This window comes from Papaver somniferum, chromosome 1 (genome assembly GCF_003573695.1).
Source record: "Papaver somniferum cultivar HN1 chromosome 1, ASM357369v1, whole genome shotgun sequence".
Taxonomy (NCBI): domain Eukaryota; kingdom Viridiplantae; phylum Streptophyta; class Magnoliopsida; order Ranunculales; family Papaveraceae; genus Papaver; species Papaver somniferum.
Window position 1 is genome coordinate 180,945,982 of NC_039358.1, and position 56,788 is coordinate 181,002,769.

Sequence of the window (56,788 nt, forward strand, 5' to 3'; positions counted from 1 at the left end):
CTACTTTGCAGAGAAGATATGAAAAGAGGCAATATGTAGGATCAGAATTTCGCAACGACAATGTTTCAGCGAAGTTATCAATGACACAACATAACAGCGTCGCAGAACAATTTCAGAAATGATAGAATAAATGACGTCATCTAAGGTCACGAGAAAGATGTGATAGTCTTGCGAAGATTATAGAGTTTGCGAAATTAACATCTGTAAGGTTGCGAGAATGTCGCAAACCATATCCGAAAATAAAGGACAGATTAGCTGTCATCCACTATGTATTTCCTTATAAATAGTCATTCGAGTTGTAAAGAAGAGAGAGATCTTTTTTGAGTAAGAAATAAGTAAATAGGAGAGAGAAAGTTCAGAGCAGAGATCATTCTTGACTTCTTTATCTTTCTTGTAAGAACATTCAAAAATTAATCAATAAAATTAAGAATATAAACCTAAAAATGAGTTGATCAACAATGAAATCATATGAGGGGTGTAGTGTAGGATTTCCTGCAACTACACGGTTGCAATCTCACAATCTCACAAAGATGGTTGATCTTAGGTCCGGTTCAGTTACCAATCCGGGTTCAACACCCGACTCTCACATCGCAATTTGTAGTGATACTGCAATCGCAAGTACTACTCCTCTCAACATTGCAGGCTTCAATGGTAACGCTAATACCACTCCTCCAGCCAGCAATGTCATGCCACATGTTACTACTACTCCTCCAAGCACTGGTGCTCCAGTGATCACCCCTGAAAGTGACGGCACTGGCGCCATCAACAATACACTCTTCGGTCGGTCTCTTGAAGAAACCAGAGGAAATCAGCCTACCATAGTTGATCTCATGAAGGTTCAGACTGACGTGGCTGCAACACAGAAGCAGTTGTGTGTTTATATTAAAACTCTCACAGACAAGCTTGCGTTTGAACGAACTCAGCCTCGGCACGAGAAAGGAAAAGCTAAATAAATATCTTCAATTGCTGATCCTGAAATATCTCCAATCCATGTTGTACATGATGAAGAATTCCGCAAAGCTGCAGATGACTCTCCAGCAACGGTACCTGCAAGTTTCATCACTCGTGAAGATACGGTGTGCTTTTTGAGGATCGATGAAAAGACAAGACATCATCCGTCCATCGTCACCAACCTCCATACTGCCATACAGAGGATTCCTCTTTCAAAAGGTTATACCGCTCCAACATTAATTCTTTATGATGGAACATGCAATAATCAAAAACATATTTCTCGGTTTCTGGAATTATTGGGCGAACACGAGCACAACCATGTCGTCCGTCTGGAGGAATTTTCAAAATCCTTGAAAGGCAGGGCATACACCTGGTACAACAACATCGCACCAGGAAGTATCACCGATTGGGGAGAGATGATTAATGCTTTCTACAGAAAATACTTCTTCGTGTCAGAGCAAGTAGCTCTCTCTGATCTAGGAAAGATGATTCAAAGGAGCAGTGAACATCCAGATGATTATGTGAAAGGGTTCAGAGTTCAATCCTTGGACTGTCATTGTCCAAACGTCACAGAGCAGCAACTGGTAGACTTGTGTATCAACGGCATGATCCCGGTCTACAGAGCTTCATTGGAAAATCTTCGTTTTCAGACCTTCTCAGAGCTTCATGAAACGGCGAAGAGATCGGAAACTATTGTGCCCGCTTTACTGGAAAGAACAAAAGCTACAAAGTCTGAAGAACCGCGAGACACTCGAGATGGCGGACGTCTGATCAAGAAGCATTAAAACCTCCAGCCTTCCACAAATACTGTTGGAGAAGGGAGCAAATGGAAAGCCAAACCGCTGCGCAAGCATACCCCAGCTCCTTCAAAAGCACAAAGAGAGGATGAGCAAGATGCACAAGCCTCTGACCAACGCACAAGAGTTCCTGATCAAGAAGCACTTGACTTTCCTTTTTCCATTAAAGAGGTGATCAAACTCCTGGATGTCTGGGTCCAAGATGGTGCAATCAAGTTGCCATATGTCAAGAAATAAACAACTGAAAAAGACATGGAAAGTCCTCGTTACTGCCGCTTCCACAGGTTCGTCAATTATCCCACAAGCGACTGCGGAGTTTCGAAGCACATTTTCAAAGAGAATGTTGATCCACAATAGCTTCAACTGGGGACTGAAGGAGTACACAAGAATCCTCTCCCAGTCAGAACCTTTACACTCTTTGAACAACCTATCAAAGTGGAAGTTCAATCCGTCGAATGTGAATTGCTTTATCTGTCGAAGGAACAAAGGAGAGACATGTTCACAGAACCACATCGTGTCAAGAAGTCTATTACGTAAATACTTCTTGAGCCTCCAGCTGCAGATCAAGAGATGTACGACTGGGGACTGCTTACCACAGTCAATCTCAGAAGAAACGAATTTGGAAGAATGTTGATCGATGCTGGCACCGCCGTCAACAACATTCCACTGAAAACCATTGGATCCAAGGGCATCACTCGATAAGAAGCTACTCATGCTCCCATCTCAATCAGAGGCCTTGAAGGAGCGCTCAGAAATACTTATGGCAGCATCACTCTCAAAGTGAACATAAGTTCAACCTGGACAGAAACCAAGTTTCACATAATCAGGAAGATCCAGGATATGACATATCCTTCAGACGAGCGTGGATCCACGCTAAAAATATGGATACTTACAAAGCGCCTTTGGTTACACATCTCTCCAACGAATAAAGTTCTGATCCAGAAGATTTGACGGACATTCCATCATTAGAGTACTTTGAGGAATTTCAAACTTTGACGAGGTTGAAGCAAGAACCTGCAAAAGATGCATAGACATTCATCAAGAGGTTCCGCACTCAGGCAAGTCACATTCCATGTCTATGTCATTTATTTCCTCACATGCTATCCTAGCATGGGGACTTAATTATGCTAGCAACTCTACAAGACGTTATGAATGGTAGCTTCACCGCATTAGTATTTTACCAAGTGGTTGAATCTGACGTTTCTCCGAATCAAGCACTGAAACATTCATTATTGACGTCCAAACATGGCAAAGAACACTTTGGGCGTTTCTCCTGCAAGTCCATGTGTTCCACAAAATCAGAAAGCTCTGATGTCTTCACAAGTGTCGAATCCCACTACTGCAACGAAAGGTATGTTGAATCAACAGAAGATACTCCAGGGTCGAGACGATCAAATCTAAGAAATTCGATGCTTAAGTAATATGTGCTTCAACGCTCAAGCACCTAAGAAGTCTTCAAATTGTACTCCCAATCAAAGAGTACACCTTCGCATCTGGCTTCAGCACCAATATCTCGACGATGATACACTGATTCAACAGCAGCACGATCAAAGTGTAACTAAACTACAATCGATAAGTCTTCATTATCCCAGGATAAGACTTCCGAAGCAGATGCAACATCATTCGTACGTGGATGGCGTTAACTCCTTCAACATACACTGGGCAACCTGAGGTGATTCCACGAAACTTCATCAACAAGATTTCTCTACATCACAAGCCCCTGCACGATTGAGGAACTTCCTTTCTTCACCAAACACATCCAGTATGAAAACTGACGCTTCTATCTACTGCAACAACGTCGACTTACTGACAAAGCCAGTTCATGATGAAGTTATGCTTTCAGGAGCATTCAAGTTGAACTCTCAGTACACCTTCATCTTAGGAACGCTCAGTAAAAGGCTCACTGCATGGAGGAGCAAAGATACTAGTCTTTTCGGTCTTTGGAGCAACTTCAACCATGGTATCAGCATCAACAATAATCTCTAGAGGAACACAATCCATGATCTCAGCATCGAAAAATATCTCTGGAGTGTAATCATTCATGGTTTCAGCACCAACAACGGTCTCAGGAGCAACATCCTCTGGGCTTCATCAACTAATCATTCTCTGAAGTGTTACATATGAAGCGGACTTCTCTAAGAACCAATGATTCATATCAAGATGTGTAGACCTAATAACATGAAAGTCTTCCCAAAGCTGGCACGACTGGTGGGCATAATCCAGAGTCTTCTACAAGATGTTCTCATCACCTCTACAAATGAGATACAACACACTTCAGGCCATGGGTTTGAAAAAACGTACCAATGTATGAGGAATGGGACAATGTTTCCTCAACAAAAGATGTTCGTCTATGTCTCTTATACAACATACCAAAAGGGTGCGTCAATCGTACATACGAGATGAAAGATATGGCCTTTACCGTCAGGTCTACGAAATCTGAAAAATTTGTACGGGATTACAAATTACAAATGTGAACGCTTCGTTGGATGACCTCTACAACTCCAAATTGAGTGATTCTTGTCTCATTAGATAACTCAGTCTCTTAGCTTCAAAAGTTGGGGTCAAGCATCAAATTCCGACGTCGTATGAGGTTCCTACAGCTTCCAACAACATGCATGCAGCAATTCTTAGACGGGATTCATAACTTCCACAGTCGATCGGTGTCCACCAGGTCTTTTCGCTAAGTCCTTCATCAAGCTACCTCCAACTTCGAACACCTGGGTCTTTACATCAATTTTCTACCTGGGTCCTCTATCCAAGTCTTTCCAGAAGAAGAGGAAACGAAAAGGAGAGATTTAACAAAATACTGGGGACTGACGATCCACTGATCGTGACGATCAGTTTTACAGTCCAAGACTTGTGACGCCAGACTCTCTTGTGCTAATCATTCATCATAAAAGTGATGCTACCGCCGGGACATGAAACCATGGTCATTACATCATCCCCTCTCGAAAGCAACCTCAGCTATGGTCCCGTGACCAGGGTTTCAGACGTGATGTTTTACGGTTGAGAAAGACAAGATGGCTGCAAGCACCATGCTCATGTACCAATCAAATGGTCCTGATCTCAAATGAATCAATAGCATTGAAATCCTCCACCAACCAGTTCGTGGTATGGGAGTGATGCATCGAATGGAGGACCAAAACAACCCCTGCACTTGGGTGTTAATACACCACTACACGATTCTCAGTTACTGGGGCAACCTCTACAATCAGGGCAACAGTTTCTTCAGTATTCTCTGATGGTGGCTCGGTTTCTTCTATCACTGAAGCAGCAAAAATCGAAGTTTCCATAACTTCAGTGACAACCTTCTCATGGCCTTGAAGTGCAAGGATGGTTATCTCTTCATCAACAACTCCAGAACAGCTCGAGTTATCCTTATTGGTTTCAATATCCTCAACTTCGGTATTTGACACCTAATATGAAGATTACATGAGGTTAGAACAATCTAAACATGAGACCAAATGATATCATAAAAATACATTATACAAGCAGTCCAACATCATCAGGGTTCATCATTATACACTGGAGGCACGAGCAAATAGCATGAAAGTCATGAAAGTACGTTTTGCGGCAAGTCTGAAGAGACTTTACTCTGCCCTGTGCAAGATGACAAACTGGGATACATATACAAGGAATATGAGGATGAGTTATATACCATTCTATTCGCATGGATGTCCTCTACCACATGTCAAAATTTCATAACAATCCGATGAACGATCAAGGAGATTCGGTCAAAACATTAGACAACGTACAGTTTGAAAAAGTTCTGAAAGTCTCCTGAAAGTTTACTGTTTTGCCTTTTTTAGGCCCTGGACGTGCTCAAAACTTAAAAATCTTCTTTACTAAAGCTTGAAAATTTCCTGGGAATAAGGATACATGGGCGGATCGCGAAAATCTGACATCGGATGAAGATTCTACAACATTTTTGCTAAACAGCTAAGTTCTGAATTTTCTGGTGACGTATTTCGGCAAAGCTTTTCATATATTCACATGGATTCTCATTCACGCATTCATGAATCAACAAGTTTATACTTCTATGGATAAAATTCAAGATAAATACTTACTTGGGTGGGCTCCGAAGTGTTCAAAGAACCAGAATTGCTTGTCTCAACATCCACAACAACATTACTTTCATTCGGTTTTGAGCTTTAGGAGTTTTCTTTATCGTCATTCTCCGAACGAGCATACTCTCTACTTCCATGGAGACATCCTCCTGGACATATTCTCAACAATGATCATCTTATCTACGAAGTTATATGAAGAAATACTTACTTCGGCCTCTTCTTCAACACTCGAGTCTGAAACCGTCTGCTCAGCAACACAGAATTGAAGACCGTCAATACTTGACGGAGCAAAGTTCTGCAAAGGAATAAAAAACTTTGGTCTCGTGATCCTAATTGCACGGACAAGAAAAAGTCATGATGTGATGAGCGCTAACAACTCACTAAAGAGACATGGGACTTTACAGTGCTCGAACCTGGATGCCGTTTTTCGGGTTTATATTTGACCAAGAAGAATTCGTCATTCGCATTTGGAGAACTCTTAGTCACCGCTTCTTCCTCTTCATCAACTGAAGGAGTCTCATAACCGCCGTTTGACATCTCTGCAAAGTAGGTGCGGCATCCATGTGATATTTTTACTTCAGAATATCATTCAAAGATGTAAATTTCATCAAAGCAGTGAAATTAAAGCATAACAAAGGTGCTCACATCAGTGTCTGCAAAAATGGTAACAATCCAACTCTTACCTATTTACAAATTTCACTAGCTGTAGTGATTATAAGGTCAGAATTTCGAAAACTTGCTCGTTCCGTCAAACCTACAAAGACGAGCAAAATTCATTATTCAAAATCATGACTTGATGTTAATAGAACCGTGAACAACTCACGTGAATTTAACATCCACTGGTTTTTCAAAAATTGGACAGACGTCCATTCTACAATTGTGAAAACTCACATATAGACATTATTTCACCATGTATAATTTTCTACTTTCAACAGTTGTTCAAAATCAAAACATTGATTTTACAAAATATATATATTCAACGTGAAACTCACGTAAATTTGAAAAATATATCTATATATTTTTGCTCCCTCGCACGAGCATCTGTCTTTGAAGCGAGAGTATATTTTCAAATTCCGAAAGCTCGAAGATAAAAAATTTCATGAAGGCTCATAAACAAAATTTTATTACTAACAGACGCACTCTATCAAAAAAAAAACTTTTCTCTCGTACGAGCATCCACCTTTGAAACGAGAGTTTATTTCACTTTGTGAAATCTCACATATTTAAAATATAAAATTCCGGTTTTCGTGAAAGATCATAGACGAATTTTATATCATTAGACTCAGGTATAATTTGTTTGTTCCTTAAACTAACGAACGAACGAGCGTCTATTCATAAAACAAGGATTTGTTTTCATGGGCCCATCCCGGGAATCCTAAAGCTACCAAGGTCATGTAGTCCAAATCAGCGGTTCAACGCCAATCTATGCTCATCAGACGATGATGCTCTATCATGCCACTGGGATCTTCATTCAAGTCATGGTATGCTCATACTATCGAAATCCGATAACGTCTTAACTTACGACTAAGTTCAATTACTTATATTGTTTATGACCGGAAAATCACCATTCAATGCTGACTGAGGAACACGGCTTTCCTCACTAAGCAGGGGACTTAATGTAGATGGTGGATTTCGACAAGGGCTAAAATCGTAAACCCATAATTATACGAACCTCTGATCCAGCAATCAGACGTGAGTATCGAGACACGGGTCTCTCATCGAATTCTCTGACTGAGAATACTTTCTCTCAGAGTACATGGAGATATGTAGTCTCATGGCTAGATAACGGCATATCTCATGAATACTGAACACTTTCAGTGATTATTTCTATATAGTATCACGATATGGACGGCTCCTAGACAGCTTGCTCTGCTAGTATAAAGCGATAACGTCTTCAGGAACAAACAACGAGTTTACCCGACTATATAAAGGATATGACTTACCGACAAGCTCATATCGGGATAATTAATCTGCTAGTATAGAGCCACAAAGTTAATTATCCCTAATTAAGATTAATTATGTGATGACATTCACTACTGAATTCCCAGAATAATCTATTATTGTTCCTGTTCCATGGTCGAATCCACGACTGGTCCCATGGAATGGCAATAACAATTGCTCCTATTCGATGGTCGAATCCACGACTGGTCCCATGGAATGGCAATAAATAATTGTTCTGATTCTATGATCGAATCCACGGCTTGATCTCATAGAATAACAATAATTATATTATCTCATTACTCCGATTTCATGATCGAATCCACAACTGGTCTCATAAATGGTAATAGATAAATCTTAATTACTCCGATTCTATGGTCGAATCTACGATCCCATGGAATGGTAATGCGCACTTTATTATTCTGAATTCGTAGTCGAATCCTCAGCTGATCCTATGAATTAATAATAAACATCTTATTACTCAGTTTTGTGAATTATTCTCCACTGAATTCCACAATTAGTAATAAATAATCAACAATCGGGCGTCTGAGCTACCTCTAAGTAAGTCCCGATTCAAATGGTGAAAGTGTATTCAACGACGATACACTAACAGTCACCGCACGAACGAGTATTTCAAAATACAACGAAACGATGAACCTATGCAAAATAGGGAAAAAAATAATAAATAATTAAAAATATTGACCAGGGTTCTGGGAGCACGGACACACGACCGACCGACCGTGTCGTGGTCAATCCCACGCCAGTTTTATATTTATAATGCATTTTTATTATTTTTCATGATTTGATGAAAATTCTCTCATTTTATCAAATCTCCTTCATCTCGAGGAAACTCCTCGGTTTCATGGTATTTTCATAAATTCGTAAAAAATAATATAAAATTAAGAAAAGAAGTGTGGGGCGTGAGCGTTGGCCAACCGGCCATGCCTTGGTCCCAGCCGGCCCCACACCTCACGGTTCCTCATTATTTTTTTATTATTATTATTATTATTTCTCTAATTTCATGAAAAAACTCCTTGATTTTATGGTATTTTGCACAAATCATCAAATAATAAATAAAATTATGAAAAACTTGTGGGACTGGGCCACTAGCCGGCCGGCCATGCCCTATCCGGTCCCACACGCCCCTTGTTTTATTATTTTATTTTATTTTTTCCTTGAATTCATCAAATTCCTTGATTTCATGGTATTTCTCTCAAATTAGGAAAAATTCCCTCAAATCATGAAAAATACCTAAAAAAATATTAAAAATTATGAAAACTCGTGGGACCGGGCCCTAGCCAGCCGGCCGCGCCTCCACGGTCCCACAGGCCCTTGTTTTTATTATTTTAATATTTTTTTCTTCCCTGAACTCATGAAAACTCCTTCGATTCATGGAAACTCCCTAAATTCATCAAATTTCTCAAAATTCATGAATTTTTCATAAAATCATCAAAATGTTATAAAATTAAGAAAAAGGCACCACGGGACCGTGTCCACGACCGGCCGACCATGCCTTGGCCTCGGCGGTGCCACGCCTCCTTATTCCTTATTTTATAATTATTTTCCATCATCTCATGGTGTTTTCCTCAGTTTCGTCGAAACCCTAATTTTGGCATATTTTCTCGAATGGATGCTCAATTGCACGCCAGAAAATATCCAAATTCTCAAGACTGAGACGCGGACGCCTTGGGGACACGAGCGTGCTATCTTGACCGACCAAGATTGGCTCTTTGAATTACAGAAGCCGATCCCATCAAGTTTCACAGTTTTGACCTAATTTGCACAATTGCACGTATTAGGTCCAAGACTCTTCCAAAAACTTTGGATTTTCATGAAGTGATCATCAGGCGGTCACGTGACTGCCCAAGGCCGGTTTCATGACCCCATGGTCGGTCCCTCACGTCATAATTAATTAGGTTTTCTCACCTAAGGCTTAGACGAATAAATGATTAAACCAGCATTTAATCATTCTTTCACCAACAAATCGTCAACTCTTCAGGAGTTCTTTGTATTTGCTCACGTGAGCTTATGGACACTACATGGTTGATCCACGGTCCCATGTAGTCGTTCCCTCCTTCGTCCCATAGTTAAACTTCTGACGAACCATGAATTGATCATCAATTGATCAAATTAGGGTTTCTGAATCCAAGGATCATCATTCCAGATTCCAATCTTAATAATTTTACGACGAACTCATGGTCATTAATTTTATTAATTATGCTCGGTTCAACGACCAGTATTCTAATTAATATTTTTGGCATGCTGCCAATAATCCATCAGATGAGCAACACATGCTCAGACGATCAAATATTCAAAAATTCATCACATGAGCAACACTTGCTTAGATGATAAATATTTGCTCAAACCAAGGAATATTGGTTCAAAAATCAATATTCAACGGTCCATCGAATGAGCAATACTTGCTCACTTCATCGTAAGAACTATACCTCTGTCTCATGACATGTTTAATTCATGAGTTTCAGAACATCATGTTCAACTCAGCAACTACATGGACTCATCGTCCCATCAAAACACGAAGTCATCATTTGACTAACAAACCACGAGACGTCAATCGTGTCACTTTGGGGGGATATCACTTAGAGTTTTGGTCTGGCGGTCTACAACACGTGTGTTCAAACACACGATGGAATGTGAGCAAGTCGTGCAATCAGTTGAAGGAATTCACGAGGTAGTGGGTGGAAAATCGACCAAGTTTCCACACGTTGAGAAACTGGTTTCAAACACGATCTCCACTTCCCCACTCCTTGATTCCATCAACTGTCACACTTCACGGAATCATGGTGTCTAAAATTCCAGCAATATAAATAAGTCTCTGAATCATGATTGAGGGATCAACATCAACAGTATCATCAATCTCACGTCTCATCGACAACACGAGATCATCAACTCATCAATTGAGCAACTACTCTCAATTGAGCAATTTCAATCATTCAGAGCTTATCATATTCAGAATTCACACACCCACAATCTTTAATTACCATTTATTCCACACATTTCCCAGCTTCCCTCCTATAGATCAACCCATCCTCTCTTGTGACCGAATTTACTCTGGAACGGTCATTGTCTTGATTTAGGTCGGAGTACTACAGATTGATCTCTCGAATCTAAAGCACCCCCTTTGCAGCGGTGCATCTGTGTGAGGTTTAACATTTAGCTCGGTTCGAGGAGTCTCCTCCGTACGGTCGTCTCCTCAATTCCTTAAAAACCAGAAAATCGTTTTCCCCCATCTACACATCCAATCCTGGCCATTGGATCACTCAAACTGTACCCCTGCTAATCCCGGAAACCCCCTTTAGCAATCATGCTGAAACCGAGTCCAATTCCAACATTAAATCAAAATATTTATCAAAAAGAAATTATTATCTGACCATTTATTTTAATTTTATTTTTTCTCAAATAAATTTATTATCTCGGTTTCTTTCTCCTGAATCCCTAAAGTTTCCGTTCGTTTGTAATAAATTCCATTCTCCTAAGGTAATGTGTTAATCTGTCTATGAGGTTTGGTTGTGCCATGTGTTAGCAATTGATACATTTGTAGTTCATCTTTTAAATATCCAAGCAACCTGTGGATATGTGTGTGCGTCAGCTACATAAGCCAATGTTTCGATGTAAGTTTTCTAAGTTCTAAGGCAACGGTTTGAGCAGTGTGTGTATTCCCAGCACAAATGGTTTCTCATATCTTTGGTGAAAAAGAAAAAGAGGAGACAAGACATCCAATGGTGACATGCTCAGGAATCTAAAGATGTTACATATATGCAGTTAAATATCTGAAACAGTATCATAAAATAACCTACCATATGATGAAGAAATATAATAATAATAAAGTAACAAAGGCTGAAAGCCCGGGCCGTCATGGCACGGGTCATATTCTAGTTCGCATAATATAGAAATGATTTCTTTCACGGCTTTTGTTGATGGTGGTTTTTAGTTCAGGGCTAAATTTGTAAAACCCTGCATTTAATGTGCCGTCACTCTACAAAGAAACGGAGCCATGTAAAAGTGATGAGTGTGCAATCTCTTCACTGGCGCATTTATTGAGCAACAAATATTCACATGAAATTTACCCAGAATGGTGCATGTAGCAACAATCCCAGATATTCTGTAAATTTCGGCACCTTGCATGTATTATTCAGTTAATATAAGTTTCTTTGAATGCTTTCTGTGCTATGTTCCCCGGCTGAGCCCTTAATATTGGTATGGCATGACAATTTGTGCTCACTCAAGCAGAGTAACACGAATTTCCAAGTATCAAGGTTAAGGTCCTTGCATAAAAGTATTCAATCGGAAAGCATACTGCTCTCTGGAAATAAACTTAAAGAACACTGTGTCAACACATAAAATTCAATCAATTTTGTGATAATTCACAAGATTCAGATATTACCCTAACTAATTTACAAAATTAGGGTTTTGCACCATGCGCAGTATATTAGACCTCGACTGTCGAAACTAAGCCTAGGCGAACTATGGAATTAATCCGCCATGGATTAGTAGGTGCAAAATCCTACCCACAATCAGAAAACAAGGAATAAAAGGAGTCGCGGAATAGGAGCAGCAACAAAGGGAGGTGTGGTCATGCCGTAGGCCAGCCGGCGCCACTTGCAAGTGGCCACACTCTATGCTGCTCAAACCGGCCCTTATTTCCCGTCGACCAATCAGGTCGCCTTAAACTCGCCACACGCACATGAGTTGTGGCTGGGCCCATACGTGCCGGCCCTATTTCCCATCGACCAATCAGGTCGCTTTAAATCCGCCACACGCACACTAGAAGTGTGGCCACACCCATGCTTGGCCGACCCCTCTTTTTAATCGACCAATCAGGTCGCTCTAAACCTGCTACAGTATCAAAAGAGGCAAAGTTGCGCCAGATGGTCACAATGCCAAATTGGCTTTCCAAAGTCGCGCCAATACGCTAATTGGCATGCCAAACGTGCCACTTTGCCACAGAAGCATGTCGAACGTGGCAACGTACCATAAATAGCGCGCCAACGTGCTAACCCACTTCTTGTTTGTGGCCAAACTCCATAACATATTCCAATTAGGGTATTCTAAACACGGCTCTGCCTTAGTGGCATTGGTCGAAACCCTAATTTCCAGTCGTGGCCCAATTACGCTACTTTGGCCCTATAACATGCCATGAGCCATGTGGGACCTGCCAAACCCTAAAAACGGAGCCATTCTATAATCACCCGTGGCAATCCTTGCGCCCATGGTTATTCCCATATTATGGCCTGCCATAATTTCTTTAATCCGGCCATGGCACCGATTGCATAAAGCACCACCGTGCCGCGGCCATGCCACACGTGCTAATTAGGGTTTCGATATGCCAAACTCTAATTTAGCTAAAGTTGTCACGCCAACTAAGTCAAGTAATTCTCCTAAGGCCTTAAGTTTTATATAGCAACAAGGCCAATGTTGCCAGATCTATATCTGGGTTTAACACCAATATGCCAAAATAGCTGTCATGGCTACACCAGGCGCCACTATGCCGCGGCTACGCCAGGTGCCACTATTCCACTGGCATGCTGCTATATGACACTACACCATTGGCATATGCCAATGACGCCACTGTGCTACCATCAGGCGCCAACAGAATGTGGCCATAATCAATGACCACCCTTTCTCATGAGTTACGATCTCAGACGTTCAAATTCTCCACATAATTGACAGGCCTGTGGCAAGTTTTGGGCGACCAACTAAGACAAGCCAAATAGCATCACATGCTATTCTCCTGTGGAAAGTCTCCTGACTTTGACTTGCCGCACATAGCAACCTGCTACATGTTTTCCATGAAAACACTCGAGACATCAAACATGTCACAAACTGGGAGATGCTCAACAGGGTATTGGTCTGGCAGTTTACAGCGTGCAACACGCCCATTATAAGAAAGTGTTAGAAAGCAGGGCAGTTAGTGGCGGCAAGAAGTAGTGGGTGTAAACTAACCAGTTTCTTCCATAGTGGGAACATGGTTTTTGACAGTTACACATAACCCCACTTCTTCATCACTCAATCACTCCTACTTTCTACGAGATCAGGGTGCGTTCAATATGACTTGTATAAATAGGTTTTACCTATTTTCGACCAAACAACAAGTTTTGGTGAGAACAACAACATAATATCCAGAAAAATACCAAAGAACTGATAGCTTTCATTCCGCAAGCCAGTTCCAAATTCTGATACAAGTCATAAAATAACCACACCTTCAGAATTAACCATTCTGGTTTCAACACCTTCTTCACTTCCTTCCCTAAGACCAACCCTTCTCCTTCACTTTGTGACCGAAGCAAGACCGGAACGACCATTTCTTGGTTTAGGCCAGGATTGTACAAATTGATCTCTCGAATCTAAAGTACTCTCGTGCAGTGCATTTGTTTTAGGTTTAGATTCGTTTCTCATCCACACACCCAAATTTACCAAAACCAGCAGAAACAGTTTTTACCCATAAACAACTTTATATAGGGTTATGTAGTAAAAATTATAAAGAGGGGTATCCCTATCAAATTTTTTTTTTTTTAAGATTTTCATCTTAATCAAATTAAAACTAACATAACTACCTAGTATGGGTGTCGTTAGTATTTTCCGGGGGTATATATAGGAGCACCCTTTTTTTATTTTTGTATAGTGCTTCCAGAAAAACTAACAGCGGACTGAAATCCCCAGGCCTAGGCATATTATTCGAGGCCTATAGATCTCTTCATCTACCCAATAGAGAAGGATAAGGGGTGTCTAAATTTGCTGAAACTACCAATTTACCCTCTATTAAATACTCTCTTCGTCTCAAAATAATAGGCTTGTTTATGTGCAAAAACGGAGGGAGTATTAGTACTACCAGTTTACCCCCATTAAATCCTAATAATAAAACCTAAAACTAAAATCAAATTTATTTCTATTTCTTTCATCAACTGATTCTTGTTCTCTTCTTCTCCCTCTATTTTTCATTTTCAAATGAAAACATCGTCGATTATCGACGATCACTGGAGTTACTTATCCTAGTGAGAGTAACCCCAAAATTGTTCAAGTGATTCGAAACAAAATGAAGAAAAAAATGGTTGAAGAAGACGAACCAAGTTTGACCGCAATACAAAAGGAGGAAATGGCTCGAATCAAGTACTTTTTTATTGAACCAATCCTCTAAATTAGGTTTTAATAACATGTTATCGCTCAAAATTTGAACTTTTTATAATTGAAGTTTCTTGGTTTATTAGAATCGGTTTACATCAATGTACTTGTGAAACGATTGCATTTGGAAACGGTTGTTGTTCATGCCACAAATACCGATTGTCCTGAATGTGTCTTCTGGTTCGAGAAAGTTCAACTAGAATCGGTCCATGTTTATTCCCACATAGCCTGATTCTAGTATGGTAGAGATAACCGTTTTTCTGTAAGTTTTTTTTTGTTAGAATCGGATTACATGAGTGTCCACATAAAACCGATTATAAACTTTTATTTTTTTTAACTGCTTATCCCATAGTCGGTTTATTTTAGTGTCCACATAAACAGTCCTTGGCGGCAAAAATCCTCAATTTTTCTGTATGTTTTTTTCTTTTAGAATCGGATTACATGAGCACTTATATAAACTGATTATTGTTGTCAATGTTAGGAATCCATCCTTATATGTGTATCGTGTAACCTATTATATGTCTTGAATTCATAAATATACTTTGAATTCCATTGTTGTTTATCGTTTATCCCCAGGTTCCGATTTCATCCTAGGAAACAATGTTTTATAACATTTGTTTAAAGGAAGTACATATACGAACTTGTTTCGTAATCGAAAGGAAATCATGATTGATCCAGTTCTTTCTTGAATATCTTTTGGATGACCAATACAAGATGACAAGGTAGAACCTATCTTAACCTATGTTGAGAATTGAGGTATAACCGGTCATAAATTATTGTGTATAGCATGTTATAACCGGTCACAAGCTACTTTGAGGAGCAACGTGTAACCAGACACAAGCTACATATAGGGAAGTTAGTTGTAATCGGTCACAAGCTACTTTTGGAAGCAAGGTGTAACCGATCACAAGATAATTTGGGAAGTAAGGTGTCACCGATCACAAGCTACCTTTGGGAAGCATGGTGTAACCGGTCACAACCTATTTTGGAAAGCATGGTATAACCGGTCACAATTTACATTATGAGTCATGGTACAACCGATCCCAAGGAGCAAAACTGAGTTTCCAATTTTCACATATCTCTTTATTTTTTTGTGATCTTGGAATTAGGGTTTGGTGAGAGAAACTTCTAGATGTCGACATCATTTGACCATGTACATAACTCTTATCATTAGTTGTTCAAAGATATTCCTTGATGCTCAAGGCGATCCTACAACTAAATATTGAAAATAATTTAATTATAATTTTCATAATATATGTTTTAATTACCTGCAATTGAAGCATATCCTCTGGAAAATATTTTAATGTGCTACACTAATAATAAAAGTTTTCTAAGAGAGATTTCAGAAATATGGTTTGGAATTTAAGTGGAAATAGGAAAACCGCAATTAGGTACTTTAATGCATATCTTGAGAATATTTTCGGTTTTACATTTCCTGCAAACTATCCTAAGAGCCAAGCAAACTTCATTCTTATTGTTTCTGGTGGATCCGTCTATCCGGAGAGGAAAGTACCCTAATTAAGCGAAATCTCTTACGACCGCTCGTTTAAAGACTTCTATGAGATCAAGAAGCTTTACGAGTACCGCTGGTGGGAAACCAGATAATTGTATTGTTATTTTAATTTTATGATTATTGATTTGATTGACTAACGATTGTTGAAACTTTTATTGCACCTAGTTTGTTTATTCTTGAGAACCTTGTCTTCTGATATAAGGCTCACTCAAACTAGATCAAAGTATTGACGAGATCTTTAAGACCATTTTCGGATCTAAAGACATCTTCTGATAATCCATTATCAACAAACTTCGTTCTGTGTGTGATTGATCACAAGAGGATTCAACTTTTGTTGTGCAGGTTATTGAAGGCAATAGAAGATTTAAGACGAAAAAGAGTTTCTTATTAGTTTTTGTATCTTGTGAGTATAGTGCACAAACCTTGATCGGCTGGGATCCAACTAGAATCGTGTTTATCTTTGATAGACTTGATTGGCTAGTTGTGTCAGACAGGAATCACTTTATAGTTACTCTTTGAGTTCTATATTGATTGATTGCGAATCTAGAAATTGGTTATTTCGGTAATCAGAGGTTAGATTGATCTAACCAGACAAAGGAGTTTATTAGTTTAAACTGAAGAGCCTTTGTCAACAAATCATACGTATCTTTTAGCAAAGAATGTTAGAGTGGTTACCAAACAGATTCTTCCTTTGTTGTTTGGAATACGATCCAAAGTACTTGCTATTCACGTACATGACTTTAGTAGTCGAAGGCGCAAGGATACTGAGGAAACTAAGTAGCTAGGGGTAGTCTAGTTGGTCTCAACTATACGAAGTTGGTATTTGATTTTGTATAGCGGCTTAATTCTGAGAGTATTCAAAACTGGACTAGGTCCCGGGGTTTTGATGCATTTGCGGTTTCCTGGTTAACAAAATCTTGTTGTGTCATTTACTTTATTTCCGCATGTTGATGGTGGATTTTCGATAAAAGTTAAAATCGTAAAACTATGATCTTGCATATTTCTGACATGGCTTCAGACACGTATGTGAAACTCATATTTTAGGATTTGTGAAAGCTCATTTCACAATCTCTGATCGACCGTACACCCTCTCAGAGCATGTATGAATATGTGATTCGTAAAGCCTCTCAACCGAGCTTCGACACTTTGCATACTTCATCAATATTTCTGTACAGGAATCGATAATGATTGGACGGCTCCTAGACATATCGCATGCTAGTATAGAGCGCTAACGTCTTCAGGACGTCTCAATATTCCCTGACTATACATAATTCATATTCAGAACGAGTATGATGTCTCTACCATATCATACCTCGATTCTCGAATAAACGCTCCTAGACATATTGCATGCTAGTATAGAGCACTTCATTGATTAACTCTAGAGCAACATTCATCAATTGAATTCCTAGAAAATAATCTATTTCATCTCATTACTCCGTTTCATGGCTTATTCTCAACTGAATTCCATGAATTATTAATAGATATTCACTTTTCGGACATTTAGATTAGCACCGAGTAAGCCCCTAGAAAATGGTGTAAGTGTACTTAACAATAATGCACGAACGAGCATCCAAATATGCATAAGTGAGCACCCAAATGCATAAATGAGCATTCAAAATATGGACGAATGAGGAAACCTATGCAAAATAGGGAAAGAAAATAGTATAATATAAAATAAACAAGAGACGAACGGGACCGAGCCCACCGGACGTCCAGTCATACCACAGTGGCCGGTCCCTTCTCTCCTTTTATTTTATTTGAACCTATTTTATTATTATCCTTGTCTCATGAAAACTCTTTTTTTAAGCAAACTTCCTCGTTTGAGCAAAACTCTTAGTTTCTCCATATTTCCTCACATGATGAAAAATAATAATAAAAAAAGGGAAGAGGACGGGACAGGACACACGAGCCAGCTGGTCCCACACCTCTCTAATTATTTATTTTATTATTATTATTTCTTTTCTCATCTCATGAAACTCCCCCGTTTGAGCAAAAAAACTGGTTTTTCCACATTTCTCAAATATTGCTCAAACTACCAAAAAGCCAAAAAAATCAAATGGTCACACGACCATCTAGACTTCTCACAGCAAATATTAAAATATCATTATTTTAATATTCTCAAAATATTGGTCGCACGAGCAAAGTTCTACTTGCTCATTCAAGCAAAATCGAGAGTTTCAGTCAAGATCAAACTCTTCTGAAAATCCAAAATATTGCTCGAATGCGCACCAGAAAATATCAAAATTCTCAGGATTGAGTCATGGACAATATGGTGACACGGGTATGCCACCTTGACCGACCAAGGTCGGCTCTTTGGCTTGCAGAAGCCGGTCCCACACTCTATTATGATTTTGACCTAATTAATCTTCCATAATTCATATTGGGCTCAAACTCTTTCCAAACAACTTGGAATTTGATCAATTGACCATCAGTTGGTCCCACGACCACCAATGGCCTGTCTCATACCCCTGGTCGGTCGCTCTCTCCATAATTAGATTTTACCACCTAATGCTCAGACGAGCACTATTTTAATAATGATTGAACGAGCATTTAATCATCCTTCCATCAACTGATATACAAAGGACTTTGGTGCATGCCCATTCGAGCATCTGGGAGCTACATGGTCGACCCATCATCCCATGTAGCCAGTCTCTCTCTCACTCATTTGGTTGATTTTCAGTAAACCATCAATTCATCAACAATCGATAAAAATTAGGATTTCAAACCAAATGCTCTGCGAATCATAATTCTGAGCAAGTTCAAACACTAATAGTTTTATGTTGATCCAGCAATCAACATCCTAATTAATTATACAATATTCGGTCTATCTACCAATATTTTTAATTAATATTTTATTTGGTCAGGCTACCAATAATTCATGAAACGAGCAATATTTGCTTAAACTAGCAATATTTATTTTGCTCATATATCAACACTAAATTGCTTAAGTTAGCAAAATACATGATCAACTAGGTTAAGAACCCATTGATTCAACTATCAATTGCTCGAACAAGCAATATTCCTCATGTTGATTCAACTATCAACATTCGAGAATTCTATTGATCCATAAATCAATATTCTAATTTATATTTAATGTTTAGTCCTGCTACCAACATTTTTGCTCGACTGAGAAACATGGTTTGAACGGATGACCATCCAATATTTTTGATTCTTACTCTGTTATTTGATCATTCGTGATATATTAGATCAGAAATGAGCATTCTGCGTAATTCAACAATATCTTTGATTTCCTGTCGAATACTCGACATATCAAAATAAATACTTGATCGAGTAATCTCATTTGACGCTCAACCCAAATTATCAAAATATCATTATTACCTTGACTATTAAAATGATATATCACAATTCATCAAGACTCAATGTCTTTACATTATTCTGTCTCAACAGACACCTTATGCTCAATCCATGAGTCTCCGAGCATACCACATCCGTTCATTGTGCTCAACTCATCAAGGCTAAGACTCGTCGTGTAGACAAGGCAACAACTGACTAATTAAATACACGTCTGCCTTGCAGACTCCACATTCATGAGACATCAATCACGTCACATGGGGGGATATTCATTAGTATTTTGGTCTGGCGGCCTACAACACATATGTACACCCACGATGAGAAATATGAGTAAGTCGTGCAAGCAGTTGGGGGAGTTATCAAAGTAGTGTATAGACAATCAACCGAAGTCTCTGCACGACATGAAACTGGTTTAACCACGATTTCCCACTTTCCCACTCTTTCACTCCAGCAACCGTCACACTTACTGGGATCAATGTGTCTACTATTGTTGCAATATAAATAAGTTTCTGAATCCACGATTGAACAACAATAATTTCAACCCACAATAAATTATCACTCAATCGATCGAACTTATCTCATCCAAACTCAACAGTTCAAAAAGTTGCAGAAATTATCAACACAAACACAATCCTAGATCATCATTGATCTCACACATACTTCTCAGTTTCCTCCTACAAATCGACCCTCATCCCTCTTTGTAACCGAATTGACTCTAGAACGACCATTTTCTTGGTTTGGGCCGGAGTCCTCCAAATTGATCTCTCGAACTCAAAGCACTCACGTACAATGCATCTGTTTGAAAAAGGTTTAGGCAATTTTCTCGGTCGAGGAGTTTCATCCCGTATGGTCGAGTCTCCACTTTCCTAAAAAACCAGCAAATTATTTTCTCCCATCAACACCGCATTATAACTGTTATTATAATTAAGTAAATTACACACGTATGTTAATCAGAATTACTTGACATTGATCCTAAAAGTCAATCGGTTATTATTGTAACTATTGTCAAGTAAAATATCTTGTTGTCGTATTATCTGGACCTAGTCCATAGAAAATCACACAAGTTATAGGACTTAAGTTGTATTGTCTCGACTCTGTCCATAGACGATCACTTAAGATACCAGACTTATAGGTTGATATTCGAAAGATTGTGGTGTATTTGGGTACCCTCGTCTTTTCAATTGGTATCAGAGCAGGCAAACACGAAAAAGATCTAACATTCTGTGTTTGGTGTGATCCAACCTATAAGACATGAGTCAAGGTAATATAATAAAAGTAAATCTAAACTTATAAATGACTCAGTCATCGTACATCAAGATTTTGAGAACAATCTCTCAAAAATGGCCACTGGTAATCGGTCTAGTAATCATTCCTTGTCAAAATCAAGTTCAAAGTGTATTACTAACAAGCACTTGATTTTGTACAAGAAAAGGATGCATCCAAAACATAAGGGACAATTACCTTATTCGAAATCTGTTTTGGGTCTGACTCCGATTATTGGTGAAAAATCTCATGTTACTACTTTCTCGGATTATAAGGAAGATTCAAATTCACCATCATGTTCTAATCCTGAAAATATGTCTGTACTGCAGAGCTTTTTCAATAAAGTCAAAGTATTTTCAGAAACAGGAAAATCCATTGATTGTCTGGAAGATGTCTTAGAACTTATTGTTCAACATCGACATCTGTTTTTTGAATATTGCAGGTTATCGTGCCGTTGAAACTTGGAATCACGTGTATGAAGAATGAGTTATTTTGTAATTCGTTTATCTCCATATGTGATAGAGTTTTGTCACTAAAATTGACAAACGGGAGGATTGTTAGAGCATAGATCGGTTGAACTCACCAAGCGTTTGTATGTCAAGTTTGGTATTTTAGTATGAAAACTCATATAGAGTCGCTTGATTAAATATTAGAGTCAACTTCTTTTAGGTAAATATTAGAGTCAACTTCGTTTAGGTTAGACTAGAAAGTCTAACCTTGTTAAGACGTACAAGTATTACTCCGAAGACATGAAGAATGAGAAGAAGTAACGACTGCAACGAAGACATCATCCTTCCACTTGAGGTTAGTAATACTGACTTGACTTGTTTCCATTCCTAACATATATTTCAAGTCGTATAATATTGAAAACATAACATGCGAAGCTGTATATATATAGTACTTTAGTGATTAGACTTGGTCATATCATTATGATCAAAGTGTCAAGGAATCTATTGATTATGAAGTATAAACGCTTATCTTTTGGAACTTCGTAAATACGACAGCAAAAAAATATTTCTATTTAGTTACTTGATTATGTGTAAGATATTGGTGTTGATTTCATCCTAGGAGACAATGTTTTATAACATTTGTTTAAAGGAAGTACATATACGAACTTGTTTCGTAATCGAAAAGAAATCATGATTGGTCTGGTTCTTTATTGAATATATTTTGGATGAACAATACAAGATGACAAGGTGTAACCTATCTTATGTTGAGAATTGAGGTATAACCGGTCATAGCCTATAGTGTGTATCATGTTGTAATCGGTCATAAGCTACTTTGTGGAGCAAGGTGTAACCAGCCACAAGCTACACTGGGAAGTTAGTTGTAATCGGTCACAAGATACTTTTGGAAACAAGGTGTAACCGGTCACAAGTTACATTGGGAAGTTAGTTATATCCGATCACAAGCTACCTTTGGGAAACATGGTATAATCGGTCACAACCTATTTTGGGAAACGTAGTCTAACTTATCACAACTTACATTGTGAGTCATGGTACAACTGATCCAAAGAGCAAAACCGAGTTTCCATTATTCACATATCTCTTTATGTTTTGTGTGATCTTGGAATTAGGATTTGCTTATAGAAACTTCTAGATGTTGACATCATTTGAACATGTACATAACTCGTATCATTAATTGTTCAAATATATTCCTTGATGCTCAAGGGGATCCCATACCGGAATATTGAAAAGCATTTAATTATAATTTTCATAACATATGTTTTAATTACCAGCAATTAAAGCATATCATCTGGAAAATATTATTAGTTAATGTGCTATACTAATAATAAAAGGTTTCTAATAGAGATTTCGGAAATATGGTTTAGCATAAATGGAAATAGGAAAACTGAAATTAGGTACTTTAATCCATATCTTGAGAATATTTTCGGTTTTTGAATTCCCTTATTGTCCAAACAACCTTGGTCTATAAATACTTGAGTTTGCATTTCTTGCAAACTATCCAAAGAGCCAGGAAAACTTCATTCTTGTTGTTTCTGGTAGAGTCGTCTGTCCGGAGAGGAATGATGGTATTTTTTCAATTGAGTTGTAGTAAGATGATTCGTTCACTCAGATTTGTTGAGAATTTGTTTTAAGACTTAATAAAGAAAATAAGAAAAAATATATATACAAAATTTATCACAGGATGAAGAGAGACCGGGACTCGGGATTTCACTACTTTTCATATTGTTGTGGTTCAGTCATTACTTCTAGACAATAAAGCTCAAACAAAAGAAGTTGTGACTCTAGTTCTTTGCCAAAAATAGATTTCGTAAAATATTATTTGTAAGTTAAAAGCATGACGCATCTGAAGTAGTTAAAACTAAGCATGCGACATCTAACAAAATAACAAGTAATTAATAGAAATCATAAAGCAATTAAATCTATGAAAAAAGTCAATAAAAGAATTAATTTATTTACCACAATCATGAAAAGTTGCTTCCTCCGTTGTCCCGATGGTGGGGTTTAGCTTCTCATGGTGAAAACACACTCAAAGGAATTTTTCATTGCTCAAAAAGGTGCTTACAAGGATGAAAAGGGAGGAACAACAATTAAAACCGGGTTTGTAACAATTATATTTGTTACAAACCAGAACGACCCACATTATGTGTCACTGATACTGTTGCTCTAAGACTGCTGCCGCTGTGTCGCAATAACTGTAGCAAATTAAGACTGCTTCCGCTGTGTCGCAAAGTTTGTAGCAAAATAAGACTGCTCAGTGTGGGTCTTATGTTCTTCGTGTTCTTGGTACAGCAGCAGCAATGGAGGTTTCTGAAACTCTGATTTTTCGTCTCTGTTGTGTTCTCTCTCTCCCCCCCAACTCTCCATCCCCTCTCTAAGACATCCCAGAACCCTTTATATACTCGCATCATCCAGAAAATCTTCGTCATAATTCCCAATAATTTCTTTTATTTCTCGGGAATATTTTCCTTCTTTATCTATTTTTTAGCCAACCACGGGTGTAATTCATCTCTGCACGCGTTATTCTTCAGCTCAACCAATACAACACGGTTCAACTAGATGTGTATACGTCTCAGATAACGTTGAACTTGCAACATCCACATTAAAACTTTCCGAGAATAATTCGACCTTTGTCTTGCCGAGTGTATATCCTTTTCTTTTTTCACACGCTTCTTCTGAGCTGGCTAAGTCCAAAATATTTCGCAAGATCAAATCGAATCAAACAAGATACACAATGTCCAAATCTCCACGCAACTGCCAACTATACTTCAAAACCAAAACCCGAGAAATAACTCTCTCCCTGTTTCACCCAACACCGGATTATCCAACCCAAGTTTGTTGATTTGAAGGCCTATACCATCCCTGTTAAGCCCAAAAAGGTCCACTGGAACCAATTACGACGATTGAATCTCCTCCAAAACCTCCAAAAATCCGAACCCTAATTCTGGTCGGTGAGAAGCAATTTTCCCGCCACTTTTGAATTTTAAATTAAAGAAGATGACCTCCCCCTAATCCTGTATGGGTGTCCCTTTAGTACTTGCCTAATGGGGTGTAAACAGTAAAGAATGTGCCCCTTATCCAAAACTGAGAGTCCGAATAACATGTGCCCTCCGGCGGGTGCCTATATCAACTTTTCGAGACGAATTTTCCAAAAATGCCTACAAACACATAAAATACCAAAATTAGTACAAAATCGAGTGCCAACAATATATAGTATTGAGATCAAATTAGACATAAAAATGCGTCTATCAAATACCCCCAAACTTATTTGTTGCTAGTCCTCGAGCAAATTTATTCCAGAGAAAAAAATTCAAACTCACTAGGTGGCCCTAGTGACCGAGTTATAGTCTCGGGAGGGTTTACCAGAGGTGTACCCACAAAACCTTTACTCCTACTTGGTCACAAGTATTCAAAGAGCTATGAGGACATACATATTCTCAACCTATCTCCAAGTAACTAGAATGCTAGAGAAACTAAAGGTGCCAGCTCTAAAGATGATTAAAGAAAAGGGGAGACACATCCGCAACACTGCTAGATAAAGAGATATCCGCTACACATCTAGATAAACATTGTAAGATGCGTCCGCTGATTTACAGCTGGATAAGATTAGGAGAGAGATAGAGATGAGAGGGACATCTGCTACACAGCTGGACTAATTACGTGTGATGAGTTAAACCAGTGCTAGAAAGATCTTGTGCCAGATGGAAAGCGGACTAACAAAGCAACCAAAATGCATCTCTCTTCGACTCTCTCATAGTGCTCAGTAGAAACAACGTCTTCTTCGGCTTCAACTGTTGATGATAAACTCTCGAACCTCGTAGAACCTTGACAATAAACTTTTCTCCTTAATTTCTTGCTTGAAACTCTTTATAGATTTCTACTTCCCTATGGCCTTATTGAACAAAACTTAACGATGATTTTTTTTTTCCATTTTTCATTTTTTTTTTTCATTTTTTTCATTTTTTTTTGTAGACAAAAATAAAAAGACAAAAATTTAAATGTCCATGAGAGAAGGACTTTAGAACTTGGATCTTCGCAACTTGTGACGTCTTGGTATCATGAACTTCAACAACTTATATCATTTGTTCTTATAACTTTTTGTAACTAAGTCTTCAACTTTGATTTTTGAAATATTCTTTTCTATTGTTACTTCTAAACCTTAAACGTCTTCAACTTTCTTCATATATTTTGATGTCGCTCCGCTTGTTGATGATGATAAGTTTCTACTAAGAGAGAGTCGTAATAATCCAGTAACTAAGACTACATTGTGAGGTTGCTTTGTCTTTCTGGCGTTTCCTCCTGACCTACTCGCCTTTCCATCATGGATGGTTAGGTCCATCCTGGTTACCCTCTAAAAGGAACAAGTTCTCTCCTGAATTTCAAGGATCTCAATGTCTTTTTCTCTAATGTCTCAATAGGTTGATATCTCTAGCATTCCAATTTCTATCTTTTCGGTGAGAAACAGTATGTAAACTTAGCTAACCGGGTACTATGTGACGCTAGAAGTTTCAAAAATGCGACTAAAATGTTTCTTTTAGTTCTAAAGATAAAATTAAAAGCATGAACAAGGAGAAATTGTAACCACTTGAAGCAAAAGAGATAAGGAAGGATATTACCGTGTCGCAAGAATATTGGGTTACCTCCCAAGAAGTGCTAAGTTTAAAGTCTTCAGACAGACATCGGAAGGAATTAGTCACCTCATAGAATCATATAGAAGTAGTCGGAATAACTGTGGGTCATCTGGATCAAAAAGTATTACCCACGAGAAGAGGAAACTGCAATAGACCAAAAAGATAACGAACATACCCTTGTTTAAGACAACTACATCTAGTTGTGGCTCAGGTTCAGGTTCTATAACTGGGTCTAGATAACAGGTTTTCATCGGTTGGATTTCCTCAAAGCTAAGATCCGGTTCAGGTATTAGAGTCTGGAAAAACTCAACTAAGAACTTAGAAGCACATAACAACAACCTGAATAATTGGGGATCCTCTAAGTCAATTAGATTTGACTCACACAGCTGACCACAATGAAAGAGGTGGTCTTCCTTAAGAAAATGTGTTGACCATAATATCCTAAAGTGATTAGGTTTAGTCTCAAAACTTAATAACCGACACATCTTAAAATCAAAAGTTCCCACAATTGGAAGAAAAGTTTTTGGTGGGAAAACAAAGTCAATCTTGGTATCATAGCCTGGGTTAACCACATCAACCAGAGGATGGGTTTCTAACAACTGAGCTTCTTTCTGGACATCATTAGGTTCTGGAAAACGTGTATGAAGATAATCTTGTAAGATGGTTGAGTCACAAATGTCAAGTCCTACAGGAGGGTACTTTCTAAGAGTTAAAGCACACGGAGAATGATAATCACCCCCAAACTTAGAGTTTTTTGTGTCTCTAGAAAGACTAGTCACAACTTCCCTAATTTCTAGGTTATCAGATTCCTGAAAATGGTCAATTGCTTCTTCTAAGCCTGGTTCATCCTCACTCATCTCTACGAGTTTATCATCTTCTACGACTAGTGTTTCTAAATCGCTAGATTCTAAAACAATATTCTCAGGGTAAACTCTTTCCTCTAAACCATCATCATAATCATATAAAGGATTATCAGAGAAAGTTTCATATAAAGGCTCATCAACTAAGGTTTTAATCATAGTTACCTCCTCCAATTCACTGATAGGCACATCAAATAATGGATTATCCAACATACTGCAGGCTAAAGGATCATGAACTACATCGTCTAAAACGGTGGTATCTCTAGTCAAATCCACATCCTTTTGAATAGGTGAATAATTATTAAAATTATTTGGATTTGTACTAGAAATAACACGATCATTATAAAGCTCAACCGGAGTAACAAATTCCCGATCACTATGCCTACATATTTCATGTTCTTCATCAATACTATCCTCATCATAATCATCACTATAATAACATGAAAATGATCGAACCTTATCAAAACAAGTAGTGTTACCAATTCTAACCTCGTTATCTTGATTACGTGAATAAAAACTATCCTTATTTTCGAGGGTGGTATTGGGAAAACTACACTGGAAATTAAGACTATCCTGAGCAAGTTTTTCCACAATCCTATTTGTATTCTCAGTAAATTTCTTGAGGGTCTCTTCTAGAGATAACTTAGTTGACCGCTCTACGGACTCTTCTGGGAGAAGAATATTATAAGTATCTTTCATAAATAACTTTCGTGCTGACTCATTGAAACTCTTGAGAGACTCTTCTAGAGAAATAGAAGGATTGTTTTGCTCGTATGACCTGTGGGTATGTGGATAGTAATTGGGCTCAAAATGGTATGGACCATAACCTTCAAAGGTTTCGCGTTCCCAATCACTATTCACACTATGGTCATAAAAAGGATAATGTCTAAGCTGCTCAGTCGGATACTCATTGTATTGGCTATTATAATACCAGTTCGACATCCTAACTGCAAGGGAATTCTAAACAAACACAAAGAAGGCTGACTCGACCACAACAAGCCTATTTTATCTAGCAAACAAAAAGCACGATGGTTCCACTTAGATTGTTTCTAGACCAGCTTCTAATCTTCGAAAAGGAATTCGTTACAATTTGAGCAAACTCCTCTGGAATCAATTCGAGTCAAAGTAAGTTGAATAGAGGCGAGGGAAGCTGCGTAGAGCTTTGATACCCAAGGCCTCACCGCATTACAAGGCGGCGCAGTCACGCATTCAACTCACAGAAACCATCATGAACTTTGAAGTATGCTTAAAAGAGTAACCAATATTTTTCGAATGACTTTCCTATTAAGCTCGTTACCCTATCGGTCTCGTTCTAGTCCAAATTTTAAGGTTTAGGTTCGCATAGGTTACGTGTTCCTAAGGCGGGCAAAAAGGAAAGGGTGATGAAATCCGAGTCCTTATCTTGATTTGTCCAGGCCTTGCCCTTTACTAGAAAATTAAATCCGATTTCAGGTCCTCAACATATAAGCATACAAAATCATTCAGTAAACCCGCTGACAGGGGATTCGCGGGTGTTTAGAATTCTTACCTCCCGTTCCAGACGGGGGATGAACCGTTGAAGTCGACTCGGGCCACGACTCCTATGTCATGTACGAACCCGAGGGGACGAGGCGATATCGTAATCACCATCCTTCTCTGCAAACAGTTTATTTAAAAGTACCCTTCCGTAGGGTTTTAAAAAAATAAATAAATAAAAATGTCCAATGTCCAAAAATAAAAATGTCCAAAAATAAAACTTTACAAAAATAAAAAACTTAATTACAGTTTCTAAAAAAATAAAATAAAAATAGAATATCTATATACAAAAAATTTCTTCTTCACTCCTTTTGGATTCCTCCTTTCTTTTCTTCTTTGGCTTCGCTTTTGTTTTCAACACTTTTTCCCCTTTTCTTTAGCTCAGTTCCAAATCTGAAAGCAAACAAGAAATACCAAAAGGCGTAAAAAGGAACAAATAAAAAAAAAAAAACTATAAACAAATCCGCGTCGGCGGCGCCAAAAATTGATGGTATTTTTTCAATTGAGTTGTAGTAAGATGATTTGTTCACTCAGATTTGTTGAGAAGTTATTTTAAGACTTAATAAAGAAAATAAGGAAAAATATATATACAAAATTTGTCACAGGATGAAGAGAGACCGGGACTCGGGATTTCACTACTTTTCATATTGTTGTGGTTCAGTCATTACTTCTAGACAATAAAGCTAAAACAAAAGAAGTTGTGACTCTAGTTCTTTGCCAAAAATAGATTTCGTAAAATATTATTTGTAAGTTAAAAGCATGACGCATCTGAAGTAATTAAAACTAAGCATGCGGCATCTAACAAAATAACAAGTAATTAATAGAAATCATAAAACAATTAAATCTATGCAAAAAGTCAATAAAAGAATTAATTCATTTACCACAATCATGAAAAGTTGCTTCCTCCGTTGTCCCGGTGGTGGGGTTTAGCTTCTCATGGTGAAAACATACTCAAAGGAATTTTTCATTGCTCAGAAAGGTGCTTACAAGGATGAAAATGGAGGAACAACAATTAAAACCGGGTTTGTAACAATTATATTTGTTACAAACCAGAACGACCCACAGTATGTGTCACTGATACTGTTGCTCTAAGACTGCTGTCGCTGTGTCGCAATAACTGTAGCAAAATAAGACTGCTTCCGCTGTGTCGCAAAATTTGTAGCAAAATAAGACTGCTCAGTGTGGGTCTTATGTTCTTCGTGTTCTTGGTGCAGCAGCAACAATGGAGGTTTCTGAAACTCTGATTTTTCGTCTTTGTTGTGTTCTCTCTCTATCCCCCAACTCTCCATCCCCTCTCTAAGACATCCCAGAACCCTTTATATACCAGCATCATCCAGAAAATCTTCGTCATAATTCCCAATAATCTTCTTTTATTTCTCGGGAATATTTTCCTTCTTTATCTATTTTTTAGCCAACCACGGGTGTAATTCATCTCTGCACGCATTATTCTTCAGCTCAACCAATACAACACGGTTCAACTAGATGTGTATACGTCTCAGATAACGTTGAACTTGCAGCAGCCACATTAAAACTTTCCGAGAATAATTCGACCTCTGTCTTGCCGAGTGTATATCCTTTTCTTTTTTCACACGCGTCTTCTGAGCTGGCTAAGTCCAAAATATTTCGCAAGATCAGATCGAATCAAACAAGATACACAATGTCCGAATCTCCACGCAACTGCCAACTATACTTCAAAACCAAAACCCGAGAAATAACTCTCTCCCTGTTTCACCCAACACCGGATTATCCAACCCAAGTTTGTTGATTTGAAGGCCTATACCATCCCTGTTAATCCCAAAAAGGTCCACTGAAACCAATTACGACGATTGAATCTCCTCCAAAACCTCCAAAAATCCGAACCCTAATTCTGGTCGGTGAGAAGCAATTTTCCCGCCACTTTTGAATTTTAAATTAAAGAAGATGACCTCCCCCTAATCCTGTATGGGTGTCCCTTTAGTACTTGCCTAATGGGGTGTAAACAGTAAAGAATGTGCCCCTTATCCAAAACTGAGAGTTCGAATAACATGTGCCCTCCGGCGGGTGCATATATCAACTTTTCGAGCCGAATTTTCCAAAAATGCCTACAAACACATAAAATACCAAAATTAGTAAAAAATCGAGTGCCAACAATATATAGTATTGAGATCAAATTAGACACAGAAATGCGTCTATCAAGGAAGGTACCCTAATTAAGGGAAATCTCTTACGACCGCTCGCTTAAAGACTTCTGTGGGATCAAAAAGCTCTACGAGTACTATTGCTGGGTAACTAGATAATTGCATTGTTATTTTAGTTTTCGATTATTGATTTGATTGACTAACGGTTGTTGAAACTTTGGTTGCACCTAGTTTGTATATTCTTGAGAACCTTCTCTTATGATGTAAAGCTCACTCAAACTAGATCAAAGTATCGACGGGATCTTTAGAACCATTTTCGGATCTAAAGACATCTTGTGATAATCCATTGTTAACATACACCGTTCTATGTGTGATTGATCACAAGAGGAATCAAGTTATGTTGTACATGTTATTGAAGGCAATAGAAGATTTGAAGATGAAGAAAAGTTTCTTATTAGTTTTGTATCTTATGAATATAGTGCACAAACCTTGATCAACTGAGATCCAACTAGAATCATGTTTATGTTTGATAGACTTGATTGTCTAGTTGTGTAAGATCAACATCGTTTTATAATTACTCTTTGAGTTCTATATTGATTGATTGCGAATCTAGAAATTGGCTATTTCGTTAATCAAAGTTTAGATTGATCTAACCAGACAAATGAGGTTATTAGTTTAAAGGGAGAGCCTTTGTCAACAACTCATACATTATATTTTAGCAAAGATTGATTATAGTGGTTACCAAACAAATTCTTCTTTTGCTGTTCGGAATACGATCCAAAGGAATTGCTATTCACGTGCGTGACTCTAGAAGTCGAAGGTGCAAGGATACTAAGGAAACTAAGTAGCTAGGGGTAGTCTAGTTGGTCTCAACTATACGAAGTTGGTATTTTATTTTGTATACCGGCTTAATTTTAAGAGTATTTATAATTGGACTAAGTCCCGAGGTTTTCTGCATTTGCGGTTTCCTCATTAAGAAAATCTTGTTGTATTATTTACTTTATTTCCGTATTATAATTGCTATTATAATTAATTAAATTATACAGGTACGTTAATCTGAATTACTTGACATTGATCCTAATAGTCAATCGGTTATTACTGTAACTATTGTAAAGTAAATATCTTGTTGTCGTATTGTCTCGACCTTGTCCACAGACAATCACACAAGGTATAGGACTTAAGTTGTATTGTCTCGACTTTGTCCATAGACGATCACTTAAGATACCAGACTTATAGGTTGATAATCTAAAGATTGTGGTGTATTTAGGTACCCCCGTCTATTTCAATTGGTATCAGAGCAGACAAACACGAAAAATATCTAACAATGTGTGTTTGGTGCGATCCAACCTATAAGACATGAGTCAAGGTAATATAATAAAAGTAAAGCTAAACTTATAAATGACTCAGTCAGCGTACATCAAGATTTTGAGAACAATATCTCAAAAAGGGCCACTGGTAATCGGTCTAGTAATCCTTCCTTGTCAAAATCAAGTTCAAAGTCTATTACTAACAAACACTTGATTTTGTACAAGAAAAAGATGCATCCCAAATATAAGAGAAAATTACATTATTCGAAATATGTTTAGGGTCTGATTCCAATTATTGGTGAAAAATCTCATGTTACTACTTTCTCAGATTATAAGGAAGATTCAAATTCACCATCCTGTTCTAATCCTGAAAATATATCTGTACTGAAGAGCTTTTTCAATAAAGTCAAAGTATTTTCAGAAACAGGAAAATCCATTAATTAAGTAAATTACACACGTATGTTAATCCGAATTACTTGACATTGATCCTAATAGTCAATCGTTTATTACCGTAATTATTGTCAAGTAGATATCCTGTTGCCGTATTGTCTCGACCTCGTCCATAGACAATCAAACAAGGTATAAGACTTAAGTTGTATTGTCTCGACTCTTTCCATAGACGATCACTTAAGATACCAGACTTATAGGTTGATAATCGAAAGATTGTGGTGTATTTGGGTACCCCCGTATATTTCAATTGGTATCAGAGCAGACAAACACGAAAAATATCTAACAATGTGTGTTTGATGCGATCCAACCTATAAGACATGAGTCAAGGTAATATAATAAAAGTAAATCTAAACTTATAAATGACTCAGTCAGCGTACATCAAGATTTTGAGAACAATATCTCAAAAAGGGCCATTGGTAATCGGTCTAGTAATCCTTCCTTGTCAAAATCAATTTCAAATTCTATTACTAACAAACACTTGATTTTGTACAAGAAAAATATGTATCCAAAACATAAGAGAAAATTACATTATTCGAAATCTGTTTGGGTCTGATTCCAATTATTGGTGAAAAATCTCATGTTACTACTTTCTCAGATTATAAGGAAGATTCAAATTCACCATCCTGTTCTAATTCTGAAAATATGTCTGTACTGAAGAGCTTTTTCAATAAAGTCAAAGTATTTTCAGAAACAGGAAAATCCATTGATTAAGTAAATTACACACGTATGTTAATCCGAATTACTTGACATTGATCCTAATAGTCAATCGTTTGTTACCGTAACTATTGTCAAGTAGATATCCTGTTGCCGTATTGTCTCGACCTCGTCCATAGACAATCACACAAGGTATATGACTTAAGTTGTATTGTCTCGACTCTTTCCATAGACGATCACTTAAGATGCCAGACTTATACGTTGATATTCGAAAGATTGTGGTGTATTTGGTACCCTCGTCTTTTCACAACTCAAATGTCACCCATATCTCTTCAGACACCATAACTTCCCAAACAACCATCCAACAATTCTTACATCAGACAACCCCAACCTCAACCATTACCTCATTTTGTTTTCTCTTATGGTGTTTACGGATAACCAGAATTGAGCTTATATGTCGTTCGAATTGAGCTTTAGTGTAGGATTTAAAAAAGCGGCAGGAGTACTCATGTGCAAAGGATACCCTACCTCATTACTACATACCTGGCATTTCACCATCTAGTATTCTAATAAGTAACGCAAAAACAACAGAAACCATCTCATTCGGCGTGTTTCGTTTGCAGGGATTCGAAGGAGAAAACTTTAATAGCTCTAGCACAATCATTAAGAATAACAACGGCTTTAACAACTGAAATTTGGGTAATACTAATGACTAACATAACCGCGACAGAAAAACATTGCCAAAGGTTCTTTTCAAGACAGATTCAGAAAATCTCATGGGTTTCACCAGCTCAGCCACTGAATTGTCGTGGTGTATATCGGGATAGCCGTTGAAATAACGCTACGAATATGCCAAATACCATATTGCGTTATCCAGCACAACTATAAAGAATCAAACCAGACCGCAGATGGCCCAGCTAGTTACGGAGCAGATGGAAGTCAAAGTGGAAATCTTTCGACAACAACCTGAAACCCGATCCTATATTTTTTTAACTAGATTATTTTATATGATTTTATAGGCGCTTAATACCCACTTATGTAATCGTTTTTTGGTTGATTAACAAAATTGATGCTTAAAAGAAAATTCATCATTGGGATTGAAATCAATTTACTGCAATTACTAATTTACTATTTAAAATTGTCCACTCACTGATTGGACAACACAGAGTATAACGAATTTACTAGAGTACTAATCAATCAACAATTCTACTTCTACTGCTTCTTTTTTGTACTAGTCAAACTATAACGACTAAACAGTCAAGGATCCCACATCAATAAAAAGTGACAAAATAGGAGTTTTACTAAATATCGACATTCTGAATTTTTTGAACCTCTACTAGTTTGGAGCTTTTTCTCGTTTTGAAATTTGAAAATTTCAATTTCAGAAGAATACCGCTCCTCTTACATAAAGATAAGGGAACAAAACATTTTTTATATTAGTTCACTCCCTCTCAGAAGAACTTCTCTTTCTCTCTCTCTCCTTTTCTTCCCACAGAAACCCTAAAAACCTTAAGAAATCACAAGGTAAAATCTACTCTCCCTCTCTCTCTTCTTTTATTAAGTTAAGAAACAAGATCTAATTTTGTTGTTGTTGTTGTTTTGTGTGTGTGTGTGTGTTTTAGATATGGCTTATTCAAGAGATAGATTGGTAAGAGAAGATCCAATGATGATAATGTCTGGTGGTCGAAGATCTAATAATAATGGTATTTGGCAAGATTTATTACAAGAAAGAAGAAGTTCATCAAGATTAAATATGAACACTAGCGGTGGAAGGAATTTGTTTGGATCGCCGATTCAATCTTCTTCTTCTAGATTCGTGAGAAGATCTACTACAGAAATGTCTCCTTCCATTAGACGAGATGCTGGTTATCATGGTACTCCTGGGATAACGTCTAGGTTAGGAAGTGAACGGTATAGGAATGATCATCTATATGGAACTCCTTTGATGAATGTTCAAGAAAACCCTTTTTCTGGTATTGGTAATCGACGAAGAGGAGGGCGTCTCAGGAATAACAATAGTCAGTTGCCCAATTGGTATCCAAGAACTGCTCTAAGGGATATTACTGGAGTTGTCAATGTACGCATCTCTCTTTTTTCTTTCTTTCTTTTTCTTAATGGATTCTGTGTTTGAATGATTCCTTTTTTTAGGGTTTTTATTTTTTATTGCTCTATCCATGTCTTGAAGTAGAAAGCTAAGAAATTTTTAAAAAGGGATTTGCTTAGTAGATGGGTTCGATCTTAAAAGTCGGTTTTTATAGAGAAGATCAAGTCATGTCTAACCTTTCGTGAAAATTCAATTGTTTATTTTCTTCTCTTCTTTGTGATAGCAGTATTGGGTACCATCAAATGAAGATGGTACTAGCTAGGGTTAGTAAGAAAGTATTTGCATCAAAGTTTTCAGTGAATCAGAACATTGAATCCTGGAGATAAGTAGTTATTGAGTTTGGGGTATTAGTATCGTTTACAGGGTTGTTGGGTTTTGGTTTAATAAGGTCTTTAACATGATTGTGGGTCTGTGTTAATGTCTTCCGCAGGCACCAGCAACTTGCTAATGTTAGCCAGTTTTTAGGAATATTTTCTTCATGATTTTTGTGTCGATGAAATTGGTCCATCGAAAAGTGTTTACATTGTTGCCTGATGTTGAGATGGTGAATCAGTGATATACTTTGCTGCACCATGATGAGATGAATGTAATATAATCGGTGATCATTTGACTTTAATGTGATATTGGTTTCAAAGTTGTGGTATGACTTTCTTAGACCTACATTTCCTGCATTTCTGCACCCGATGTATTTTTCATTTGGCATGAATTCTTTTTGTAATTTAGGCAATTGAAAGGAGAAGAACCCGATTGAGAGAGGGTGACAGCCATCTGACTTCAAACCCTGAACCACCGCAATCTAATGTTCTAGGCTCCAACCTATCCGATACTGGGGCTCACCTCGAGCCTGAGTTCACTTTGGCCACCCCAAATTTGAAGGCTGCTGCAGTTAAAGCTCACATGACGCCTGTCCAGCACCTGCCGAAGAATTTCCTTGGCACTTATACTACTGATGAATCTGATTTCCTGACTCCCCAAAAGCAATTGTTAAACTCAATAGACCAAGTTGGAAAAGTTGTACTGGAGGAACTCTTAAAGATGAAGAGGACACCTACTGCTAAAAAGGCCGAGAGACAAAAGAAAGTACGTACTTTGATGGCCATGCGTTGATACTCAGTTCCATTTTTTAGTTGCATAGAGAGAAATAGTGGAATGAAGTGATAACAGAGGAAGAAGTAGCTGAGTAACTGAGAAGGAATAGCAACTGATTGGGTAGTATAAATCATCCACTGATGATTTTTACCTTTTAGAATTTGATTTGCTTAGGGAGCTATGTTTTGTCTTTTTCAGTTTTCTATATTGATGCATCAGCTGAAAGTCCGAGTAAGACTAGTAAGCATCATCGATGTCTAATGTTTTCTGCTGAAAGTCTCGGTGCAAGACTAGTAAGCATCATCAGTGTCTAATGTTTCTGCTGAAAGTCTCGGTGTAAGACTAGTAAGCAATATCAATTTCTGCTGAAGAGCTCTCTTAGGATAGTAGTGACTGTTGGTTAATGTCTTTCGCTGAGCGTCTTGGTAAAGACTAGTAAGCATTGTTTTGCAACTCATGTACAGCTAAGGTCATAAGGCTCATGTATCGTTTCTGTTGTAGTGCAATAACAGATGATTGCTTTTACTTGTTCAATCTTTGTCGTTGTTATCTCCTTTTTTTGGCAAAAGAAAGCTGTCTATTTTTACAGATCATTGTGGGTTATGGTATCAACACCTGTTGTGGTCTTATGTTTGAATGATGGTAGGTTTCACCAAAATTACCAAGGACAGGTACCCCACCAAGTACTAATAGCTTATTTGACTCGCTATTGAACTCTCAGGTTTGTTCAGTTTTGGCAGTACCACTGGCAGGTGGTAGTTTATCTGAAGTCCTAACTGCAAATGACCAGTTGTGATACTCTGAAACTAGTTATGGGATTGTATAACATCATATGATAGAACAGCGCAAATATTAGAGATAAGGGATGAAACTAGTGGAATACAAGGCACATCATATGTTGTAACTATTATATGGAGTAACTGGAGTCACTTCTTCTGATTAGAGTCATGCTTGTCAGGTTCTAGGGAAAGCTGATCATACAATGGAAAAATAAGCAAAAATTGGTTTGATTTGTTATTTTAAAGTGACAATTGTGCGGTGCAGTATCTCCACCGGGGTATAGTTGAAGTGCAGAACCCCAGTCATATGACCTAGGAATTCAATACTTCTGGCCAGTTGCAATGAAATGCTGATATCGCATTTCTCTGGCATCTTAGGCGCTACTGATAATAATCAAAGATATCTGCCATAAATTAGAAACGGCAGAATGAGATGACATTTCCCAGATGTATGTATTTCTTATCATCATTACTTGTTACAGTAGTCCAGATTGTTCTTATCATTAAAAGTTAAACCTAGTTTTGTAGATCACCTCAACTGCTAGTCCTACCTCCTACTCCCAAATTATGAAGCCTTGCCATGTAAAAATGAATCAGCAAAGAGTCTACTTAACCCTTTTCTCGAATAGAAACACAAATAGATCTGTCAAATTTATTACATTTGGTAACCTTGAACTTAGCAAAATGTAATCAAATAATTAGCTCCAGTACATGTTACGATACTTGTTGAGTCATCAAATGCATATCTATATGCATCTGGGCAAGCTTCCTTGAAGAGATTTGAGTAGTTTGTTGGTTTGCACATTGATGGTTGTGCATAAGCACCTGTGCAACAATATTCAGGAGTATTGAACACCATGCATGCACTTTTACATTCCATAACCCGTTTCTTATACAAGACTTGTAAACTACTAGGGCAATTTTGGTTCAAATCTGAAGCACAACTTAGTGATTTACACATCCCTGTTCCACCTGAAGGCGATATGGATATGGGAACGTTAAAGCCATCGACAAGGCTAATATCGTAAAAATCATTGGGACTATTGACTGTGAACTCAGCAAGTGAAGCAGCTGGTGCACCGCCTGCGCCAGAGCATTCTAATACACCTCCACAGTCACCTGTCAAACAAGAACCCTTACCAGTTTGGTCGAATGAGCAACCAACTCTACCCCAAAAACGACCTGACCAACCATAGGGTGCATTTACGGTAACAACTTCATTGGGTCCTAACCGAAACCCGCCATTTCTTAGATTGTCTTTGCCTGCTCCTGGTTGAATACCTGGCCAGATATCGTTCTCACATTTGTTTTGTAATGTAAAAATCGTCGCGCTAACTCCTACAAGCATGAGTTTAAGTCGCGAAAAATAATATAAGCTACGTAAGACAAAGCGAAACAACTGTCAATTAACTGCAGAAATTAATCACAATGATTTTTCGATTATAAGTACCTGACAAGAACAACAAATAGGAGATGATGATAAGGAGATGAAGAGTACAAAATAAAGCCATTGAATTTTGCAGTTTGGATGTGTTAACAGACATAACAAACTGCAAGGAGGAAGAAGGTCTAAACTCTAAAGAGAAGTACCCAGTTTTAAATAGTATCCTCTGATAGGTCATCCAAACACCCACATTCTGCGTGACAGAACTAGGCAAGAGCAATAATCTGATTAAAAAAAGATGCTTTCAAGGGCAACCTGCATGGTTCTAATATGCAAAATTAAACGACAAAGTATTTTATCAGGGCACGAGGTGGATCAACTGCTACTTAGATTTGCCTGTTTGTTTCATTTTTATACTGGGAAGTGGAAAAAGAGGTAGTTGACCCAGCTCCTTTAGGTGCATCTGATGTTGATTGGTTTCTTGCTATTAGTTTGATACCATCTTAGGCATCTTAGAACTAGAATAGATATCCTTTCCGTTGAAGTCTTATCCTTCTGATCACCCACTATAATGGTGAAACCCTTTTATCAACGATGGAACATTAGCTATAGGGAGGGATCAACAAAACTCTGTGAAGCTCAACACCTGATCATTTTCCTTGAATTGAATGAAAGGCAATTGCGTCTTTTATTCCCTGAAAGAGACCACCACTATGTATCTTGGACAATCACAATAGCCAAGGACAATAACAGACTTTTCTTGGCCATGTGCTTGCATTTTCTTTATCAGATATAGAAATTAAGACAACAAGAATCAAACGAGAATTACAATGAGCGGGAAAAAACAAAATAACTCTACAGATTTCTTCCACAGTATATCCCTTTCTCTGGCGATAAATTAGTTTCGGTGACTGCACATTTACAGATCCTGCTAGCCCCTAATCAAATAGTCTCACTCCATGGCGACATCAATGGTTACCCCTCAACTAAGCATGCCTGCAGACCCTCGCAAATTTTCAAAATCAAGGCTCAGTCACCCGAAGAACATGCTTAAGCAGAGGATAAGTTCATGAAATATCTTCAGTCTTGAATCAAAATTAGTCATGTCTCTGCCATCATTACTGCTTTTGAAGAAAGTGGCCATAGCGGTGAGAGCGCAACGACTTTGCCGATGACAATTAGGGTTGGTGATAAAAGCTCAGCAGAGGTAACTTTGTCTACAAGATCATGCAATTCTGCAAATACCTACATTCAGACAACCACCAATAAGCAGGGACAGATGTAAACAAAAGGAAACGGGATATTATTCGTAGTCTCTTCTTGAAGAAGGCTTACAGAGTTCAATCAGCTAAGCTGTACTCTTATCCCTTTTTATTCTTCGTCAAACCCCCTCATTTTGTTGAAAAATAATGGAGAAATGCTTATACTAGTGCCGGGGAATGTAAGGCCGGGTGCTTTGCATTTGCCCAATTCTAAAACCCAACAAACATTGCCATATCAATAAAGTACTGGTTTAAGCTTTTCTTGTTACCATTGTTGATAGCCAAGACAACCATGAAATTGCAGACAAGCCAAGTACACGTTTAGTTTATGATAACAAAAACTAGATTCGAAACCTGCATATTTTGAAATTTGGGTTTCAGACAAGTTGGATATTAAATCCAAAAACTGTTTACAAAGCCAGTATTGTACAAACAAGATTCTAGCTGTTCTATCAAAATTGTCACAAAGAATTTGGTTAAGGAAATACCAAATTACCAATACATAATTTGGGTTTATTTTGCATCCCATACTTTCAGCGCAGTGAATCCTATTAAATAATGATCCCAACAAGACTAAGGTTCATCCAGGGAACTAATTATTGGTAACAAGATACGTCAGCATAGCACGAAGGACTGAACAAGAAAACTCTTAACCGAAAACAATCATTTGCTTACCATCCGCTGTTGAGGAGTTGTCCCCCGTTCAACCGCAACTGCGGGTGTATCAGGTGGCAAACCTTGACGCATCAACTTCTGAGCAAGTGAAGGAAGGGTCGATAATCCCATGTAAACAACTAAAGTACAATCTTGGTCCGCAGCATTCTCTGCAACAAACAATGGGTCTGTTCCTCCTTTCCTCGAGTGCCCAGTCAGAAACCTAACACTATTGGCAACACCACGATGAGTCAATGGTATTCCAAGCTCAGCTGCTATTCCTGAAGCAGCAGTTATTCCTGCAATCATGAAAATGCCATTACAGTTTGTGTCACGATGATTGTATTTACTCCATCAATGAATAGAAGGCTAAAATGATAAATGTTATACCTGGGATCACCTTCACTTGAATCCCTTGTTGTTGCAAAAAATCCATCTCCTCGCCACCCCTCCCAAATACCTACAAATCAACAGAAGCGATTTCAGGAGATATATCTCTTCCAGGTTGAGCAGGTAGTTTGCTTGGACAAGGAACCTCTCAAAAGAGCTCAAAATTGAAGGCACTCAAATTAAATAACATTCAATTACTTTTGAGATATAAATTTAGATAAATGAGAGATTGCATTGGAGATACTGAGTTAAATGTAGTTCCTAAATGGAAAATAGAAACTCACCAGCGGATCCCCTCCTTTAAGCCTTACAACATTTGCACCAGCTTCAGCAAAACTAAGGAGCAACTCATGAATCTCTTCCTACATGAAGACGCAATATTTCTATTAAGAAGGAAGCGCAACTCTGTAATACACATTCTGAAATTCATGTCTAAAACCCTAAGAATTCACTCCTCAATCTTTCAAAGAAGCACAAATAGTAATTATTTTCGTTTCCTGGAAGACCCAGTTTTGAAAAAAAATAAAATCAGAACCCATAATTTCCCATTAGAAAAGCAAATCAAGCAACAGATAAAAAATAAATATAAAAAAATCTCACCTGAGTTCTGCTATGGTATCCAGCAGTTTTGCCAACATAGAGAAGCCTTGCATCTTGTCTGACTAAATTCAAAACATCATTAGAAACTAATCTATCATACAATAGAAGATCAGCACTCTCAATTGCCCTCAATGCTTTCAAAGTCAACAACTCCGGATCTCCAGGTCCAGTCCCAACCAAGAATACGTTCCCAGGCCCTTTATTTGAAAACCCATTTCCATTTCCATCTTCTCCTTGTCTCTTTTCTCTCAAAACCTGAAGCAATTTCTTCAACTCAGGTAATTGAAGAGCGATATCTTCATTTCTAATATAATTTGGATCAATTGGTATTGAACAACAAGTAGTATTATCAAATGACGAGTCTTTGGAATACAACCAATTATCTCTTTGATATCTCTCTACAGAGTGCTTTTCAGTGAATGGAGAAGAATTAGAGGAATAAGTGGTGGAAGGTGGGGTGTAGGATAAAGAACAGTTAGAGATTTGTAAATGATGGAATTTATGATTATGGGTTTTTTTAGAATTAGAAGTAGTTCCAGCTAGTAAAGATGGGAACTTGGTATTGAAAACCGCCATTATCGAGCTTACAACTGAAAATGATATCAGGCTGCTGTGTTCTTTTGTTATATATATATATATATATATATATCTGAAATGTATGAAGACAGAAAACAGGGAAAGGGGTTTTGTTTGGTTGTGTTGTTTAGAGAGACCCAAGGGGTACCGTAGTAGTATTAGCTTTTTGATAACCGGGAGGGGCGGTTTCTCACACTTTATTTAGTTTAGTTTGAAGAGGGTTAAGTTGAGTTATAGGCTGTTTGGATGTTCTCTGAGAAGCTACTTCTCAGCTTATTTAAGTCAATAAGTCAAAAGCTTGGTTGGATTACAAAAATAAACGACTTCTATAGGTTTTTGCTTCTCGCTTCTCAAAGAAGCAACTTCCGATGGGACCCGCCTTCATCCCCTCGGTTTTTTTCTTCTTTTTTCCCGACTTTTTTTTTTGATTGGTAATAAGGAAATTTATTAAGAGAAGACAGACAAGCTACCGAAAAAAATACATGTTACAAATTCCTACCAGGAAAGGACAGTGTATCTACCCAAAGAAAAATAACCTGAGAATTACCGGTACAAGGAACTACAACAAAAATAAAATCCCAAAGCAAGCCAAAACAATCAGATCAGGTACGTTTCAGGGTGGTTCGAAGACCACAATCTTCCAATTAAGCATGAAATCTTTAAGAGTAATGTTTTGGAACTCAGGTTGTAGGTGCATTCAATAAGCTAAGGTGTGTTTTATTTTCTGAATGATCTTGTCGATAGTATGAGACTTGTTATCGAAAGCTCTCTTATTCCGCTCTTTCCACAAGGACCATAGTATAGCAGCTGGCAAAGCTTTGATAACAGAGGATTTCCTGGAAACATTACTAGGACTAGGCCACGTGCTTAGCGCTATGGAAACTGTAGGAGGAAGCATCCAAACGAGATTGAATTCAGCACGAAAGAAATTCCAAATGTTACTTGTAGTATGGCAATGAAGGAGCATGTGCACATTTGTTTCTTCATCCCTTGTGCACAGGTAACAATGATTGACCCATGTGCGCCATCTTTTCTTGATCAACTGGTCTTGCGTTAAGACTTTGTGTCTAGCTGCCAACCATAAGAAGAAACTAACTTTAGAAGGTCATAACTTTGACCAAATTCTCTTAGGATGAACCAGCTCTTGAGAGTCATCATCTACACCATTAGTCTTCACTAGACAAAGATAACATTTTTTAACAGTAAACTCTCCAGCTTTTTGATCATCTTTCCATAATCTTATGTCGTCATTATTGGATGGAACTAGTCCATTAGATTCCAGCAGGTGGAATAGTGCAGCTATATCACTTATGACGTTATCGTGGACTCTTCTAGTGATGCCAAAATTCCATGTTTCAGAGATGCTCGAGTATACTTCACTAACAGTAAGCGTCTTCGATGTTGAGGCATTGTAGGCTGCAGGAAATTGGTTAGCTAATGGCTTCTCTCCAATCCAAATGTCGCACCAGAAACTTATTCTACTACCATCACCCAATTTAAAAAAAACAGTTAGCTTTGAAAGCTTCGTAGTGCTTGTGTATGCCTCTCCATATGCTACAACCATAATGATGTTTAGTATTCTTGGTGGACCACTCTGCTTGCATCATGCCGTACTTTTCTGCAATAATTTTCTTCCATAAAGGATTCTCTTTTAAACCAAACTTCCACAACCACTTCATTAACAGGGATATATTCATCAAATGCAGTTGTTTGATGCCTAATCCTCCTTGCCTTTTAGGCTTTAAGAGACTTTGCCACTTCACAGGGTGATATTTCTTGTCTCCATCACCACTATCTCATAAGAAGTTACGGATTATAGTTTCAAGCTTATGTATGACATTCATGGGAGCTTCAAAGATAGAGAAATAATAAACGGGAAGGGATGAAAGTACAAAATTTATCATGGTTAGTTCTTTTCTCCCAACTTTAATTTTCTCTCCTTCCGTGACATTAAAAATCTCAAGTAGAAAATTGAAAATTCCGATCAATTTGGTGTACTGCATTACCATTACCATCCCCTCGGTTATTTCCATTACCATCTAATACTACTAAATTCAATCTTTACGGATTTCACTATGCAACCTTAAATGCCATTGTGATGTAATGATCTTGCATTACAAAATGAATCTGGTTGGGTTCGAACCTTGTATCATTGTACTGAACATTTAGACTAACAGTTGTTGTAAATCCAAGAATAATGATATTGGGTTCAACTTGTCTGCGGGTGTTCTAATTATTTGATCAAAGGGTTGTGTTTGCATACAAAGGTTCATTGTGCTATTAAGTTGTTTGACAAAATGCTTGAGATGGGAATTAAACAGAATAATCACATGTATTGCTTTAATTACTAGGCTGTTTAGAATTGGCAATGTGAGTCCTGCTCTTAACCTGATCTATCTATGTATAATTCACTGATGGGCGTTTTATGTTTGATAGGTAAGCTAATATGAGGCACAAAGAATGTTTGATTCAACGGTGGCAAAGGGCCTTACATAGTGTTTACAACTTCAGTGTACAGATTAATGGGTATCGCAAGAGATCTAAATTGGATGATGCTAAACAACTCTTCAAGGAAATGAAAAATAAGGGATTGAAACCCAAATGAGTTACTTACAGTACGTACTATACCAGGTTGAAAAGTTAGATCTGCATAGAGCTTGGTAGTTGATAACTTGTCAAATCTCTGTTGCCAAACTAGCTTACTTGCTTAATGATTTATAAGTTACGAGTTTGCCAAACGAGCTTCTTTTGAATGTAATACTTCAGAAGTAACTTATGCCCGTCCAGGAGGAGAGAATAGACTATAGAGGGGTAATGACGAAAAGCCCTACCAGAGGCTTAAATCTGGAGCCCCCTGCACGGATACCCCACATTGAATTTTGATTATCGGCGGAGTTTGCATTACCCCCAAATAAATAAACAGCTATTTTGCATTATCCCCTTATTATTTGAAATAGGTAAAACCTGTTGTAGCTTGGAGACGTCGTAACTGAGTAGTTAATGGAGCACATGCAGTGCGTGTGTGTCAGAAAAATAAAAATTGTAAATTTCAAATATACCCTATATATGTGGGGAATTCTAAGCCTCTAAATGTTTTTAACTGTTCAACAGTTATTTTCCTCCCTACTTCTTATCGATCATCGTACATCCTTTCCTAATTAAGCCTATTATCTGATATAGAAGACAACAAGAAATATTTTGAAAGATTCCACTGAGTTAGAGCAGAAACAAACAATACAAAGAGAAGTCTGGTCGAGAATGGGTGGTGGATTTTCGAATCTCGACCGCGAGGTAAGTCCTGAATTCAACCATGAAAGGGGATAATGCACATTATTATATTTACGACGAGGGGGTAATACAAACTTTTCCAAATTTTTCCAGGAAACCAGTGAAGATGAAGTTTCCAGTGATGAAATTACTTGTCAAATATGTTTTCAATCAACACACTCAGCAATAAATTGCCAATTCCTGTACCCCAAATGTAGAAGATGTGATTGGATTAGAAGAGTTTCGGAAGGAAACACTCAAGCTAATCCACAAAGAAGATTTTTGAGGTGTTAAAACTTCAACTGTGGTGAATTCTAGTGGTTGGATGAAGCTTTGAAGTTGTCACCGCCCAAACAACATCAAGTAAAGGGGTGTTCAAATTGTGGTAGTCGTACACATTGGGCTAAAGATTCAACCGTAGGAAACATGAAACGGATTAGTGCAACTACAATTGTTAGTGAATTGTGTGATCAGTTTCAAGGCTCACTAAAGTTAGATAAAGGCCAAATGAAAAGAAATTCAATGTAGCTAGTGAAACTGAGTTGTAATAAACTGATTTAAGTCTTTAATAGTAGTAATCTCAAGTCTAAACAAGAAAGTGATCTGGCTAATAAATAAGCTTAATCAAGAACATAAGGATATAACAGAGTATTTTAGTAGTTTTCCCCTGCAAGATTAGCCTTAACAGAGGAACATCTCTGTAAAAAAAATAGCAACTACCCGTCCCTGCACAATGCTGAGCTAAATCATAGTATATTCTCCGTACAAAAGATTGATTGCATGCACATAGTAGAAGAAGAAGAAAAAAAACACATGTATATGAAATTAATGCTTCCAAGCTGTATGTGATGGGGGTTTAAAACATGCCCTCGTTCCATCTGCTGTAAATCCATTCTGGTTATGGAAGTTTGTTATTGTTGCCGCTCTTCCAGCTGCACCAGCATTTGTATAAGGAGGAGGCACATGTCTTGGTCTTGCTGCAGCTGCACTTCTTGTTGTAGCTGCACCTCTTCCTATTTGTTGATCAACAACACCCGTTGTTGTTGGTTGTGGTTGTGCCGCAATTGTGGCTCTTCCCATGCCCCTAAGGATAAGAAATGAACATTAGTAGTGTAACCAATAATGTAGATAAAATGAACATGCAAATAAAAAGTGCAAGGACATTAGAAATGCACCTGCCATCACTCTGTGTTATTTCAGTTAGAGGATTGCCCCATCATCTGCCCCTTCACCTTCCCCTTCCTCTAGCACTTGAAGATGGTCCATTTTTTGCAAGGAAAGTTCTGATATTGTGGTTTGAAGAACCACATTCACGACACTTTATGTTACCTTTATTTGGGTTTGATCTGCTGGTAGGCTTAGAAACAATACCTACAATTACTAACTGCAAGTGCACAATGTCAATATGCAACACAAGGCAAGAACAGGTCGATCCTCAGGGACAAGTTGGGTGTAAATTGAAGCCAAAGTCTTACTACAACTGATTCAATCCAAACAGTAACAAAAAGGGGTTTTGTTTGCGTCGATACGACAAAGTGATTAAGTGAGTTCTAAAGCAATAAACAAATGCGAAAGCAAAGGGCAAACTAAACAAGCAGATAACTAGGGTGTTAGGGCAATCGAATCCACCTCTTAACCTATACTAATTCAATCCGGTTTCAATACTACTCTTGTCCCTTGTATGGACACCGGTGAACTTCTAGGCTCTGCCGACTATCCAGATAACATTGAAGATTCTAGTCTGGTGCACATCAAAGGGTAATTTCAGGAAAATGGTTCAGTGTCACTAAGATAATTACCTAACCTTAGTATTAGTTATCCTCTCACAAAACAACTAACCGCAGATCAATTACTTAGATGATTAAACAATCCCGATGTGGATATTCTAATCGCAACTAAGGTGTCCCTCCGAAGTACTAACTGTCTAATTAAAGCACAACTAGTCAAAGGATCGAACAACAATCAGTTAAACACGAGTTGCAGCACAATCAACATAGTGTTGTTCTAACTACAATCGATACATGGCATACACTGTGAGAGCAAAATGCTGAAGTGCTCAGATTATATTTATCCAAAACATAATAGCACAACAAGAACAATATCAAAACTTGAATTAAACTTAGCAATAGAGTAATGGTTTCATCTAAACCCTGACTATGAAATTAGAACATCATGAAGATAATGAAATAAAACCTAAACTACTGCTTGGTGCACCGACTAATACGGGCATGATCTTTACATCACAACTTCTTCTCTATTTATACACAAATTTCTCCTCAATCACTTTAATTCGATAACTAAAGAATACCCACTCACCAAAATGCGTTTTCTGACAGTTCCCATCTCATCTCTGCAACCTAATTTTTCAGCTATGAAGATAACTCTAATCTTATTTCTCTCAATCCTAGCTTCTAGGGTTACTGTTTTTGATAAGGAAGAAGATAAAATGGACAGAGATAGAGATTAGGAGTTTGATTGTGTTTATGGAGTGGTTGTGAGCAAAGATGGTCGGGGAGATATTGATGGTGTTGGTTCCGTGAAATGGAGAAGAGGAAATGAATTTGGTCTGGTTTTGATCGATTAGGGAAGAAAATGGGGAGGCTAGGGTGTTAGGAAATTACATCAACTTTGATGTATCGGGTATAGAAAAGGGGACGAGTCTTGGATGGCTTAAGCCCATATCTTCTTCCAAGCCCATTGCTAGGTTTAGTTTGCAAGCGGCTTGCGGATGAGTTGCAAGCGGATTGCAACTGCTCTTTGCGTGATATTCTTCCACGTTTCTCATTGCCTTTACGCCTTTGGTCACCAAATTCCTGATCTTTTGGCTTCTCAATTCATCCAAGTTTATTTAGTATCTAAAAACATAAAATTAATTAGTACAAGTATTTATTCTTGAAAACAATGAAAACTACGAATTTGGGATAAAATAGAGAGTTAAAGCACAAAATATAGTTAAATGGCAGTAAAAAGATGTAGAAATACACAATATTTGGCACTCATCAAATACCCCCAAACCTGAATTTTACTTGTCCTCAAGTGAGACAGAAATTAACAAATCCTAACTATACCACTGTCCCCGGTCTCTCGATTACACTTAGCGAAGGCAATAAGCCTTTAAACCCCTAGGTGTCCCTAGTGGACGAGTTGTAGTCTCGTGAGGGTTTACCAGAGGTGTACCCACAAAACCTTCTCTAACTTCAGAGCGTATCAGAGTCCTAAGCATCCAAGGAGCTATGAGGACATAAAGTTTCTGCATGCTAGTAATAAGAAGTTAGAAATACCAAAGAACGCATTCTCATCCTTAAGAGTTGAGCGAGAAATTACCACACCATATGAAAGAATTCGGGTTCGAGAGTGATCACAAGCCTCAACTTCTACCTTACCAATAGGGTTTTATGATAATTGCATTCACAAAAAGATCGCTTTTTTTAGTCTCTCATGTGTGCAGGCAGGAATAAAGAGAGAAATCCTGCACACGTTGAATGGTGGGAAGAAGAACCTTCCGATATAATTTCTGGAGACTCCATAGAATTGTGGAGAAAAAGAATCTTTTTCAGATGATCTCTAAGAAAGGAAATCAACCATTAACGAGGATGGGAGTACTCACTTACCTTTACATCCGATCGGCAATCAACACCACTCTCACAACATCCATAAAAACGTCTTCAATCTTCGGTCTTCGGTCTCCAACTGTTGATGATGAACTTCGTAAAACGTTGACAATTTCTAATTCTTCTCTTCAATTTCCTTGTTGCTTGGAATTTCTTCTTAAATTCTTCTTCTTTATTACCATGGTGTTTATTGAACAAAACTAGTAAAACTATAATTATTGATTTTTTTATTTTTTATTTTTATTTTTGGATTAAAACAAGAAAATAGATAATAAAACTACTGAATCCATGGATGAAGGACTTTATCACTCAATTCTTCACAACTTGTATTGTCTTGATTTCATAAACTTCACTAATTCTCATCTTCTTTGATTTTCTTAGCTCTTGTAAGATAAGTATTCAATCTTGTATAACGAATTCTGCTCTTTGTACTATATCTTCTCTTTGAATAAGAATTTTCCTTTTCCTTGTATTGTTGCATGTTAACCTCGGACTATTTCAATCCTTATTCATAGAATTTGGCGTTGCTCTTCTCGTTGATGATGGTGTGTTTCTATGGATCTGTTGATGTTGTCGAGAGAGAGAGATGGTGCTAACTGCAAATCAAACTACAAGAAGGAGTTTTCTTCTTTAGACGTCATCCTCATGATTGACAAAATTAGCACTCGAGAGATCAAAAATAATGCTGAAAGTGGTGTAAAGTTGGGTAGCTCACCATTCCTACCCGGAATTGACGTACGATGACACACACTCTAAAACGACTTTTTAGATAGTCACAAAAAAATGAAGGTCGGTGCCTCGCTTGATGTATAAATTGGTAGTCTCCACTAAAGGTGATCACAACTCTAATACCAAATATCTTTGTTGCACCTAATTCGCCCGCCGACATGGTTAAATCCAACTTTAACGCTCTAACAACTAAGAAGCCCGATTGTGTTCTCCAGATCTTCCAAGTTCAGATATTTCGGTCAGACTCTCTATGTAAACATAGGTAGAAGCATGCCAGTGACTCTAATCTCTACAAGCTGGAGGTTTTATGCAAATATTTACAAAGATTTTAAAAATTTTATCTAAAAATATAAAATGAAAAGGCTAAAAATTATATATACACAACACTCCCCTATACCTAAATCTAACATTGTCCTCAATGTTTCAAAAGATGATAAGAATTTAAACAACATCATACCATGAGAACCATGCTGATTAGAGAAAAGGGAAGAGATTACCAGATGCAAACGAGAGCAAGATTGGAGCTGCGTCATTCAAGACTAGAATCCATCAGGAATCAGCAGACGTCACATTGATTAGCACACATATATACAAGAAGACCTAGAAAATATAATTACCTACTAGATTATACAGGAAAAATTCACCATACAACAACAATCGAAAGAGTTGAGGATCAACCCAATGGACAGAATGTAAAGATTTTATAGTAGCCTCTCACAATTATAATATGACAGAAATGCAAGCGAGGATGCCAGACAAAATGAACTACCCCCAAACCTAGATTTTTCAACACATATACTTTTGGTCACCAAATCTAACAATTTCAGGGGTGCATCATGCACAAGATCTAGTTCAAAGTGAACTGTTTTAGGGACGGGCAGAGATATACATTTCAATTGTGGCTCCTTAAAGGTATTATACTTGGATGCAAAATAGTCCAAGAGGACTTGGGAGGCACACAGTTCCAATCCTAGATTAGGTCCTCTTAGAAAAGTTGGTTTTACAATTTTGTTACAAACCAAATCTATGTTGGATGCAAGATTAACAGTTTGTGACATGGGCAGGGAAGTAGGTACATATAAGTTGTTTTCATGTATATAATCATTAGTACCATTACACACTCTCCTAAAGCTAGAAACAGGTATATCATGTTCATTTTCATAGAACAAATCATCAATCCCCAGTTCATAATCATCATCTTCCAAAACCTTTGTGTCATTCATGAGAAAATCAGAGGGAGCAACATACTGTGTTCTAGGCAGGGAATCAGATGCATTTAAGTTATATTCATTTTTAGGCTCAAAAATATCATTATGCAGTCTAGTTTTTCCCAAGTCAGAAACAAATAGTTCTCTATCATGCTCACAATCATTGAATAAATCAGCAAACCCCAATTCAGTATCATCAACATCATTCATAACTGTAGTCTCATACATAGGCAAATCAAAATAAACATCATACTGTGACCTAGGCAGGGAATCAGACACATCAAATATATTTTCATGCATAAGAACATTAGTGTCGACAGAAAATTCATCCTTCCCTAAGTCAAATAAGAGTTGTGCATCATGCTCACTTTCACAAAACAGTTGTTCAAGACCCAAATCAGCATCAATATCATCCAGATTGCGATGAATATCAACATTAGAAGAAACAATGTAGGTCTCTACACTATCGTCTAGCATTTCAGAGTCATGTGACTTCAAAATTGAATCTTCAAGAAGAACTAGCTCTTCTAACATCATATCATCATCAGAGTAACATGCATATTCTTCCCTATCAACATATTTGGGGTCCTCAGTCCACTCGTTCACCTCTACATTAGGTTTATATTCAATATCAGTTATATGAGTAGGACTAGACAAACTGTTCTCAAAATTTAAATCATTATCACTATCATAGTAATAGGGATTTATATTGCAAGTCTGCTTCGAGTAGGGATGATTATCTTTCATTTGATAGAAGCCAGCAATATGATGTGTTCTGGACTGCCTAAGGGCATGCAAAACAGGGCAGTTTTCAACAGGATTGCCTAGGCTATTACACAAGGTACAAACATGGAGTTCAGGTTGGGTACATGACTTAGGGACATCAACATGTTCAATTATAAATTTTTCTAGAGCTTCGACTCTCCTAGTCATGCAATTTATGTTTGTATCAGAGTCAAAATCAGACTCTAACTCATGGGGGTTACCCATATCATGTGATATTTTCCTGGTTCCCCTAATGGATTCTCATTGATGGGTTTTATCTGCAATCTCAACTAAAAATTTCCATGCATCATCCATAGTTTTATCAATAAATTCACCATTACACAAAAATTCAACCATGGATCGAGAATTAAAATCTAGTCCTTCATAGAGGATAACGACCAGTCTCCACTTCTCAAAGCCATGGTGAGGGCATTCACTTAACAAATCATTAAATCGTTCAAAATAATGAAAACGAATCTCTCCATCTTGCTGGACAAAACAAGCGATACTTTGACGGAGAGCAATGGTCCTATGATATGGGAAGAATTTTCTAAAAAATAGATTTGTGAGTTGTTCCCAAGTGGTGATTGACTGCGGTCTCAAACTGTAAAACCATGTTTTAGCCATTCCTTTAAAGAAAATGTAAAAAAACGCAATTTCAGAGAGTCTTCGGACATATGGTCGGGTTGTATAGTCCGACAAATTTGTTCAAACTCTCTTACATGATGATATGGATCTTCAGAATCAACCCCTTGATATATCAGAAGAATTTGTATCATGCTTGAATTCAATTCAAATGGGCCATCAGTCTGGGGTAAGACGATACATGATCATTGAGTTGTTCTTTTGGGGTACATATACTCATGGAGACTATGGAGTCTATTCATGACATCACCCATTGTCTCAACTTGGAAGGGTGTGTCAACTACTGGGAATGAGTTTCAAGCAGGTAGTCTTGATGAAGGCTATCTAGACGATCATTTTGGTCACAGAACTCTAATCAAAGCCTAGGGGACACACCATTCAACATGTTTCAGAGGCCCACAATAGCAAACTCAGGCCAGAGATGATGCTGATAGAAATGATAAACAGATTCAGAGATGCACGCACACGCAGTATTTTTCAGAGATCGAGAGAAACACAGTGAATCAGCAATTTCAGCAAGCAAAAATGGTATTCAACTATCACAAAATCGTGCTTATGGGATCCAAAGCTAGTTTTTGAAATTGTATACACATACTGCAGAACTAGATAGTACCTAGTACAACAGATTCAACAGGTAAATATGTGATTCATACGTCACAGGTTCATGCAAAACAACATTCTATGTGGCAGGGGTTTTGACACGCATCAGTAAGCACTAGTTCAGTAGACAAGCATAGTATAACATTCATACATTCATCAAAGCCAGAAGGTTTAGAAAGCGATACCACTGATACATGATCGGGTTTAACCACGATGCTCAGGTTTGCTTCGATCCTTTTCCTTCTCCTCCTTGTTGTTCGCAACAGTATTGCAGATACCGCGGGTACAGTACCGGGTGTAACCACGACAAACGAACGTGTTTTGCTCCTTTTTTTTCTGGTCTTGCACAGAAGTATAGCAGGTACCTGGTTTCTCAAGAGAAGATTTTAGTACCCAGAATTGTGCATGTTAAGCAATAGAAACACGGAAAGTGGTTGTTTACCACTGGAAGTTAACAACTAGAGTTGCAGGACAAGTGTTGTGAACTAACTGATGTATTAACTGCAAAATTATGCAATCACTGATTGGATGATCTGAGCATGACAAAATGGAGTTTAAACATCTGACGCTAATACAGACAAGCTGCAAATGGGTAAGGGAACAAACAAAATGCAAGAATGAGTGAGATAATAATTTACAGGGAGATGATGATTACACTACCACAGGGTTATATGAATGAGAACTAAATACAAAATGCAGTTACAGACATGAATGAGATGCGAGAACGATAAGATGGATATATTATAGGGAATGAAAGTCTAAACTAACAGTTAACCCAAAAAAACTAGATTGTGCAAATTCTTAACCTACAAATACATATTACATGAGAACGCTTCAAAAACTAAGTTACGACAAAATACTTACAACTATTGAAACAATTTGAGTATACTGGAGGATCACAGATGCAATGACCTGTAAACTAAAAGAGTTAAAAGCAATAGAAAATCTAACAAATATACAACTCAACTACAGAATGCCACTAGTTATGGATACAGACAACTCAAACTAGATACTATATGAGACAATGATGCAGTTACGAAAGTTAAAGCTACATCATGCTAAAAATCTACATCAGGAGATGACTGAAAGCTTGAAATGGAACAAGACAATAAGTTACACTAGAAGACAATGATGCAGTTGATTATGAAAGATAGACTAAAATAATGCAGACTGAAATGGAACCATTGAAATTAAAAGTTACAACCAATATACAGGGATAAGATGCAGTTATCTATATGAAATAAAAAAGATACAGCAAGAGATACAGATTTGTAATGATATTACAACTATATGCAAGTGATTAAGACAAAAATTGAAAGAAACTTAGATAGATGCAGCCATGAGAATGCAGTGACTGAAAAATGAAAAGATATAATTGACACTAACTACAGGATGCAGATTATATCACATATGGATTAATACAACTACGTTATACTAATAACAACATAAGAACTAAAACAATCTAACACATATATACAACACTAACTGAAATCAGTAAAGTAAAGATGGAAACTTCATCTACACCGCTACCGAGTCCCCGGCAGCGGCGCCAAAAACTTGGTAGGCTTAGAAATAATACCTACAATTACTAAATACAAGTGCACAATGTCAATATGCAACACAAGGCAAGAACAGGTCGATCCTCAGGGACAAGGTGGGTGTAAATTGAAGCCAAAGTCTTACTACAACTGATTCAATCCAAACAGTAACAAAAAGGGGTTTTGTTTGCGTCGATACGACAAAGTGAATAAGAGAGTTCTAAAGCAATAAACAAATGCGAAAGAAAATAACATACTAAACAAGCAGATAACTATGGTGTTAGGGCAATCGAATCCACCGCTTAACCTATACTAATTCAATCCAGTTTCAATACTACTCTTGTCCCTTGTATTGACACCGATGAACTTCTAGGCTCTGCCGACTATCCAGATAACATTGAAGATTCTAGTCTGCTGCACATCAAAGGGTGATTTCAGTAGGATGGTTTAGTGTCACTAAGATAATTACCTAATCCTAGTATTAGTTATCCTCTCACAAAACAACTAACCGCAGATCAATTACTTAGATGATTAAACAATCCTGATATGGATATTCTAATCGCAACTAAGGTGTCCCTCTGAAGTACTAACTGTCTGATTAAAGCACAACTAGTCAAAAGATCGAACAACAACCAGTTAAACATGAGTTACATCACAATCAACATAGTGTTGTTATAACTACAATGGATACATGGCATACACTATGAGAGAAAAATGCTGAAGTGCTCCGATTATATTTATCCAAAACATTATAGCACAACAAGAACAATATCAAAACTTGAATTAAACTTAGCAATAGAGTAATGGTTTCATCTAAACCCTAACTGTGATATCAGAACATCATGAAGATAATGAAATCAAACCTAAACTACTGCTTGGTACACCGGCTAATCCGGGCATGATTTTTACATCACAACTTCTTCTCCATTTATACACAAATTTCTTCTCAATCACTTTAATTCGATAATTAAAGAATACTCACTCACCAAAACGCGTTTTCTGACAGTTCCCTTCTCATGTCTGCAACCTAATATTTCAGCTGTATAGATAACTTTAATCTTATCTCTCTCAATCCTAGCTTCTAGGGTTACTTTTTTTGATAAGGAAGAAGATAAAATGGAGATAAATAGAGATTAGGAGTTTGATTGAATTTATGGAGTGGTTGTGAGCAGAGATGGTCGGGGAGATATTGACGGTGTTGGTTCTATGAAATGGAGAAGAGGAAATGAATTTGGTCTAGTTTGGATATATTAGGGAAGAAAATGAGGAGTCTAGGGTGTTAGGCAATTACATCAACTTTGATGTATCGGGTATAGAAAACGGGTACGAGTCTTGGATGGCTTAAGCCCATATATTCTTCGGAACAATTTCTTATTCCAAGCCCATTGCTAGGTTTAGTTTGCAAGCGACTTGCAGATCGGTTGCAAGCGGATTGCAGCTGCTCTTTGCGTGATATTCTTCCACGTTTCTCATTGCCTTTACGCCTTTGGTCACCAAATTCCTGCTCTTTTGGCTTCTCAATTCATCCAAGTTTATTTAGTACCTAAAAACATAAAATTAATTAGTACAAGTATTTATTCTTGAAAACAATGAAAACTCCGAATTTGGGATAAAATAGAGAGTTAGAGCATAAAAGATGAGTTAAATGCCAGTAAAAACATGTAGAAATATGCAATATTTGGCACTCATCATCTGCCTTCAATATCAGACCTCATCCTGTTCAGTTGTGTTCTTCCAACCCCTTCTTGTGTTTAGGTTTCCGCACATTCATTTCATGTTGTGTTTCAGTGGTTTATATTAGAACATAAACTAGCTATTTAAGTAATTGTTAGAGCATAGCTCGGTTGAACCCACCAAGCGTTGGTATGTCAAGTTTGGTTGTCATATTTTAGTGAATCAAAACTCATTTAAAGAGTCGCTTGATTATTTACTAGAGTCAACTTCGTATAGGTTAGATAGAAAGTTACTAGGATATGAGACTTACAAGTATTACGTGAAGACTTGAAGAATGTGAAGAAGTAAAGAGCTACATCGACGACATCATCCTTCCTCTTGATGTTAGTAATATTGAACTTGAATTGTTTCATTCCTAACGTATATTTCAAGTCGTGCATATTGAAAACATAATTGCGAAGCTGTGAATGATTATACTCTAGTTAGACATAGTATTAAGGAATTATAATACGAAGTATAACGTCTATCTTTTGAACTTCGTATATAAGACATCAACATGATCGTATGAATGCTACTGTGATTATGTATGGGTATGGGTGAAGATTTCGTCCTGCGAAACAATGTTTTACATTCGTTTAAAGGAAGTACAATTCATAAACTTTTTTTGTGAATCCAAAGGGAAATCACTAGGCTTATTGGTATTGTTATACATTGCAAATATTTGGATTACCAATATGTGTGTTTAGTATAACCTCTCATAACTTGTTTATGTATCTTGGTAAAACTATTCACAATGCCTGACTTTTGTATTGGTATGACTTTTATTAGTGAAAGCGATCTTAAGTAATCACCTGAGATGGTATGATCGATATGTTGTGATTGGTATGACCAACTCTAGACATTGGGGAACCGATCCTAGTAAGAGGTGCAACCGATC

At 37.5% G+C, this 56,788-nt stretch overlaps 3 protein-coding genes across 5 annotated transcripts; 1 reads left to right on the forward strand and 2 right to left on the reverse strand.

Annotated features, from left to right (window-relative positions):
• The first annotated feature begins 34,414 nt into the window (after positions 1–34,414).
• On the forward strand, positions 34,415–36,686 carry LOC113309157 (protein POLYCHOME-like). The gene is made up of 3 exons (XM_026557570.1): positions 34,415–34,500; positions 34,599–35,053; positions 35,804–36,686. The coding sequence occupies exons 2-3, from the start codon at positions 34,601–34,603 to the stop codon at positions 36,185–36,187; spliced, it is 837 nt and encodes a 278-aa protein (XP_026413355.1). The 5' UTR covers positions 34,415–34,500; positions 34,599–34,600; the 3' UTR covers positions 36,188–36,686.
• Positions 36,687–37,624: 938 nt separating this feature from the next.
• LOC113355219 (thaumatin-like protein) lies at positions 37,625–38,296 on the reverse strand. Its single transcript, XM_026598038.1, has one exon. It carries the CDS (start codon positions 38,294–38,296, stop codon positions 37,625–37,627), a length of 672 nt encoding a protein of 223 aa, XP_026453823.1.
• Positions 38,297–38,974: 678 nt separating this feature from the next.
• LOC113309163 (siroheme synthase-like) lies at positions 38,975–41,881 on the reverse strand. Of its 3 annotated transcripts, none has more exons than XR_003340421.1 (6): positions 41,239–41,881; positions 40,923–41,000; positions 40,639–40,708; positions 40,270–40,547; positions 39,668–39,804; positions 38,975–39,577 (listed from the first exon to the last, which is right to left on the reverse strand). XR_003340421.1 is itself a non-coding variant. In XM_026557577.1 (5 exons), the coding sequence occupies exons 1-5, from the start codon at positions 41,812–41,814 to the stop codon at positions 39,434–39,436; spliced, it is 1,146 nt and encodes a 381-aa protein (XP_026413362.1). In that variant the 5' UTR covers positions 41,815–41,875; the 3' UTR covers positions 38,975–39,433. The 3 variants fall into 3 exon arrangements, 1 of the variants encoding a protein (XP_026413362.1); XR_003340423.1 differs by lacking the exon at positions 39,668–39,804 and adding an exon at positions 39,864–39,948 and having other exon boundaries at positions 39,470–39,577; XM_026557577.1 differs by lacking the exon at positions 39,668–39,804 and having other exon boundaries at positions 41,239–41,875.
• Between the last annotated feature and the right edge of the window lie 14,907 nt (positions 41,882–56,788).

Excerpts from the sequence above, each read along its gene's own strand:
- LOC113309157 (XM_026557570.1), top strand. The coding sequence starts at position 34,601 with ATGGCTTATTCAAGAGATAGATTGGTAAGAGAAGATCCAATGATGATA. Across the intron at positions 35,054-35,803 it reads ATATTACTGGAGTTGTCAAT|GCAATTGAAAGGAGAAGAAC; the intron begins GTACGCATCTCT and ends TTTGTAATTTAG.
- LOC113355219 (XM_026598038.1), bottom strand. The coding sequence starts at position 38,296 with ATGCTTGTAGGAGTTAGCGCGACGATTTTTACATTACAAAACAAATGT.
- LOC113309163 (XM_026557577.1), bottom strand. The coding sequence starts at position 41,814 with ATGGCGGTTTTCAATACCAAGTTCCCATCTTTACTAGCTGGAACTACT. Across the intron at positions 40,709-40,922 it reads TTAAAGGAGGGGATCCGCTG|GTATTTGGGAGGGGTGGCGA; the intron begins GTGAGTTTCTAT and ends GTTGATTTGTAG. Across the intron at positions 39,578-40,269 it reads CAACTCCTCAACAGCGGATG|GTATTTGCAGAATTGCATGA; the intron begins GTAAGCAAATGA and ends GTCTGAATGTAG.